General features: G+C 37.5%; 1 protein-coding gene across 2 annotated transcripts; it reads right to left on the bottom strand.

The window, feature by feature from the left end:
- Positions 1-15130: 15130 nt before the first annotated feature.
- Positions 15131-67899, bottom strand: SLC38A11 (solute carrier family 38 member 11). 2 transcript variants are annotated; one of them, XM_060015689.1, is made up of 12 exons: positions 67861-67899; positions 67261-67378; positions 65349-65423; positions 59041-59175; positions 58104-58169; positions 54559-54665; positions 52481-52560; positions 31547-31617; positions 30366-30527; positions 27226-27338; positions 23685-23816; positions 15131-15524 (listed from the first exon to the last, which is right to left on the bottom strand). In XM_060015689.1, exons 1-12 carry the CDS (start codon positions 67897-67899, stop codon positions 15231-15233), a joined length of 1392 nt encoding a protein of 463 aa, XP_059871672.1. In that variant the 3' UTR covers positions 15131-15230. The 2 variants fall into 2 exon arrangements, with proteins under 2 accessions (XP_059871672.1, XP_059871673.1); XM_060015690.1 differs by lacking the exons at positions 58104-58169; positions 67261-67378; positions 67861-67899 and having other exon boundaries at positions 65349-65419.
- Positions 67900-72089: the final 4190 nt, after the last annotated feature.

Here is a 72089-nt window from a genome sequence, read left to right as displayed (position 1 = left end):
AGAGGAAAAAAAAAGTAAAACAATTAAGAGGAAACTCAGAACATATTGATTATGGGAGGATGTTTAGCTCAGGGAAACTGTCATTGCCCAGACTCCAGAGGAAGGTTGGGCAGAAAATTCTCAGCTCACGTTTGGAGCTACCAGAACAGTTTTCATGTGAGTGCAGAAAGCTTGACTTGGGCCCCAGACTGGAAAGGAGCCTGGTTCTCTAAGGGTCTAGGAAATCAGTAGAAGTAAAACTCAGAGGAGGCCTGGGATGATGGTAAAGTCTAGCAAGAAAGGACAGTGACCCTGGGTCAAGGCCAAAGGAGGGGCCAGCTGCATCTAAGGGGAATAAAAGTGAAGCCATCCAAGAACAGATTGTTTAAAGCTTTAAACCAGTGCCAAGTTTATTGAGGAATGTGAGACTGTATACTTGCAAATTACCTCAACACTATATCATTTGTATTCTGAAATTTTCTCACACTGTAATAGAGACTCAGAGCCTTCTCAAATGTTTTCGTTTATGATTCTGTGATCCTAAATGAGTTGTGTAAGTTATGCATCCTGAGGGTGCTGTGTTCCTGTGGACATCACCAGGGTTGAGTATTACTGGGAAGAAAAGTGAAAAAAGAAAAAGACGGTGATCTTCCGTGTGTGGTCTTGGGGGGAGTATCCTGCCTTGTGATCACCCAGAAATTTGTCCAAAGCAAGTGTGTGAGGGCACCCATTGAGGAGAGACTTTTTATTTGTGCCTTAATTTGAGTGTCCCATCTGGAAACTGTATGTCTTTTAGTCACATTTGCATACTGGCAAACTATATTTATGAAAAAAAACCTCTCAGCAGATAATAATGATAAGTCTTCTACATGATTAGAGGATAAGCTGGCTTTGTCTGTATTCTAGCCAACTACATTTGTCACATTAAAAAGATAATAGAAAGCTAAGAAAAAAATACTTGATAATATTTTCACTTCCGTTTTATTTTTGCAAACAGGAAAATAAAGTATCACTAATAAATATTATTTGAGTTCCAGGAGCTAACTCTATCATCTTATACTAACTATTCTTTAAGTTGGGTACAGATAAAATTTCTTTCACAAAGACCAAAAGATTACAAGCTCATACATTTTTTTCTTAATACTCAAAAAAACTAGTTCCCAAAGAGGTACAAACTATTATGTATAAAGTAAGCTACAAGGGTATATTGTACAAAACAGGGAATATAGCCAATATTTTATAATAATAAAGGAGTTATTTTAAACCACTGCTATTATTATCCTGATTGATGCTCATATCATCCTGTCTTTGACCAGTGGAAGCAAAGCTCTGCAAGCTGACTTCCTTGTTTTTTTGATAGTTCTGCTTCTTTGTTTTTGGTCATCCATTTTTATTTTGCACATTTTCTGTTCCACTTCTGCATTGAGCCATTTCTTCAAAGAGCCTTGGTTCCTTTTATTGGGAAGGTACTTGGAGAACACAGTTTTGGTATTGCTGTGCTCAATATGTTATGCACTGGTCATTCTTTCTAGCCCTTTGCAGTGGTCAGAGCTAGAAAATAAGTTAATTCTTTTAAGATAAAATACTTTTTGAATTCACACAGATATTTTCAATTCAATTTTAGGACTGCAGGAATTTTACAGAATTTTATTGATGTTATATCTGCATCCTATGTCCAAAATCCTGATTTTTAAGGGCACCGCTATAATTTCTCATTTGCATCCAGCCACAATATCCATGTAATAGCCTTGGAATAACAATGCCTACACTACCACAAATACCAACAATAAAATATAAAGTAGTGTGGGGTTTTATTAATGTTCCTTTTGTTTTCAAAGCATATCACTGTGGGGATGTACAGTCAAATTATTGTGTTTTAAGAATGGTTGAGGGACTTCCCTGGTGGCGCAGTGGTTAAGAGTCCGCCTGCCAACGCAGGGCACACGGCCTCGAGCCCTGGTCAGGGAAGAACCGCACATGCCACGGAGCAACTAAGCACATGTGCCACAACTACTGAAGCCCGTGCGCCTAGAGCCCATGCTCCGCAGCAAGAGAAGCCACTGCAATGAGAAGCCCACGCACCGCAGCAAAGAGTAGCCCCCGCTCACCGCAACTAGAGAAAGCCGGTGTGCAGCAACAAAGACCCAACGCAGCCAAAAATTTTAAATAAATAAATATATTTAAAAAAAAAAAAGAATGGTTGATTAAATAGTTGACTGTTGGTGATTAACTCTACTACAGTCCCTCTCCCCTTCCCACAGGTTGAAGGTGGCAATAAAAGTTCAACCTTTTGTCTTTCTGGTGACCAACCCCCAACCTGAAGCTATCTAGGGGCCCCTGGCCACCAGTCCTTTCATTAGCATACAAAAAGACACTCATCTTTCTAAAGATTCCAAGGGTCTTAAAAACTCTGGTGTCAGGAATCTGAGTCAAAGACCAACTATTAGGACAAAAGATGCTTCTAGCACCCTATCACTTAGGAAATTACAGTTTTAGGAGCTCTGTGTCAGAAACTGGAGGCCGAGACCAAATATATATTTCTTATTATATCACAATAGCATTGTCCCAACTTTGGAGAAAATATAACATAGAAAAATGGCTGGATGGTAGTGAACCAAAATATTAACAGTGTGATGATTTTAATTTTCCCTTTGTGCTATGTCATTCCATTTTAATTTACAATGTGCACTTTATAATTTTATAATAAAAATAAAAGACGTGAGTGAACTGTAATTAATTCAAAACTAGAATACTGGTGTAAAGTATTATCTACAGATCTTCTTCAACTTATGATGGGGTTAAACCCTTCCTTAACTTATGATGGGGTTAAACCCATCTTCTGATAAACCCATCAGAAGTTGTAAATAGTATAATTTGAAATGCATTTAATACACCACTGAACATCATAGCTGAGTCTAGCCTACCTTCAACATGCTCAGAACATTAACATTAGCCTCCAGTTGGGCAAAATCATCTAATACAAAGCCTATTTTATAATAAAGTGTTGAATAGCTCATGTAATTTACGGAATACTGCACTGAAAGTGAAAAACAGAATGCTTGTATGGGTACAGAATGCTTTTAAGTGTATCATTGTTTACCCTCCTGGTCTCATGGCCGACTTGGAGCTGCTGCCACTCCCCGCATCACCAGAGAGGATCGTACCACGTATGTCTGGCCTGAGAAAAGATCACAGTTCACAATTCAAAGTAGTTTCTACTGAATCCGTATTGCTTTTGCATAATCATAAAATCAAGAAATTGTAAGTCAGAACCAGTGTAAGTCGGGGACCATCTATATCCTTAAGTGGAAAAACAACTTTTACAAAAACTATTGAAAAATCTTAAAATATATATATTTGCCTATATAAAATAAAAAAGTTTCATCAGGTAAAATGATCAATAACAAAATTTTTTAAGTTAGTACCTTATTCATAAAGGCATGATATCATTAATTCATCAAGAAGAAAAGCAAAAACTCCAATGGGAGAAAATAAGTATGTGTAATACAGTACACAGTAATTCAAATTGTCAATAAATACAGGAAAAGCTCTCATGGAAACCTAGGATATTATGATTTCTTCATTTTACAGGTGAGGAAAGTGAGGATCAGAAAGGTTAAATCACTTGTTTATGAGAATAAGGACAAAGTTGAGATTCATCCTTCTAACTTTGGACTAAGATCTCAAGCCCTGTCACACCTGTGGCTGAGGAAACCCAGTCTCCTATATACGACTTCTTGTGGCTCACCCTCATAGTCAAGACTTCTTTTTTAAGAAAATTTTTTATTTATTATTTATTTTATTTATTTATTTTTGGCTGCATTGTGTCCCCGTTGCTGCGCGCGGGCTTTCTCCAGCTGCGGCTTGTGGGCTGTAGGCACGCGGGCTTCAGTAGTTGTGGCGCACGGGCTTCGTTGCTCCGCGGCATGTGGGATCTTCCCAGACAGGACTTGAACCCATGTCCCCTGCATTGGCAGGTGGATTCCCAACCACTGCGCCACCAGGGAAGCCCAAGAGTTCCTGACGTTAGAATGAGGAATACTCTCCCTTCTCTGGATACCAGACCCTCGCTAAATTTAAATTAAATTGTATGACTCAGTTATTGCTTAGTTCCACATAGAGCATACTCCTTTCATTAAGTTTTTAATGTTAACAAAGTAATTACATGTTCATCTTCATTAAAGTAAAATGTATTTTAGGCTGCTCTTCAGTCTAATTAAAGAGCATGTCTATGACCGTGAATATTTTGTTTAATCAACTACTTAATCTAGAAGCAACAGAAAGAGTATTGTTGGTGACTTCCATCCATTAATCTATTAGGTTGTCCTCTTTATGCATTCAAATATAAATACTATGCTTAGTCTTTAAACATTTATTGCCAAGATATTCCTACTTATTTCTACTCTCCACCCCCGCTTTGTTTATGACAGATATAATCATAAACTGAAAGCACATTTCCATGCTAAAAACTTTCTGACATTCATTAGGGCTCTTCACATACAAAGCAGAAATCAACAGGATGTCTTAAGTTTTCCTAATTTGTAACATTGTTTCTACTACAGTTACCAAAAAATTGCTATTATGAGCTAACGAAAATATATGGCTAGTGTGTTCAATATTAGACAATGTTGGAAAAAATCATTTTTTAAATGTATGATTGTTCCCCAAAAAAAACACAATAAACAGAAGTGGATTTAATTGTTATTGCCATAAATGAGTGATTTACAGTTATTTTTCCTACCCCAATTCCCAGAAATATGTTATCGCACATTCTCATCAGTAACAGAAGCCCTAACATAGGCATAATAGACTCTCCAGGAGGTGGTTTCCTATTTAACTAAGATTCCTAGCTGATTTTGATAAGCCTCCTTCCCGACGGACACGGCCACTTGCACACTGGTGCTTTTCAAACTTGAACAGGAACAACTTGGGGCTCTTGTTATAACGCAGATTCTGGTTCATTAGGTTTGGGGTGGAGCCTGAGATTCTGCATTTTTAAAGAGCTCCCGGAGCGATACCAATGCTGAGGGTCCACAGACCCTACTTTCCAGGGTAAGGCAGTATAACCACCTCCCAGCTCTTAATCACCAATAGATGCTGCACATTTGTGAACCCAATCATGGGTTTGATGCATTTGTCTTTATCTTGTCTGTAATTGGGTTCTATTCTGCTTTTAGAGAATTTCCTCCAATCATAGAGGGAAATTAAAGAATTTATGGATCTATTTGACACAATTATTAAACAGTTCTTTTAGTGTCTCCTGCATATATCTTTCCCGTAAGTAGAAAATCAGGAATGATGACAAGAAGAGAATGAGAACTGGTCTCACATGCTGGTTAGCAGTGGCAGCAGTAACTCCTGTGCAGACCCGATGGTAGAACAAAGGAAGCTGTTGAAGGATCCCTCTAACTCCCTGTGAGCTCTTATTCTTCAGTGGGACCTAATCCCTAGACGTTTGGTGCTTGGTGATGCTGCTTCATGTCTGCTTTATTCTCTCAAGGTTGTTTTCCCTTCCCTTTCTTTTTTTTTTTTTTTTCCCTTCCCTTTCTTAACCTCCCTTCAAAACCAGCTTTCATGGTTCAATCCATAAATTTTTCTGATCACTAATTCTGTGCAAGGCAGTCTAAGCACTGAAAAAAATATGAAGGACCACTGGTTTTAAGCTGTTTAATATTTATTTAGAAAAAAAAAAGGTGTGCAAAAATAAGTGATGAAGGAATTCCATAAGAACTCTGTATTTTATTTTATTAGAGGACACAAAGCTGTACCTAGAAGCTGAGCATTTGGGGAGACCTTAAAGATCAAGTTCAGTTTTTATCCAGCACGTGAACTGCCCCTACCACGCTGTGGGCAATTGTCTGTCCAGCTTCTAAGTTGTTCCAGGCCCAGAAGGCTCACTAAGTTCCAGGGTAGCCCATGCTGACATCCGTTGCCTCTAATTGTTAGAAAGTTCTTATTTACACTAGGTTGTTCCTTCTATTAATTGTCAGACATATACCCGTTGTCTTGCAGAAGAAAAGTCATGGTCTGGCTGGTGGCTGGGCTTACCGCTGCCCTTGGTCGTGGGGTTGTTGTTGGCACCAAGGCCCCAGCGTTCATGATGAACTTACTTCAGACTGTACGTGACTACTGGGTACATATACTTGCCCCTTTGGGATTTGTCTTTGGATGTTGTCTAGACAGAAAACATGATGAAAAGCTAACTGGCTTCTGGAACAAGAGTCTGTTATTTAAAAGGAACTGAGGCCCAATGAAGAAGTCATCTGGAAATAAAGGCTGTGGCTGAATTACAGAATGTTTACATTTTTTAAATTGTGAGAGAAATAAAAACTCATTATTTTATTTTATTTATGTATTTAGTTTTTTGGCCGTGCCATGCAGCTTGTGGGATCTTAGTTCCCCGAAAAGGGATCGAACCCAGGCCCACAGCAGTGAAACTGCTGAGTCTTAACCACTGGACTGCCAGGGAATTCCCCACATTCATTATTTTAAAAAAAAGAAAAGAAAAGTTATGGTCTGCTGGAAATGGCTGGGGGGAACTTTCAGAGGAGGAGGCATTTGGGCAAAATCTTAAGTGCTACTAGAATTTAGGGAGACGGACAGAAGTGAGGAGGCAGCATTCTCATCCTCTTAGAGTTACACTTTCTAATTGTCAATCTGGATCCCCTAATTAATGCCCCCGTGTTAAGGGATGTCTCTATTTTAAATAATGCAGAGCAATCAACAATATGTCAGATACCATGGCATCATTTACACAAGATATTTGAGAAAATGAGTAGAGGGACTTTTCATATTCTCCTCACTTATAAAGCAGATGATTATCCACCTACTACAGCTGGGCCTGCAGTAATCTAATTCTGAAAGGCCAGTTTTATCTGGCATGCAAAGGAAGTAGGCAGACACACAGCGGTTGTTTGGAGAATAGTACAGATGTTGAGGTGAGAAACTACAATGGCTGGAGATACACAAGAGGGGCTTGTGGGAGCACAGCTTTAAGCCATGAGGATTCACTGTGTTGGGAAACCACAGCGGGAGCTGGTCAACCTTGTGTTACCCATTTGGATGGAACCGCTCCTATTTAACGCCATGAACTGAGTTTTAACTTTATGCAAGCAGAAGTCTTCTCGTTTCTCTTTTTTTTTAGCCACGCCATGCAGCATGCGGGATCTTAGTTCCCTGACCAGGGACAGAACCCGTGTCCCCTGCATTGGGAACCCTGAGTCTTAACTACTAGACTGTCAGGGAAGTCCCTTGTTTCTCTTTTTAAGGAGAGTGAAGTCCAGAAGTGCAATTCAGAATATAAATGACAGAGTACCTATATGTCAGGAAATGGAAAAATATGGATGTGCTGACAGCTTCCACCTGAATTCTTCTTAGGAAGAGAATGGCATTTGTGTCAAAAAAATACAATGACAAGGTATGGGGTAAAGTGGAATAGGGGTCTTCTAGAGGCCTGGAGGTTCTGGGACCTCGCTGAGAAAGTCACAGGGAAATATTTGCTTGTTAATCTGAAGGAGATGAAAAATGAAGAGTAGAGATGTTTAGGAGGTGAAGCCTAAAGACTGGTCGAAGGCCATGCCCCAGGGTGTGACCCTTCCTCCTAAGCACTCTAAATCTTCAAAAGGCACAACAACAACACAACAAATACACAATGCATGATGTGAATAGATTTTTATGGAAAATGATGCAGGGACTGTGTGTTTTGCATCTGGAGTATCGTGGAGTTTTTCAGGTACAGCGCAAAAGAACCCTGCTTTATGGTGGCATAGAGAAGCGTGAGAATGTAAACCAGGCTAATTTACCAGAATTATGGAGTAGGCTCCTGAGTGTGGAATGGGGTTTAAGATCAAGTTTAACCAATTCACTTGGGGGCGAGGAGTCCTCAGCTGGCATTTAGGTTACACATTTAAAATCATCTGTTTCCGAGACAAATTTCTACCTCAAGCTAATATTTTAAAATTTCTTAATCTCTTGTTTAAAATGTCTATTTTGAAGGGTCAGATTGTCTTCTAGAATAGGGAGCATCTCCCGCTGTGTTTGTGCAATCAACTAGCCACTTCTACAAAACCCAAAGTTTTTCTAAGCCCTATTTTTCTAAATATTTAATGTTGATTTCCTTCCCTGTCTATTCTTACAGCTTTTTAAACAAATCTAAATTCATTTTGAAATGCTTTGAAACATAAAGCACATTAAAACCCAAGGTCGCATCACTCAACTTCCAGTTTGTCTATGTCTTGCACGTGGAGAAGCAACAGTTAAAAGGTATAACTTAGTGGGATTGCTGGGTCGTATGTTAGTTCTATTTGTAGTTTTTTAAGGAAACTCCATACTGTTCTCCATAGTGGCTGTACCAATTCACATTCCCACCAGCAGTGCAAGAGTGTTCCCTTTTCTCCACACCCTCTCCAGCATTTATTGTTTCTAGATTTGTGACCGCCTGGAGGGGTGGGATAGGGAGGGTGGGAGGGAGGGAGACGCAAGAGGGAAGAAATATGGGAACATATGTATATGTATAACTGATTCACTTTGTTGTAAAGCAGAAACTAACACACCATTGTAAAGCAATTATACTCCAATAAAGATGTAAAAAACAAAAACAAAAAAAACCGGTATAACTTAGAAAATTCTTTTTAGGACTTTATAAGAATGCAAAGTGGTGTAGGAAAAGTCAGAAGTCACCTAAAGGCTGCCATTCTCGGGTACAATAATTTTTCCTCTGTCTTAGAAGACGCTTTACTACTTTTTTCTCCCAGAACCTAAAGATTTAAGGAACAATACTGTTCTGAGAGAGACGTGACTGTAAGAAGCCTGGACTGGATTTATTTTTCTGGAACTGGCCTTGTTGTCCTCTGGCAACACAAAATTAAAAGATAATACACTGTGCCTTGGAAATAAAAGTTTTCAGTCTTTCACATTTTAAACTGCAAACTCATTTGTTGTCTGGGGTGTTTTTCTTAAATTGTTGCCTGCATGTTCCTAAACCACCTCTTCTTTTTTGTGCTCTATCAAATTACTGAGCTGTCAGATGAGATTAAACAAGGTGGTAATTGTATCTGAACCATAAACACATTTTGCTTTAAGGTTTTGACTATTTCTTTAGGAATAATATTAAATGAAGGAATTAAGGTAAGTTTTCCTGGTAAATTATAAATTTTAGTTAAATACATCGGAATTAGGTAAATTCAAGCCATTAAATGTTTACCCAAGCAACTCAAATTACTAAGATATATGAGCATACACTGGCAAAAAATAGAACTAAATACGACATGGTCTTAGGTCTCAAAGAACTTGTAATTACAAAAGAGATGAGGGCTTCCCTGGTGGTGCAGTGGTTGAGAGTCCACCTGCCGATGCAGGGGACACGGGTTCGTACCCTGGTGCGGGAGGATCCCACAGGCTGCCGAGCGGCTGAGCCCGTCAGCTATGGCCGCTGAGCCTGCGCGTCCGGAGCCTGTGCTCCGCAACGCACGGGAGAGGCCACAGCGGTGAGAGGTCTGCGAACAGCATTAAAAAAAAAAAAAAAGAGACAAGTAAATTTTTATTTAGCAGTCAAAACAAGTGAAAAACTATGTGCTGATTGGTACGCACTTGAAGAGACCTTTTAAGAATATTCCAAATAGTCTAAACTTAAGAAAATAATTGAGAAAAATGTAAAAAATGCAGATTAAACTAAAAGTGTGGTGTGTCTGTGGCCATCACATTATGAATAGCACAGAACATTAAGGAAATATTCTTCCAGTATTTGAAAACTATTATGCAATTCAACACAATAGTCACTCACTTCACTGACAGGTGATGAGGTTCTGAAATAATGTAGTGCTAAAATTGAAAGAAATTTCAATTTAATGAGTATAGTTTATATGAGGATAAAAATAGATTAATAGTAGATCACATTTCAGATTTAGTGACAATAAATTTATTGGGAAATGAGTGAATTGGAATGGAACTCCATTTGTCAAATCATGGTTGAACTACAATCATAGGTTGCTTACAGATATGAGAGTTCAGCATCAATCAACCAAAGCACCCTGTAATATTCAATTGGCTATAAAGAACTTATGATACAGTACTGAATACTCTATTATTATTTGTAAATTATGTGTCTTTAATATTATTAAAATTAATAATAAACGTATGTGCTTATATGTAAAAAAAAAGAATATTCTAAATAAATTCTCTGAAGGGTCGATGCTTAATAAAGCAAAACGAGAAACTCAATTATCTAAACCACCTTGTTGGATGAATGACTGTATCACATTAACTTGCTACTTTACTGAATGACAATCATTATAGATAGAAAAATCCTATTAAAAGAATATGTATGGCTATATGTACAATCAGCCATTTTCCTTCTATACTACCAATCTCACTTCAAATACTTAAGTGTTTAGTACATTCAAGGTACCATGCCATGGACTATTAAGAGTAAAAAGAGGCTTTAAAACACACTGTCCTCAAGGAACTTTTAGTCCGGTTGGCAGGACATGGTTTCTTCATATAACATAAGAATTACAGAATTCCAAAGGAGGAAAATTAACCTGCAGCTAGAGTTGTCAGGGATGGCACAGGGAGAAGATTGGAGGACTGATAGAATTTGATGAGGGTGGGAAAGGAAGGTTTGGATACTTCAGATGAGAGGATGGCAAGAATTCAAGGGCAATGGCAAAAGGGGCAGAAAGCAATTTTAGTGTAAAACAGTGCTTTAGTTATGTCAGAAAAAAGGGTTCCTTCCTGCAGTCATGGGAGATGAGGCGAGATAGGTTGAGGCCATTCTATAAAAAGTTTGAATACAGGCCACGGAGTTTGTACTTTATCCTATAAGCACAAGAGATTCATGAAAAGCTTCTGAGCAAGTATTTGGTGTTATCAAAGCATCAGTTTAATAAGATGATTCTTGGAGTGATACACAAATCATCTTGAAGGGAGGAGAGCCTGAAGGCAGATTGCTCAGGTAAGAGGCTGTGGCATTAGTCTGGGTGTGAGTTGGTAAGGACCAGAATCAGGTAGGTGTTAGGAGTGAAGGACAGATTAAATCTGTATGTGCCTTTTTTTTTTTAAATGAGACATTTAGCATATTGCTATAAGTGAACAATATAATAAAAATTCCAAAGCTAAATTTATTCATAATCTTCATTTTCAATGAGCAAATATTAGAAAATGACTATTGAAATGTCCTATAAAGATAGCCACATGAATTCTTTATCAGCACGATGTTATTATGAGTATAACCCAATATTACTCACGTTCCAAATAAGATTTTTCTTCCAAGTAAGACATTTTATTGAGTTTAGTCCTAGGAAACCTTGCTGTACTTTTGAGGAACTGGTATATTTTCTTCCTTCTCATAAGAGCTATGAAGCTCATGCAATCTTCCCTGAATGCCTGTAGGTTCCAAACCAGGTTTGTAGCTTAACCACTGCAGCTGTGTTGACTTTAGACCATAATCTCTGTTTTCTTCTTTGTTAACTCTCCTCCCCTCCCTTGTCATTACTCTTCCCTAATCTGGCAGTCTTGGTCTCTCCTCTCCTCTCTGTAAGCTTCGCCAAAGGATTTTTCAAAGAGATGAAGGATAAGTACAGTTACTCTCTGACAAGAGCTCTCCCTTCTGTCTCCACTCTCAGTTTCTTCCTGACCTCCAACCTGGCATTCTACGCCCTGCCCAGCCTCTAAACACACGGCCCCATCTGGCATCTCTATTATGTCCAACCTCCATCCTTATTCAAATGTGACCTTTGAATCAACAGCAACCGCATCACCTGGGAATTTTGAACAAATGCAAATTCTCAGGCTTCATCCCAGAGCACCGAACCAGAAACTCCGCATGTGGGCCCCAGCAATCTGCATTTCGACAAGCCCACCAATGATTCTGACACGTGTTGAACTTTGTGAACCACTGCTCTAGAGAATGACTGTACTGTTTTCTTTGTCTTCCAGTCTATGTGTTCTCTAGGTCATGGTGCCTCTTGTCCACTCTGCGTGTCTACTCTGTAATCTGGGCAAGTCCTTTATACTCTTTTTAGAATAATTACAAATTCTTCAAGGAGGTTATCTGATTGGTGTAGCTAATTATTACCTCCATTAAAGTCAGTTAAGCATTTATGGGTACCTTACCTCATGGTCATTGGTTGGTCCATGCTTGAGAATACCTGACAACGCCTGGTCCTGTCAGCGGCCAGCTATACTAAAAAATGGACTAGTACCACTTCCCTGAGAAGACTGCCACAGATCAACCAGAAGGAGGCCTGCTGCTATCCAATACATTTATCTTTTTATCGCTCATCTAATTAAGTAGATGTGTGCAGTATGACTCCAGCAAAGGACTAGTTGGGATTTTCCTACTTCAATAACCTGGATTTCAGAGTTCTTTTAGGAAAGACAAGAGTCAACAATTATTGCTTGACACCATTGGGGCTGGTCAGAGGCAAAGCAGTCTACCTGTTCTGATATTTGGGTTGCGGTTAAAGAACCAATTATAAGTGACATGCATAACGACCCGATTTGTAAGTTATACAGATGCCATCCAATCTATATCCTTAAAGGAAATGTATTGCTAGATGTTTGCATTAGTATAATAATATAGTAGTATATTATTAGATATATATTATTATTATTATATAATATATATTAATATATATAATTATTATAATATAATAGTATAAATATACTATTCCCTCCCCTCCTCTTTAAAACTAAGAAGAACTTTATAAGGTCAAATGTAGTGACAACTTCAAAAACTGGATTAAATATTCAAGTTGTTTTGTTAAGGGCAAGAAGTAGCAGGGAAGGAATGAGTTTCAGTGGAAATCTCATTAAATTGATGGGGGTGGTTCTCAAAGTTATGCACACTGGCAAAATAAACGTAAGTATTCCTGTGAAACAGATGTGTTTGTAACATTTATTCTATCATAATTTGAAAGTGGTAATCCTTGCAGCTAATAACTGGGCCCAAGGTAGTCTTGTTCTGCAGTTGATTTGGAAAACACACACACAAAACCAGAACAAATATATATTAGGCATTAATGCAGCACTCAGTTCTTACCCGGAGCTTTTCACCTACTTGAATCAAGGTTAATGTATCTGAAGCAATAGCAAGAGTACAAGATAATAGAAGGTTAAGTACTAAATTACGTTATCCTTGACGTACTTTTCTTTGTACACCCTTGGAAATCTCTCTCATGACTTTATCTAACAACTATGTAGGTCAGTGTTTCTCAGTCCTGAGTAACGTAGAGAAGGACTGCTGCAAAAATTTCTTACATTCCCTCAGTACGGAATGAAAGTATTTTTATAAGCATTTTACCAAAACATGTATTGATCTAAAAATGGACACAAATCACCTTATGATTCTTAACCAACTGCAAAAAAAACAACTCTACAAATGAAATACAGAAAAGCTATACAGCCAATAGAATTTAAATTAATTTAGTGACCCGGATGATGTCTTGTTGAAGCGAATGCTACCACACAAAGCCCAAGCACGGCCCTGCCGGCTAAGGGGCAGCTTCCTTTGCTTTCAAGAGGCCTTTCTTACTATTAGTCACATGACAACTCAGCTTTCACCACGTCTGTATTCAAACTGCTGTGAAACTATCCCTTTACACTTCCTGTGGGAATATTTTTTTTTGGCCTGTGATTTTTACAGATATGTCAGGTGTGTATTCTCTGTTTGTGATATTTTCTCATTATTTGACAACAATTAAAACAGTACTATGGATTGTCAACTTGATTGAAATACAGATGAAAAGGTGAGAAATTAAATCTACTTGATTTAAGGTAGCCATCCAGATGGGCCCAAATTTTCTTGTTACTTTTAAAAGATTGTTATAGATATGAAAACATGAAATCCCCCTTAAGAGATATTTAAAAAATCTCATTAAAAACTGAGGTCAGCTGTGGCAAACACAGCTGTGCCTCCCAGACCCCGCACAGGAAGTATTAGTGTCCCAGCCACCAGCAGATCACCTCTAGCTCTCAGTCCCTTTGGGGTTTGCTCAGCTGCAAAGAGCTGCCCACATTCAAGGACTGATGGAAGTAGCGGTATTAAAACTTGGCTATTTCATTTGAACTGAGACAACTCTGACGGGTCACGTATGCTCCAGACTCCTTATGGACTTGGCTGGGGCTTTGCCAGCCTGCACTGCAGTTCCGTGTGCCCACCTGATCCTGCTTTCCCCCTCTGTCCCACTAGTTATAATCCCTAATAAATACCCCGAAGGCCAAACTCCATCTAACTGTCTGCTTCCGGAGAATCTAGTCAACGAGAGCGCCCAAGAATCTCTCTGAGGACCCCCCAGAGTAGTGAGACTGCCTCTTTTGTGCCCTGATTCTTCTCTCAAGGCTCTAGTCTGAAAGTTCAGCTTCCAGTTGTTTATTCCTGCCAGCACTTCACATTCAACGGGTCCAAAGCTGATGCAGAGCTGATCTCTTTAAGCTTGTGCCTCAGAACAACTTGTGGTTGCCTCCCATTTTATAATTCATTTAATGGTACCACCATCATATTCCCACAGGATCAAAACTGCGAGGTAATTTTGCTCCCTCACACACCTAGCTCTGTATACCTAGTCTATTAGTCACGCTTTGTAACATGTGAAGGACTTTACTCATTTCTCCAGGGATTCACTTTCCTCTAAACAAGGGATGCTGCTGAAATCATAACGGACAGCCTCACTTTGCTCTTGGGATATCTAGTCTCCTTAATAGTCTTGAGGTTTCCTTCCCTTTGATTCCTTCTTTTAAGACAAAAAATGTATTTTTCTCATAATGGACACATACACAACATTGCAACCCACAATCATCTACTCATTTTACAGCACAATATATTGGCTCACATACTCAATAAGAGAATACTGCTTTGGGAGGTTGGTAGCAGACGCCACAGGCTTCACTGCTCCTCCTGCATTTAAGATTAGCGCAGCCCCGTCATGAGAACAAAACATTATTTTGTCCCAGTTTAAGATAAAATACATTCAACTTTCTTTTCCTTTTTTTTTTTTTTCCCCCACACTGTGTGGCTTGCGGGATCTTAGTTCCCCAACTAGGGTCCTCGGCAGTGAAAGTGTGGAGTCCTAACCACTGGGCCTCTAGGGAATTCCCTCCTTTTTATCTTTTATACTGGACTAAAGAGTAAAGAAAAACCAAGTCTTGATAAATGCCAAAGTAATACTTTTATAATATAGAGACTAAAACATGTGTGAATGTTATTGTGCAGTTTAGAAGTCTATGAAAAATACCTATTTTTTAAAGCACGCAACTCACTGAAAGATGCTGACGTTTAAAATTGAAAGTTGTGTTGTCAGTTGAAAGTGAGAAATTGAGATGTTCGTGAGGGAGAAATTGTCGGGAAAGCAGTAGAACATTTCCTGCCCGTGGGTGCAGTCTTGAGGATTGGTGACGGCCATGACAAATCCAACAGCCATCACCACAGCACCAATGGGAAGCATGACACAGGACATAATCTTATCTGAGTGTGTCCTCGGTTCTTCAGACAGTTTCAGATAACATGCTGATGGGATGATAAAAATTAGGGGAGCTGCACAGAGCACACCCTGCGTATTCAAAACAAGAAATAAGATAATGTTACTGAATGGAGCGTTCCTTGGACAGTTTTTAAAAAACATTTACAAAATGTATTTGTCATCATGCATGTTAAAAGTTTGATAGGTTCAGTTAAATCAAACAGAGGAAAGAAAAATAATTCCAAGAAAGACTTAGGAATAGGTTTTTCCCTTACTGGTGGTATATTTACAAATGAGAAAAGCAAAATAATATAATAGTATATCAGGCTTAAATAATAATCAGAAAATAATATAAAATAAAGCAGATGGTAAGACTGACTCCTGGCAAACTCTTAAAAGTTCCCATATTTTCAGTCACATCATATTTCCTTATACTCTTCATTTCAAATTGCTGGTTATCTATTATGCCATTCAAAGCTGAGAGGTCTGTTTGTCAGCTGTGTACAAAAGGGGACTATTGGGAGGTGTATATAGGGCATAACGTCTTATCTCTCCTCTCCTCTTTCCTTGACTTTGTATGAAAGTAGGTGCCTGTCTGTATGAGAAAGGAAAACTGTACCCCTAAGAGTACTTAGCATGAAGTAGCATTTCTAAATCCTCTTTCAAGTAAAACTAAACACATTATTACCCTAGAAAATTGACAGCAGAACTAAATAACTATGACTCATTCACCCTTCCCCCACATTGGCTTATGGATATAAGTCCAACCTGAGGAGGAATGTTAGATTGAAAATTATGGGAAGTGGTGTTGTCTATTATAGAAAGATCAAGAGTTACTGACTTCAAAGGAAAGAGACTTTCCCCTTGAGGAGGCCAAATCTGCACTAGTAACTCTGTGAATGAAGTAATGTTAAAATTTAATGCACTTCAGGTAATATTTTTTCTAATTATGTTAAAAATTAATTATACATTAAACAAAACGTAACACATATTATTAACAAAATATATTTATATGATGTGACAAATGACGAATGATATTTTCTTAAACCATAATACAGAAAATTTTTAAAACACACAATAACCAATATGATATGGTTTAGAATACAAAAGAAGCTTTCCATAAAAAATATATTTTCCATACCTGAAAAAGTTATTATGGAAATTTGTAACTATACAGAAAAGTAGAAAGGATAGTATAATGAAACCCTATATGCCTATCACTATGGTCTGAAAGCTTTTGACACATTATTTTGGTAGATTGTCCCTAGGGAAAAATCATAGAAAACTGATTTTGAAATTGGATGATGTAAAAGAACAGATTAGACCTTAAAAATAGTTTTAAAAGAAAGTTTTTTTCAGTATCACCATTTACTAAGTTTACTGTATTTTACACTAATTACTACTCTCATACAAGAAATTTACGACTATGATTTCAAAAATGTAACTTTTTTATTTTTACAAAAACAGCAAAAGTCTGGAGAAATATCAATTGAGGGGGACAAATTATGAAGTCAGACTAGCCAGGCAGCATCTAAAAATCTGGGGAAGAATAGAAGGGACCACACTTCATGGAAAATATTTCTACAGTCAGAGATATAAGAATGAGAAAATTCTAAGAGGTACCATATTCTAATTTAAAATATATGGACAATATAATTTTGCTATTCATAGCACATGAATACAAATGATTACCTACAAAGGTACACAGCATATAAAGGATTAGTTTTCATATGGCCAGAGTTAAATGAATTATGGATTCCTTAGGCTCCATCATGTCACTTGAAACTGACAATGTTTCTCAAGTTATAAAAAATACTGTAGAACTCAATCTGTGCTTACAATAATTATCCTTTGATTTCTATGAAATAATTTTTGAAAACAATTATATATGTATGCGTGTGTGTGTGTGTGTGTGTGTGTGTGTGGAGAGAGAGAGAGAGAGTCTCTTCTCTTCATAGGAACAAACATGTGAAACTACTTTATCTGGAACTGTGGAGTGTGAAAGTGCTATCAGGATGAAAACTGCCACCAGCTGCTGCTAAGAAGCTGTCATCAGTCAGCATTTGGGACTCTTCCAAACCTAACTTGCTGGGCAGTGTTCTGGGTGGCAGTGTTCTGGGTGTTCTGTTTATGCCATAATTTTTAAGGGTTGAGAAAGTAGTGGGAATTAGTGGGAAAATTGTATAGCTGATGTTTGTACTGGAAGAAGTCCAGTTGAGTATCTTGTCTTGATCGCGGTTACTTTCCTAATATTTGAGAGCTCCGTCTTGCTAGAGATTGTTGTTAGGACCTAAGATCATCAGTAAAATGATAGAACAGTTCCATCTGCTCTATTCCCTACAAATGAGTCCAGCTAATTTGATCTATCTAATATAGCCTTGCCTGAGGTTACACCACTGGCTTTGGGATAATTTTTGAAATTTCTTGACAGGACATAAATACCATAACAATTTATCAAAGAGACAAGAAAATATAGCCTTAATTATAAAGGGTGGGGGGAAAGCACTATCCTTTGATAATAACACCACAGATGTCAGCGCATTTTGTAGTTTGCAAGGGGGAAATAACAGAAAGTGTTGAAGATCTTTACGGGCAATACAGATTGGAAAAGTATCTGAGTTCTCCTACCTGAATATAAACCTCTCATTTATGCAAGGAAGCTGAAAACTAAATAAAAGAATGCTTATACATATTGAAAATTTCTACTCAGTAATCAATTTGGACTCGTGAAATGTGTTCCTATACCTTAGAAAGAAACTCTAGCTCACAGGTCTTTGGCAGCTTGGACTATGGCTCCCTCACTCTGTATGTGGGCTCTTGCTGGGTAACTGGTTTGCTGTCCTCCTTCCACTGTAAGCTGCACACAGTGCTTGCTGGGCTGGTTACTCTGACCACAAGCACCAGCTGCTTCATCTCTTCTCTTTGCTCTGCTGCACGTAGAAACCCATAGGACCCAATTACTGCAGATGCCTCTTCTCTCTAAGAGCAACGTCAGTGCCAAGATGCTGGATTCTTATTACCAAGAATGGAACCTACATTTATTTTATTTGTTTCTAAAATGAATCCTTTAAAATTGAGAGTGCACTTGACTTGGAAAATATGTCGTTGTCTGCCGCCATGAAAACAATAAAATAAAAGGGAAGCTAAGTTCTAAATGGGGTTTTGCTTTTTATTAAATAACTAATATAACCCTGAATAATTTATTCTGTATTATTTTAGTTATACTAAGTAACAGCATTCCCTTAACTTTGCAAGTTGAAGGTCTGATTCTATTACACATCTCATTTGTAAAGGTCCATATTCTACTTATTCTTTTTTTTAAAAATAAATTTATTTATTTGTTTTTATTTTTGGCTGTATTAGGTCTTTGTTGCTGTGCGCGGGCTTTCTCTAGTTGTGGCGAGTGGGGGCTGCTCTTTGTTTTGGTGCGTGGGCTTCTCGTCGTGGCTTCTCTTGTTGCAGAGCACGGGCTCTAGGCCCGCGGGCTTCAGTAGTTGTGGCACATGGGCTCAGTAGTTGTGGCACATGGGCTCAGTAGTTGTGGCTCGCGGGCTCTAGAGCACAGGCTCAGTAGTTGTGGCGCACGGGCTTAGTTGCTCTGCAACATGTGGGATCTTACTGGGCCAGAGATCGAACCCGTGTCTCCTGCATTGGCAGGTGGATTCTTAACCACTGCGCCACCAGGGAAGCCCTCTACTTATTCTTGATTCTACCACTTAAAACTAGTGTGACCTATTTAAGTGTTTATTAACAGATGAATGGAAAAAGGTGTGGTATCCATACACATACACACACACACAGAGAAATATTACTCAGACATAAAAAAGAATGAAATTCTGCCATTTGCAATAACATGGATGGACCTAGAGCGTATTATGCTTAGTGAAATAAATCAGAGAAAGACAAATACTGTATGTTGTCACTTATATGTGCAATGTAAAAAATAAAACAAAGTAGTGACTATAACAAAAAAGAAACAGACTCACAGATATAGAGAACAAACTAGTGGTTACCAGTGGGGAGGGGTGAAGGTGGAAAGGGCAGGATAGGGGAAGGAGATGAAGAGATATAAACTATTATGTATAAGATAGATAAGCTACAAGGATATATTGTACAGCATAGGAAAATATAGCCATTATTTTATATTAACTTTAAATGGAATATAATCTATAAAAATATTGAATCACTATGTTGTATACCTGGAAGTAATCTATTATAAATCAACTATACTTTAATTAAAAAAAAAAAACTAGTGTGACCTATTTAATCACTCCAATCACTCTGTGCCTCAGTTTCTTCATCTATACAATTAATACAGATTAAGAGGATAATGCATGCAAAACACTTGGCACAGAGTAAATGCTCCCTACATGCTAGCTCACACTGTTGCTCAGAAGGGGAACACCACATGCTTTAGCTACTTCTAAAGTGTTGCGTGACCTGGCTTGCATTACTGACAGAAATGATGCTTGATCTGGCTTTATGAAACATGACAAATGCCCACACAAAACGGAGTTGAACAAAGACCTGACTATGATATTGTGCTAACCAAAAGACATTTGTTGACTGGAAAAATATGCACTCAAGTGGTCTGGAAGAGAATGCAGATCTTAGATTTTATGAATTCCTACAAAGTGCTTTAAAACTAGTGTAATTGAGTTATTAGAGCATGATAATTTAACACTCTGTTTTTTTATGAATGTTTACATAACCAGGTTTTTAAAAAATCTAAGGATCTAGAATCATGTATTAAATTTTTAAAAATAGTCCTCTAAGCCAGCTCAGATCTTGACTTTATAACAGATATTCACCAAATATTATTCTTTGACTACAACACCAGAATTCTGTCTTAACCACCAAAAATTTCAACATAAGCATAACAGGGAATATTTAATGTGATTATGTGCTTATAATTTTATTGTGTGAGTGTGATTCACAGTGAACAGAAAGTAATGGTCAAATTTACAAAAATATATCATTCCTGAAACATAAGCAATATGTGTATGCTCGCTTAACTTAAAGGGAACAAAACATTCTTAGGCTATCAAAATAGTGAGTGGCAAGGCACTTGATAAAGACATTTTCTCTCATATGACAATCCTACAATATTCTAACAAACAAACAAACATGCGAACTCAAATGAGACATTTCACAAAATAAGAAATAACAGAGCTGGGAGTCATGCCGATCATGTCCTCAGCATAATTAGAGGGTTACCATTACTGTCAACCCCAACAATTTTTTGTAACACTTAATTTCCTGGTGCTACACTAAGAATGTCTCTTATGTCCAGGGGCATTTGTAGAAATAGTTCCTCAACTGTGCTCCCAAGGGCAATCGCCCATGCAGTAATTTGGAGCACTGTGTTCTTGGCACTGTGCTATATACTGTGGAAGATGGAGGAGGCAGCTAAGTACCATTCTTGTCTCCAAAGAACTTGCACATAGGTAGGCAAGGCAAGCTTATGGACAGTCCAAACAGTACATAATACAAGATAATACATAAATCAAGTTAGCACATTTAGGTAGCAGTCATCCCTTTATGTAGACCAAGGTTGGAACATGAAATGATTTTGAGTGAACCTACTAGCCTTTGGCCTATGCAAAATTAGGATGTAGGTAAAAGTTACTTTTAATAATGATCCATCTCTCCTATGAGCCTTCTTTCCATTGCTAATGGAATAGATGTTTCCCTAGTCCCATGTGGTTTCAGGGGAGCTGCCTACTCCCTACTTTGCACATACTCTGATGCAGGAAAATTCCCAATAGTGTTCCTGACTGAATCTTCCACTACCTTTGCCTGGACCTTCAAATCCAAATGGCACTTGGAGGGAACAATGTCTCGGGCACTGACAATAATACCTTCCCCTTCCCCTTAACTCTCAGTGGAGTGAGTAAATGATAACTTGGGATTCCATCTGAAAAGCTTGCCCTCCCTGTGGGGGCATGATTGATGAATGCTAAGTGGTGTGATTCTGAGTAGAAATTTCATTAGGACTGTAGAAGGGGAAGACGAAAGACTCTAAAGTGGTAGATTCACTTCTATTCATGTTTCACCAAATGCCATCATTATCCTACTTCCACAAAGTAGAACCAAGGAGTCATTCTTTTTTTCTTTTGGTCACTTTTAAAAACTGACATATAGTTGACATACGATATTATGTTAGTTTTAGGTGTACTACATAGTGATTTGACATTTACATACATTATAAAATGATCACCACAATGAGTCTAGTAAATCATCTGTCCCCATACGAAGTTATTACAGTACTATAGACCATATTCCTTATGCTGTATATTACATACACATGGCTTATTTATTCTATAACTGGAAGTCTGTATCTCTTAATCTCCTTGACCTATTTCACCCCCCTCACCACTCCCTTCTGGCAACCACTCATTTGTTCTCCGTATCTATGAGCCTGTTTTCCTTTTTTTTTTAATCTTTCTTAGATTCCACATATAAGTAAAATAATACAGTATTTGTCTTTTTCTGTGTGACTTATTTCGCTTAGCATAATACACTCTGGATCCAACTATGATTTCATTTTGTTTTGCCCAAGTAGTATTCCATTGTATATACATACCACATCTTCTTTATTCATTCATCTATTGATGGACACTTAGGTTGTTTCCATATCTTGGCTACTGTAAATAATGCTGCCATGTACTTCAGGGTGCATATATATTTTCAAATTAGTGTTTTTGTTTTTCTTTGGATAAATACCCAGAAGAGGAATTGCTGGATCCCAAGAAGTCATTCTTGATGTGTCCCTCTATCCCCCTGTCCTCCCAGTTGAATTGGTTACCAAATTCTGTCAATCTTTTCTCAAAAATGTCTTTTCGGAGTCTACTTATACCTCTTTCTTTTCTTCATTGCCTATATAGCAGCTGAACTTTTATTTGTGAGATTGTAAGCTCCACGATAGCATGGATCCTTTCTGATTTCCTCCCATCCTTGTATCTCTGTTGTGTGGAATACAGTATACTTGACCCTTGAATAATGTAAGGGTTAAGGGGTTTCTGAGCAGTCGAAAATCTGTGTATAGCTTATAGTCAGCCCTCCACATACTTGGTTCCTCCATATCTGCAGATTCAACCAACTGAGGTTCATGTAGCACATATTTATTGAAAAAAATCTGTACACAAGTGGACCTGTGCAGTTCAAACCCATGTTGTTCAAGGCTCAACTGTAATTATGCAATATATATCTGATCAACAAATAAACAAGTTAGAAAATGTACTAAATTTTAAATATTTGTAATATTTGCATAGAAAGGAAAGGAAAATAATAATTACAGGAAAGAATAAACATAAGCCAAAGGATAAAAGAAAGAATTAATATGGCTTACTCGTAGGTCAAAAATAAGATCGACTAGAGCTGAGGGCAGATTATGGGAAGTTAATGGTAAAAAACTTTCCATAGAAGGTTTGGGGTCAGATCATAAAGGCAACAGATTTTATGCTTGTTGGTAGGAAAGTGGAGATTTTTAAGCAGGATGGTGATAAATTGGAAGCAGAGCTTAAATATATGCTAGTTGAAGCAAAACGCCAGTACTAATTCAGATGTGATATGATGAGGACCTAGATTTGGGAAGCAGCAGTAGAGACTACAAAGTAAAGTCTAGAGGGAGAAAAAAACACTTCAAAGAAAAAAAGAAGAACTTGCGCCAGGGTAAGTGAATGTGGGGTGTGGATAGAAGTCTCTTCATTACATATTTTAATTAATCTCTCTAGACCTATCTTCACTCTGCATAGGACTTTCCAGATCCGTTTAATTTATTGTTATTTTCAGTAATATGTATGTTCTACAGAAAACAGAATATGAAAAAAGTCCTTTAAACCAATATCGTAATTTCAGCACTATTGATATTTTGGATTGGATAATTCTTTGTAGTAGGGGTTACCCTGCACATTGTGGGATGGTTAGCCACATTCCTGTCCTCTACCCACTAGATACCACTAGCACCAGCCTACCCAGTTGTGGCAACTAAAAATGTCTCTAGACATTGCTAAATGTCCCCTGCAGGTGGAGAGGGAAGGGCAATGTTTCCCCCACTGGAGAACCACTGCTCTAAAAATATAGTCCTATAAAGTACACAATATCATCTTTATAAATATTTACTGTAATATAACAAACACATTTTCATTCCACTTTAGAAAGTGACACCTTTGTTAAGGGAAAATACATCTCATGTTAAATGTAAACATTATTTTAAAAGGGATTCTTAGAATCTTTAAATGTACTTACATTGAGCTCTAAAACTATTCCAAGGCAATCAATCAGCAATGACACAAGTGTGGCCACAGTAATGATAACCACTGTTATGATAATGTGGAGAACTGACGAAAGAGTCCCACCAAAAAACACATTGGCAATTACCTGCCAAATATAAACAGATTATTTAGAGAGGGAGTCTCAGAGTTGTGCAGGACTTATTAAGAGAGTATTTTATATTATAGTAGTTAGGACTGTATAAAACACTACCAATTAGGCAATCAATCAAATCTTAAGCCAAAGCCATATGAATGAATGTTCTATCGTTTCCAAAGTATTTACACATAGACACACACACATATCAATAACAAGTATTCTTTGTTGAACTATCAGACAGGCAGTGGATTACATTCCAGACTCAGAACACGGCATACTAATGTGTGTATAAATATATTTCTCAAGTGTAGGAGAGACCTTGGGAAGTTACCTTATCCTTCCTCCTTGAGTCCAACAAGGTTACCACTTACACAAACTACAGATGCTATTTAGATTATTTGAATGACCTCTAAGGAAGGGGTTAGCACAATATCCTTTAATAATAATGGGTGTGTAATATCCTTTACTAACAGGAAATTAATTTCATATAATCTAAATCCTATTTGATACAAGCCAAGTCTATTTTATCTCGCCTTTCCTCAACAAAAATGGAGAAGAGTTGATTACCATTTTCCATTGATACTCAGATCAGGAAATCGATCAACAGTTACTTATTTACTGACTTGCTAAGAGAAAATGTCTAGGAGATGATTCCTAGTCTCAGAAATTAACATCCTAATTGGAGAGATCCAACCAATCTAATGGAACAAATAGTGATCAATTTTTGACAGATTAAAAAGATCAAATACAATTCAGAACTAGACAGTGCTTTAGTTATCTAGATCTGATTCCCTGAGAGTAATTGGCTTTACAGTATTCCTGAAATGTGCTTGTCCTACCTTGGCTTGAGGTAGGACTTGAAACATGGATGGGATTTAGAACAGAATTATAGACCAAGGCAACAGTGTGAAAAAGAGCAAAGAGGTAAGAACAGTAAAGATACCTATGGGGGACAAGGAGGAGACAGCCTGAATAGGGTGGTAGCTTTATGCAAAAGAACCATGAGACAAGTATTGGAAATGGTGGGAGAGGGTCAGATGCTGGGGGACCTTAATAACTGTGATACGTAGCATTCCTAGTTGAGTAACAGTCCCCCATTGATGGGATACTGCCATAACTGTTAATAATTAAATGGGGATACTAATCACTCTTACTCATTTATGGTTTTACAATTGGTAATATCCTTCCAAATATTATCTAATTTGAAGTTCATTCTTTTTTTTTTTTTTTTTTTTTTTTTTTGCGGTACACAGGCCTCTCACTGTTGTGGTCTCTCCCATTGCAGAGCACAGGCTCCGACACAGTCTCCGGACGCGCAGGCTCAGCGGCCACGGCTCACGGGCCCAGCCACTCCGTGGCATGTGGGATCTTCCCAGACCGGGGCACGAACCTGCGTTCCCTGCATCAGCAGGCAGACTCTCAACCACTGCGCCACCAGGGAAGCCCCTGAAGTTCATTCTTATAGATGAAGATCACTGAGTGGGGCAGGCTAGTGAGAGTATTTATTAGGCACAGACTGGCTTTGTGGCACCCCTGTACTTGGCTGGCTACTTTACCTGTGAATAGAAACAGCTTTGATTATATTTAGGCCAACTGTATATTTGTGTGTGTGTGTGTGTGTGTGTGTGTGTGTGTGTGCAGAAAGGAGAGAAAGAAAAAGGAAGTGAACGGGTGACGTATATGCAAAGTTCCTCTGCCTAGTATTTGCTACCATGGCAGAGATCTTGGTTCAGTTCTGTCTTCCTGTCATGGCAGCTAGAAAGGAAACACAAGTTCCAAGTACTGAAGACATAAGCTATACAGGTGGAGTGACTCTGACAGACCACAAGCAGTTCACCAGAAACCACATGAGAATGCACCATTTATTATTGCTGATCTAGAGATCAGATTTGAACCTAAAGTACTGGGCAGAAACTAAAATAAAACCATTTCTGGCATCCAACAATAGTTGGCAAAAATTTTAAAGGCTCTTCAATTTAAAAGATATTCATCAAGTTCTGTCTACTGCTCCCTATATTTGAGGAGAGCTGGCCTATGAGTTATACATTTGTAAGTGAGGACAAGTGATTAACTGCAAAGGATATACATAGTGCTGAACATTTCCTCATTCCTTTTTCTTGTGCAGTTCCCTATCTGCAGAAGTGGCATAAGGTAAGCACTGGTGTGCCTCTAGAAGCCTGTCCATTAGTGTATCTGAAGCTCTGTAGGCATTTCGCTTCACACATTAGACCCATTGACATGGTGCACTGTGTAAACAGCCTCTAGGAATAGATCCTAAGACTAAGCCTTTTCAGTGTGATTCCTGAAAGAACCACTATGAAGCAGGATCATGTTTTTCTGCTAAATGGTACAGTGGATTTTTAGCATACTGTATAAAGGATTCCTGACAAGCCACATTATCCAATTTTACACAAAAAGAATTAGTTCTCTTTTACCTAATCTTCCTCTACAAATTCAGGTGGGCTATATAACATAACTTGGAGTTGACTTTATAAGTGAAATATCTGAATATACAGATATAAGTAAATAATATACTCTCTATTATTTTATATGGTATATAAGTATAAATAGATAAATATATTTATCATAATAAACATATTTATAAATTTATGAATGAATAAAGAAATGTTTATTTTATATTTACATAAACATTTATAAATTTATAAATATAGAATAAAATATATCTGTAAAACTAATGGTTTAAATTGAATTTTGGGTTTTCATGAAAAATAAAATATTTTAGTTTTTTAAAACTAATAAAACTCATCAAATCTGTCCTGTGGTGCCTTTAAAACATGTTGACTTATAAAATATTTTAGCCAAAAAACAATTTTGTAAAACATGTTTTAAACCTTAGTACTTAATTTCTTTGTAAGAATGAGTAAAATAGGGCTTCCCTGGTGGCGCAGTGGTTGAGAGTCCGCCTGTCGATGCAGAGGACACGGGTTCGTGTCCCGGTCCGGGAAGATCCCACATGCTGCGGGGCAGCTGGGCCCGTGAGCCATGGCCACTGAGCCCGCGCGTCCGGAGCCTGTGCTCCGCAACGGGAGAGGCTACAACAGTGACAGGCCCGCACACCGCAAAACAAAACAAAAAAAAAGAATGAGTAAAATAAAATCTTGGTCTGACGTTATTAAATGCTGGCATTCACTTTGGAATGCAGTTGTATTAATATTTATACTTACGTTAATATAAACTAAACTACCAAACATGATTTTCAAATCCAACTTTTGAAAAAATATCTTGTAAATATTTGAATATGAATTTATCTTTAAACTGGTTAAAAGAGAAAATTTTATACATTATATTACTTGTCATGCACTTGGGAATTTGCAAAATCAAATGATTTATAAATCGCCCCAAATTAATGCAGTAGAGAGATGACCTAGGTAAAGTGTTGGAAAGAAGTTGTGCTTACCTCTCTAGTCACAAAGCATTCAATCGGGTACGTCAAAATGACAGTGACTCCATAACAAAACCTTCCAAATGTTACCAAGTCATCATTTCTGCAATAATTTTCAAATAAGTCTCCTAGAGAATAATATAAAATAGATGTATTTAATAGATACTGGGTATTGAGATAAATATCTAATAAATGAGATATTGGATATTATATAAGTGAAGCTACATAAACGTCATTTAATTTAATAGAATAGACTGCCAAATCTAAACATAAATTTTGCATTCAAAAACTATATAATTACTGATGGGCATTAAAAGTAGCACATGTTCCACTTGAAAGCAAATTCATCACTAATAGTTTTTTTCTTACTCTCAGTGTTTGTTTTTAGAAGATTAGCCTTATATTTGTACCAAGTTCTGAAAAATACTTTTATCCATTGTCTTCTTACACCAGAATCAACTCCCTAAATTCTTGTGCACTGGTTTTATAAACTTGCTTCTGGTCTTTGTTTCTGGTAAGTAAGTGACTTCATTATTAAAAAAAAAAAAAAAGTCTGTTAAAATAAACAAATTTCCTTTTGAAATGTTATTCTTAGATCAAGGACAATCCTGAAAGGAACAGTAGACTAGTACATGTAGGGAGCTGAATTTCCTGTATATCACGCTATAGAGTTTAATCACAAACTCAGGGCCACAGCAAGGAATTCCAAACATACATTATCTTCCATGTTATCTGATGAGTCTGAGGTAAATGCACTGATTCAAAACTGTGAAAATATGGTTATTTCCCAGGCAGAGTATTATATTTAATTAGTTCCAAACTAAACGATGGACCATATATACATTGAACCAATTCTTATTTAGAGACTGTATTTTCTTAGACACCTGTGAGGAAATGCAGGGATCTAATGAGGGCACAGATCATGTCAGCAAAAAGTTTCCCAATATAGAAACAAAGAATATTTGAGACTGTTTATTTCCTAAATATAACATGCTTACATTTTAAAATGTTTGTCACATTTTTCGATGAGACTGACTAGAAAATTAGATAAAAGTCACACACTACCACACTGTTTACAAAGAAAACAAAATAATAATACTTCTGTACTTTTTTTTTTCATTAAAAGACTAAATGACCTGCCTCTTCCCAAGACTTACTTTAAGTGACTCTTTTCCCCTCCCCCTGTCAATTGGAGTAAATGTACATTACTTTTTAGTGTTCCTTTTGGGCAGAAGGAGATTAAATCACAAAGCAGTAGTGGCAGAGGTTCATCCAAGGTTGATTGAAAGGGTTCCAACACTCTGAGAAAAAAGGCCCAAAGCTCCCTGTTCACTAACCTCCACTAAAAAACAGGCCCTGTACCTTTTCAAAAGTCACTGGGAAATTCAAGAACAATGTAGAGTTCTCACTGCCTCACAAGCTGGAGTTTATGTAATGAAAGGGAAAAGAAGCATGCAGTGTGCGCAAACAAGACTAGATTTGCCTAAGGCAAAATGGCCTGAAGAAACAACCTCAGCTTATTCTAGGTTGAGTCTAAGTGTATTTTAGGGAATTATAGCTAGAAAAGAAAGAAAGAAAAAAAAACAAAAACAGACAACCAAAACCAAAACCAACCTGTCAGCTTTGTTATATAAAGACTTAATTATATCTGCACAATTACTAATGATAAAAACACCAGGAAGGTGTGACTAAGAAAAAGGGTTTATGTCTTATAGAAAAGGCATTTAAAACCAAGGTCCTGTGCAGACTGAAGCCTACAGGCTATTTGTCTTTGCAAACTATGTAGCAATAGTGATACATGGCAATGTTTTGAAACAATTTTAATCAAGATTTTCAAGGTCACTTCATTACTGCACTCTAATGGCACACACCGGTATTATAGTTTCGATGGCACTGGGATTTTGTTATTCAGCACTCTTTTATGAAGCCATCTTCTTTATTTCTTGAGAAATCTCTCCCTATAATCATAGTCACCTGTAACCTGCATTTGGAACAATGTACCACCCACCCAAGAGTACTTCAGTGTCATCTGAAAAGTAAGCTAAGCAGAACTAGAGGCTAAGAGACAGTTTTTAATGGGCCATATGTATCCAAAATGGGGTAGATGACAAGATGGAATGGAAAGAAAATGGGACTGAAAGTTAGGAGATGTGTTTTCTACTTTGTCAGCAGCCAGCTTGGGCAAGTTACTCCGCCTCTTTGTGTTCTAGGCAGGGGGTAAAACTAGTTATTCCACTTACCTTCTTAGGGTTGTCTGAAGGTCAAATGAGATAACAAACCTGCAAAAGCTGTGAAATGCATGAATCATAGTATTTAGCAGGCTGTCAGAATACCCTAACTCTCACACTACAGAGATGAGTGAATGTAAGGGTCAAGGATGTAGAAGAGATGACCATTCCGTTGTTGGGCCTGGATGAACAGAAGAAAAGAGAAGTGAATTCAGTGTGGGGTCCTGGGATGAGAGTTGGGGTGAGGAGGGAAAGGCCTGGTTTTGTGGGAAAGATGTATTTTGTGTTTACGGCAAGAGTGAAACAACTAAGTAGAAATGTCCTGCAGGCAAGAGGCTGGAGATGAAAAGAAAGTTCTGGACTAGAGTTAAAACAATGAAAATCTCCAAGAATTTGTTGAGAGAAAAAAAGCCAACTTGCTTGAGCCAGTTAATGGGGTTTTGTGGGGAGAGAGGGAGAGGAGGTAGGAGAAAGTAAAGATGAATCACTCAGAAAGAAAAAAATATTAAGGGAGTGAATGATGGTATGGTAGTGCTCTTTTCTCTGCAGGAGGAAAGAAAGAATGTACAGAACTGTTAAGTGACTCAGAGAGGTCCATGAAAATCAGAACCAAGAAGACTGTTAGCTTTGAAGAGTGGGAGGATATTGGTGTCCTCGAAAGTGAAACTGCAGTGGACTAGTAGAGAGGGAAGCTGGAATTCATGTGCTTTGAAGTGATACCGTGGAAGGAGGGAGAATGGACTACAGAAGAAGCTTAGCAGTTTAAAAAGGAGAAAATCAGGAAAATTAGGAGAGGCAGGAAGGTAGGGGAGAGAATGGGTTCTACTCTGAAGTAGAACATTGGGTATAATTGTACTTAAAATGAGAAGTGATAGCACCACTCCATATGAACACCAAAATATGCTAATACTGAATTTTTCATTTTACCTTGGGTGTAGCCAGTAAATGTCAAGTATCCGCATGTAGCAAAGAGAATACTGATAAATACAGAAATCAAGGTGGACACATGGATGATGTGAGACCACTTAGCTACTGTGGGTTCTTCCAAAGAACCATAAACTAAGAAGCAGTTATGGTGGCAAATAAATGCTGCAATACAAGGGAAAAAAAAGCATTATTAAAGCAAGCACCATAGTTCTCCCTTTCCTTCAGAAAATTCAGAGATGTACGCTACTTTGAAATACTAATGAACTGAAGTTCAGATATACTAATTTACTAAATATGTCAGAAATAATCTTTCTAACAGCTGTAGGAATGAGAAATTTCATTCACATTAGGCTTATATTCTCCTCATGTCACTCTTGATATATACCAGGCCTAGCCAACTTTCTCTCCCATTTCCCAGTGGCCTTTCCAATCTTAAAGGAAATCTAAACAACACCATATTTTCAGTCCAGGGCTTCCTTTCCCATCTGGGATATAACAGAGTAACTTTAGATGGCCAATTCACAATACTTTGTGTGCAAGGTTTTGAAGAAGTCCATAACACTTGCTAGATTTTCAAGTTAAGAAATAAGAAGACTTAAATGAGTTTTCTGCATGAGGAAGAGACTTGTCCAAATTGAAGCACATTCTGGTGATGAGTGAGAAAAGTTTCAGCCTAATTTTATGTTGGCACAAACTGGATCATACGCTGCTAATGGGAAGTCTAAAACTTAGGACGTCTGCTCTCCAGACACACAGCACCTTTTTTTAAAAAAAATAAATTTACTTATTTATTCTTGGCTGTGTTGGGTCTTTGTTGCTGTGCACAAGCTTTCTTTACTTGTGGTGAGTGGGGGCTACTCTTCGTTGCGGTGTGCGGGCTTCTCATTGTCGTGGCTTCTCATTGTGGAGCATGGGCTCTAGGCACGCAGGCTTCAGTAGTTGTGGCACGTGGGCTCAGTAGTTGTGGCTTGTGGGCTCTAGAGCTCAGGCTCAGTAGTTGTAGCACGCGGGCTTAGTTGCTCCGCAGCATGTGGGATCTTCCCAGGCCAGGGCTCGAACCCGTGTCCCTTGCATTGGCAGGCGGATTCTTAACCACTGTGCCACCAGGGAAGCCCCACAGCACTTTTTCCTAGTACAGAAGACTCCATATTCAGAAAGGGCCTTGGAAACCATCTACTCACCAAACGACATTACACCAACAGCCTGAATAGCATTGGGCTTTGCAAATATCCAGGCATCTTCTGTTTTTGGTCTAGAAGAGAAATCAGTTAATTTGATGAATGATTAAATAAATGCAAGCATAAGCATAAAAGAAAACAAGAAATGATGTCACACTATAAATTGAACATCTTTAAGTCAGAAATTAATAAGGGGCTCCCATTCATCTTTTTTTTTTTTTTTTTTTTTTTTTTTTTTTTTGCAGTACGCGGGCCTCTCACTGTTGTGGCCTCTCCCGTTGTGGAGCACAGGCTCCGGACGCGCAGGCTCAGCGGCCATGGCTCAGGAGCCCAGTCGCTCCGCGGCATGTGGGATCTTCCCGGACAAGGGCATGAACCCGCGTCCCCTGCATCGGCAGGCGGACTCTCAACCACTGCGCCACCAGGGAAGCCCTAATTTTTTTTTTTTTTTTTTTTGGCTGTGCTGCCCGGCATGTGGGATCTTAATTCCCCGACCAGGGATTGAACCCGTGCCCCCTGCATTGGAAGCGCAGAGTCTAAACCCCTGGACAGCCGGGGAAATCCCCATCTTTTTAAATTGTAAATAAATTTCCTGGGAATACCAATGTTACTGTTAACCTCAGTCCTTGAAAATGCATGCCCATGACTTGGAGAGACTCTAGTTTTGCATATTTAGAATTGACCACTTAACTCTGTGACTTTATCTACTTATCAATTTAACAACAAACATTTGTTATGCACTCATCATTTGAGATACTTCTTGAGGGAGATTCAAACATTAATAATGCAAAGTTCTTCCTCAGTTAATCAATGCTGCCTTTTTTTTTTTTTTTTTTTTTGCGGCATGCGGACTCTCACTGTTGTGGCCTCTCCCATTGCGGAGCACAGGCTCTGGACGCGCAGGCTCAGCGGCCATTGCTCACGGGCCTAGCCGCTCCGCGGCACATGGGGTCTTCACAGACCGGGGCAAGAACCCGTGTCCCCTGCATCGGCAGGCGGACTCTCAACCACTGCGCCACCAGGGAAGCCCTCAATGCTGCCCTCTATTTCCCTTTAACTCTTCCAGGTTCATCCTACCCAAGGGAAATTCACAGTTGGCGCTACAGTTTATTGAGAAAGGTAGACTTGAACTAATATTAATTGAAAAGGTACTTAACTATGTTCTAGGAACTATCCTATGCTATCTCAATCTTCACAATAACACCTAAGTATTATTATCACCATTTAATGTACTAGGAAAGTCAAGCTCTGGGTGGTGACATATCTGGTCAAGCTTCCACAAACAGTAAGTAAAGAAGTTGAGATCTGTCTCTTTGGTCTGTCTCTTCCTTACTGAACTGCCAGTCGCCTCAAATTCCCACCTGTATATACACTTCTCAAAGAGGTTTTAGAAATATATGTACTTTAAATAGCTTGAATAAGTCTCTTTCTTAGTGGAATTAAAATATTTGCCAACCTGTCTATAGGCAGGGATTGGTCTCCCTGTTTAACAAATCCCTGAGTAGCAGTGAAGAGCACAGGCTCCAAGATCAGACAGCCTGTGTGATCTGGCCCCATCCACTTATTAGCTATGTATCTTAGGCAAAGTACTTAACCTTTCTGTGCTTCAGTTTTGATATCTATAAAATGAGGATAATAATAATAGTACCAAATTCACTGAGTTATTGTGTAAATTAAATAAGAAAAATATGTAAAACTTTGGAAGAGGGCTTCCCTGGTGGCGCAGTGGTTGAGAGTCCGCCTGCCGATGCAGGGAACACGGGTTCGTGCTCCGGTCCGGGAAGAACCCACATGCCGCGGAGCGGCTGGGCCCGTGAGCCATGGCCGCTGAGCCTGCGCGTCCAGAGCCTGTGCTCCGCAATGGGAGAGGCCACAGCAGTGAGAGGCCCGCGTACCGCAAAACAAAAAAAAAAAAATTTGGAGGAGAGCCTAGCATACAGTAAGTATTCAATAAATGGTCACTAGTATTATCAGCTTATGTATTAACATTGTTATTATTATACAGTTTCATTTAATAGGAGGTAGCAAATGTCCAAAAGTATGGCCAGCTTCCCTGAAAAGGAAAGGCTTCAGTGAGATCCAAAAAAGGCATAAGATAGAAGAGGGGGACAGGGAAGAAGGGTCCTAGAAAACATAAAGGTACTAGGTATAAATCCATCTATTTCCTAAGTTTGTTATTCATTCTCAATGTAGACACAAAAATGTCTCATCTGTTTTGTCAAAGTTAGTGGGATTTATGCATTATATTACTTCTTTCCATATTTGAAATGAGCATTACAGACACAAAAGAACTAAGGAGCAAGCAAGGGAGGCCTCCTGCTGTTACAGTGCTTGCTCAGAAACCCATAGTTTGTTGAGTGGGAGCTGCTGCCACCTGCTGCTTCCACTACTCATTGCAGTGACCATTACCGACAGCAGCATACTTGTCAAATTCCAATGTTAATGTGGAAAAATACAAATTTTGTCCACAGTCCTTAAACATTTTTTTGAGAAAAGGCAGCACTAACAATTGTAGAAGCTTGAAGATTTTTAACTTTCTAATATGTTTTAAATGATCTACTTTCCCTGGTAGGGTATTCCCAGGTGAATAATATTCATTTTTCCTTTCAGTACAGATTGTGGTGGTGCCCTACTTTTTAACTCTTATATTAGTAATGAAAAGGTAGGAGTTTTATTTTTATTTTTCTTGTTTCATTTAAGTTTAAAAGGTTTTTCCTGGTCCATATGGTTCCTTGATATTCCTAGATAAGATGGAGTGTGAAATAGTACCTATGATGATTTTGGATTTTCTGTGTTCAGCTTAATGATGCTGATTTTATAAGATGGAAAATACCAAAAACATGTTACAGATAGGAAAAAAATGTGTGTCCAAATCTAGATAAAGGAAAGAGACACTGAATATGGTTTTCCAACCTTTTATAAATTAGCCTGGGATTGAGTTCCAGAAAAATGGTTCCACAGAAAAAAGAAAAGAGAAAGTTTCTTGGTATACTTTATGAAACATTGATACTCAGTGTGGATGAGAAAATGAAGTTACAGACCGCTCTGACTTTAGAATATAGATGCTGAAATAGAAAATGAAATATTATCAAATGCAAGCAAGCAATGTTTAAGAAAAAAATCATGTCTAAGAAGAGTTTTTTCCAATAAGTGCAAGAGTAGTTCAGTAATAGAAAAATCTTTTAGTATAAGTCATCACATTAACAGATTAATGGAGAAAAAAGCTTATGACTGACCATTTCAAAATAGGTAGGAAAGCATACAATCCAGTATTTATTTTGACAAGCATGCTAAGCACGCTATTATTAAAATAGAACTTCCTTAACCTAATAAGGAATATATACCAAAACCTATAGCAAGTGACATACTTAAAAGTGAAAAATTAGAAATATTACAATTAAAGGCAGAAACTAGATGAGGATGTTCACTATCACAGCTTTCAGAATATACTATTGGAACTCTTAGCTAATGCAATAAAATAAGATAGTGATAAGATATGTAATCATTGGAAAGTGATAAATTATTTGGACACAATATAATTATGTACACAGAAAATTCAGGGGAATCTACTGACAAGCTATTGGGATTAATAAGAGCATTCAGCAACTTCACTGGATACAAGCTTAATACACAAAAATTAATAGGGTTGATGTATACAAAAAAGAACCAGTTAAAATGTTTTTTAAGTGGCAGCGACAACAAAAACACTATTTTTAAAGATATGCATAATATTAATGTCATGACATAATTTTATTGAAAGACAAACAAATGGAGAGATACAGCATATCCATATTTATGAATGGGAAGACTCAATATCATGTAGATGTCAATTCTCTCCAAATTAATATTAAATTTCAAAGAATAAAACATAATATCGATGGAGGAGAGATTGTTTTAAACCTATAAAGGCAGGCTTCCCTGGTGGCTCAGTGGTTGAGAGTCCGCCTGCCGATGCAGGGGACACGGGTTCGTGCCCCGGTCCGGGAAGATCCCACATGCCATGGAGCGGCTGGGCCTGTGAGCCATGGCCGCTGAGCCTGCACGTCCAGAGCCTGTGCTCCGCAACGGGAGAGGCCACAACCGTGAGAGGCCCACGAACCGCAAAAACAAAACAAAACAAAACCTATAAAGGCAAAACCCATAAAGGTAAAAATTGATAAACCTGATAAAATCAATGGAAGGTAAATATTAATATAAAATGTATAATAAATTAATCCATATTCAAAGTTAAAAAATAAAGAAAAGCTAAAAATTGGGAGATGAAATGTGTCTTGTATATAACCAAGAAAGGGTTATTATCCAGTGTATATTAAATGCTACTGCATATCATAATAAAAAGATATTCCAATGAACAATAGACAACAGGTAATTGACAGAAAAGGAAATGAGAATGGCCAACAAATATGCTGTATGTTGCTCACCCTCCTTCATAATTAGAAAAACTCAAATGAAATACATTAAAAAAAAATTTTAAACCTAATTCAATAATAGCAATGTTGAGAAGTTGCTAGGACAAGATACAATTATTATGGAGGGAACTGTAAACTATAAAACAGTTTGGAGAAGATCTTGGCAATATCTAGTAAAGTTTAAGGTACTCAAAGCTTATAAGCAAACAATTACATTTCTAAATTTCTAAACCATCAGATTGTATGCTGTACAGCAATTAAAAAGAGTCACCCAGTGCTAATTTTATCAAAATGGAAATATACTGAATACAATATTGAGGGAAACATAGTGAGTTATATTAGAGAATGTACATTTTTTTTACCATAGTGATTATTTATGAATATTTTACAAACATACTAATCAATACTAATACGTAAATGCATAGTATAAGTATAGAAGCATGAACAGGAATGATTCAAACCAACTTAGGAATAATAGTTATGTCTGGGAAAAGAAAAATGAATCCAACTTAAGAATTATAGTTATTGCTATGGAAAGAGAAGTACATTGACTTTTAAATATGATAGTCTATTGTTGATAAAGACTGGAACCAAATATAGAAAATTATTTCAAAAAGATTTAGCCCAATTTAAAACTTTCTGAACTTTATATAATTATACAATATTTTCTACATGAAACCTTTTTGGATTTGAACTTAATTTTTAAGCTTAAATTTCCATAAATAGTCTATAACTGAAATTACATTCTTCCTACTGGAAAGTCATTCAAATCATTCAATTTTCAACAAATATTTGCTGAACACTACCAATGTGGCAATCAGTGTTATGGCCACTGGAAATGCTGCAGAGAAAAAGACAAAACAAAGAGGTCAAATATTTTTTATTCTGTATGATAATATAGAATAGCAGCATACAATAGTGTGTTGGGGAGGAAGACATTTTCCGCTATTCTAGGTTCTTCTAGCTGCTCTAAGAGTTAAATTGACATGAGACAGGTTAACAGGAGAAAATCAAACAGAAGTTTAATGACAGGTATACATGGGAGAGACTCAAGGGAACTGAGTAACTCGCCAAAATGGCCAAAGCCCTCACATTAAATACCATCTTTAGCTAAAGGCAAACAAGGATGTTGGGGGTAGTGGTTTGGGACTTCGAAGGGGAGGAAGGCAATTCACATGAAGGTGGAAAAGTAAATGTTTGGTAAAGAAATGTCTGCTGGGCCATGTGGAGACATGGGACATTTAGCAGACCCTGATCTCTAGCCCTTGCCAAGTTTCTCCACCACACTTAGCACATATTCTTTGCAGGTATCTCTGGTGATTGCTCTATTCCAGGAACGTCCCTCTATCTGAATTCTTTTAGGTAGTGAGGAAGAAGGTCAAAGGTACTTCCTGAGTCTTTTGGGTCTTGTTTTCAGCTCGAAATAATCCACCTGCCAAAGAGACACCTTTTGGCATGGCGAATTTTGCTCCTCTACAATTGCTTTCTGTGCTGATGGAAATGTTCTACATCTGTGCTGTGCAATATGGTGACCACTATGCACATGTGGCTACTGAGCATTTAATACTATGGCTAGAGTTAATTAATTTTTAATTCCATTTAATTTTATCTAATTTAAATAGTCACATGTAGGGGGAGATAAATTAGGAGTTTGGGATTAACATATATACACACTACTATATATACAATAGGCAAACAACAACGACCTACTGTATAGCACAGGGAAATATACTCAATATCTTATAATAACCTATAATGGAAAAGAATCCGAAAGAGCCTACATATATATTTATATATATACATTTACATGTATAACTGAATCACTTTGCTGTAAACAACACTGTAAATTAACATTTGCAACTAACACAACATTGTCAATTAACTATACTTCAATAAAAAATCATAAAATAAAAAAAATAGTCACATGTGGCTGGTTGCTACTGTGTTGGACAACATAGATCTAAAAGGAGTGGTATAGGTAACTTTTGTTGCAGAAAACCTAATTAGCTTCTAATGGTCTAGAAGAGTTAAAGAAATTACTTAAAGAGGATTTATTTTTCCTGCAGTGTAGCTTATGCGGTAAGTTTCAGCTACTATTTACCAACTGAACTTCCTGAGAGGCAAGAAGAAGAATGGAGGAGATGAGTGTAACAGTAGACAAGAAGAATACTTTGTTAACTTATAAAGAACCATGGCTACTAGAGAATTTGAGAAAGAAAAAAACAAGAAGAAGAAAAGAAAAAGAAGATGAAGAAAGCAAAAAAAATAACAAACTGGGAGAAACAAATCAAAATTGTCATTATGAATACAGACATGGGGGAAAACAGAGTACATAGTAGTCATATTGAAATATTATTAAATATGAACCAAGTAAAGACTAATCTGTTATTACAAAGTGATTAAATTATAGGATGAGCACTTTCCTTTTTTTTTAATTTTAAAGAATAATTCACAATAAGTAACCTGTAACAGGAAATGGTTTTCAAATGATTTTTCAAAATCAAACATATTAACATACAACTCTTCAGGAGTATTTCTTTTGTAAAAAGAGAGGCTAATTTTCTTCTGAAGAAACCCCAAAATAAGAACTACTCTCTGGTTTCTTTTTGTTTTAGATTCTTCTGTTGGCACCGTCAAAGTTCATTTCCCTGAGAACTGAAACCAACCACATTTACTGGTGTGTGTCTAGAGTTTGCAATGGAAGCCAACAGTTTTGAAGTTAGTCCACTGCGGTCGATAGCATCTCTTCAGCAACTGTTAATGTTACCTAGTAATGCATAAACCAGCTCTTTATCCCCATCTGGCTCCTACCTGCTTCTTTCATTTAATGTGATTATTTGCTGGCTATAGATAAAACTGTGATTAATATTATCAATAAGGGACAACTAGAACAATAATGAACTTAATTTCCACTGTGAAGGAACTTTCTCTCGACTAAGGAAAAACATATGGAATACAGAGAGCTGAAATGGAAAAAGTTAATGAGCTTTGGGGTCAGGCGGATTTGGATTAAAAATTTTTTTTTTAAGAACATAAATTACCATTTTTCTTTTCCAATGGTACAAAACAATTTGTCAAAAACAATTTCCAACTTAAAATGAAGAGTAGAATAAAGTTTTCAAGTATAATTTCCAAGATTAACCCTGTACAAATGATATACGTATTTTAGAAGTTCCAATACTTGCTGGGGAATTTTTTTAAACACTAAACATCTTTGTGATTAAGCCTACTTTAATCTTATCAATTAACCTTCTAACAGCATACTGTGAGGGAACACAAGCAGATTAAAAACACTGTGCTGTTTTCTGCACAAGAGAGACCCAGGTGATGCGGTGACACGAGCGTGTCTGGCCTGATCAGTAACACGGCAGACTTCATCTTCAGACCAGCCGACCTGCACAGGGGGCCGCACAGACCCGTTCTCTCTCTCTCTCTTCTCTAACTTGGAACAGTAAACATTATTTTAGATCATCTTAGCAAACTAGGGGCAAGTTTACAAACCTCGAGTCTCACAGTCACTCTAGGTGGGACCTCACACACCTGGGGTGTCTGATTTCAAATAAGCCTCGGAAGACCCTCTCATGCTGACCTGCCCCTTTCGCTGCTCTCCAGATGAGAGGGTCAAGGGCCTTCTCACCCTTCTTTAGGCTGTCACCACCCGGAGGCCAGCATATCTCTTGATGTCCACACAGGCGCTGGTGGACATTGCCACACAAGGGCAAAGAAGCGTGAGGCCTCAGGGAGCCCTGCTCCCTGGTTTGGAGCCTGCGGGAGCCCTGGCCCTGCCCCTCCTCCTCGCTTCTCCTCCCCTCCTCTCTTCTGGCCTCGCCCCACGCCTCCCGCATCAGGTCAGCATGTGCTGACCGTGGTGTCTGTGTGGGCGTCCTGGTGGCCATCAGGCCTGCCCGGGGGCTGGCTAAGGTGAGTGAGGCCATGCAGGGCCACGGGTCAAACAGGTGGGCGTTGTGCACTCATGACAAGGAAAGACCCTCAAAAGAAAGTGAAACTAAAATAACGAAGAACTTCTGCCTAAGAATATTTGGCTTTAGAAGGCAAATAAAATAATTACATTTCTCAAAACATAATTTTCTGACTGACATTCCTAAATCCTACATGTACATTACTTCCTAACTGCAGATTTTCAAAAGGCAATTAATAAAAAAATTCGGGTCATTCTTAAATAATATGAGATAAACTTTAAAGATCAGATTATGATTTCCGATATTTATATACACATTCTACGGAGAGATGGCTATTGAAAACAAAATAAAATAAAATAAAAACCAAAGGTGCAAATGAAGTCTCACTCCTGCAGGGAAGTAAAGCTCTTTCTGAATCAGACAGGAAAGTGAGAAACCAGACCTAGCTGTGCAATGTCTCCACCAGCGACTGTCCGAGAGCAGCATCTATGGTCATGCCTAAGATACCTCCTTCTGCAAATAACCCTTCAGACACATTCAAAAATGTCTCACTGAGACCTAAATTAGGCTTTTAAGATTTGGTCCCTTCGTGGGAAAAGCTGGTTGTGATCTGCAAATGACTATTATCAATTCTCGACTCTCGTTTTGTTATTTTACTCCTTGTAACGGTAAACGCAAAACTTAACTTTCATCTCTGAGACAAATATAGAGCACACAGTCAAAATAAATAACATGGAGAAGAGAACATTCCTCTGGGCAGTTACAAACCCTTGGGGAGGGGATGCTTGGCGGTCACCATGCCAAAGCCCTCTCTCATGGCCCTGCTCTGACTGTGTCGCTCCGTGTCTCCTCTGGGGTTGGCGTGATCTGCCGGGAGGGAGGGGTTGGCAGGGTCCCCCTGCGTCCAGGGGGACAGCCACTCGCGCACAGTGACCGCGTGTACCTCCATCTGGCGCTGCAGGATTTAAATTTTAACTTTATGATATACTAGCAGGGTGACTTTGGGCAGACTACTTAATGACACTGGTCTTAGTGTTTTCTGCTGTAGAACAGAGACGATATTAATTGTATTTTGTATATCTGACACAAAGGTTATGAGAAAATGAATGAGACAGTGTGGTATATAGTGGACAATCAGTGTTAGATGGGCCTTCTTCTGCTCCTTTTCCCTTTCCTCATGTTATCACTAAAGTAACAATACATGTCTCAGTCTGGGTGTAAGGACCTGCAAGTTCGTGAAATGCAATCTTCATCATGGTATTCATATTCTTTTAGAGAATGAAGGGACCTTGAGAAAGGCAAGCTATCTTTTTTTTTTTTTAATTTATTTTTTATTTTTTGCGGTACGCGGGCCTCTCACTGTTGTGGCCTCTCCCGTTGCAGACCACAGGCTCTGGACGCGCAGGCTCAGCGGCCATGGGTCACTGGCCTAGCTGCTCCGCGGCATGTGAGAAGAGCATGTGGGATCTTCCCAGGCCGGGGCACGAACCCGTGTCCCCTGCATCGGCAGGCGGACTCTCAACCACTGCGCCACCAGGGAAGCCCTAGCTATCTTATTTTAAATAAGCAAACGTTTAATCTTTATAACAGATGGTACAAATGCAACCAAACGGGCAGCCATTTGGTTTTGATTATGGTGAAAAAGATGAAAAAATTCATTTATGCTTTAGATATTGACAGATAAATGTTCGGTATTCCATCCCACCCACCATACCCCATACAGTTTTCTGCACAACTGGGTCTGCCAAATTAGTGCAGCTTCCAGCTGCAGAAAACCCCTTGGGTAATCTCAGGGCACGTGGAGCTGCTCAACCCCCCTCCAGGGTACAGCTTAGCCCAGCTATCAGTTCCCCAGCTAAGCTGTAGCTTCTCTGTGCTGATATAAATTTTGCTACAGTGGTGTGGAGACTACCACCAATGGAATCTTTGTTTGAATAAATTCAAAATGAATAAATTCAATGTTTGAATAAAAGAGGGCACTCATTAAACCTTAAGATACTGGACATCTAAAATGGACAGAGAGGCAAATTGCCTGATTATTTAATCACCACTTGGATTACATCTTAGACTTGAAAGGAAAAAAAGTATAAAATTATCCTTTTACATTTTTAAGATTCTATCTATACACACATGCACATAGATTAAGGGTTATTCTTGGTGTTAAGTTACAATGACATAGAGGGAGCTAAAGATGTGAAAGAGCTAACTCACTTTGCTAAACCCCCGTGTATAAAGGACTCAGACACACCAGAAAGCTACTCAGGATGCTCCAGCAAAAGGAGAAAACAAAGAAAAAAAGAAAGATGTGAGAAACTGGAAGTAGGGTGTCTAACACAAAAAAAGAGGTGAAAGGAAGTCCTAGAAAGACAATGGGGCAGCAAACTGAGAAATCACTCTATCTAGAAAGGAGCAAGAGGACGAAGGCTCTGAGACTCCTCTCTAGGAAAAATAACAAGATTGGTAGATTATCTTATATGTTCGAGCATTTGGAAAAGGAGTAACAAAAATAATCAAAGTCAAAAGCTAAACTAGGAGAAAATATTTTTAAAAGACACATTTCACAAAGGACTCATTATCTCCAAAATATACAAAGAACACTTCAGACTCAACAATAAGAACACACACAACTCAATTTAAAAATGGCCAAAGATCCACTGACCCCCTAATAGACCCCTCACCAAAGAACAGATCCTGAGAGCAAACAGGCATATGAAAAGATGCTCCCAACCATATGTCACCAGGGAAGTTCAAATTAAAACAACACTGAGATACCACTATACATCTTGAAAGAAAGAAAAAAAAAAGTACAGCCATTAGACTGGCCAAAATCTAGAACACTGACAACTCCAAATGTTGGTGAGGATGTAGAGCAATACGAACCCTCATTCTTTGCTAGTGGAAATGCAAATTGGTACAGCTACTTTGGAAGACAGTTTGATGGTTTCTTATAAAACTAAACATACTCTTATCATAGGATCCAGCAATCACATTGCTTGGTGTTTACCCAAAGAATCTGAAAACATATGATCCACACAAAAACCTGCCACACCGATGTTTATAGCAGCTTTCTTCATAACTACCAAAACTCGGAGGCCACCAACATGGCCTTCAGAAGGTGAATGGGTAAACTCTGGTACATCCAGATGATAGAATATTACTCAGTACTAAAAAGAGATGAGCTATCAAGCCACGAAAAGACAGGAACCTTAAATGCATATTACTAAGTGCAAGAAGCCATTCTGAAAAGGCTACATACTATATGATTTCAACTGTATTTCATTCTGGAAAAGGCAAAACTGGGGAGACAGTAAAAAGATCAGTAGTTGCCAGTGGTTAGGGGTGGGGGAGAAGGGATGAATAGAGGAAACACATAGGATGTTTAGGGCAGTGAAAATGCACTGTATGATAATATAGTTATGGATACATGTCATTACACATTTGTCCAAACCCACAGAATGTACAATACCAAGAGTGAACTCTAATGTAAACTATGGACTTTGGGTGATTATGATGGACTAACCTAGATTCATCAACTGTCACCAATGTACCACTCTAGTAGGGGATGTTGATAATGGCAGGGCATTTGTGGGAAAACTCTGTACCACTCTCTCAACTTTGCTGTGAACCTAAAACGGCTTTGAAAAAATCAAATTTTTTATTTTTTTTAAAGCTAAACTGAACATCCAACTAAACATGATTAAAACAAAACCAAAAGCAAGTCTCGATTCTAGAAAAAACGTAACAGAAGGGAAATATAACTAACTTTGAAACTTGTGTTACGTCTTCACATATTATGATATAGAAGAAGAAGAAAAATAATTTGAAAGAGCTAAATCCTCATCTACTATATGACAACAGTAAGAATCCAGAAATAGCAGTTACAAGCACATTACCTAGAAGTAAAAATGTAAACGCCAAAAGATACAGCTGAAATAGGAAAGGATTTGGTAGGAGGCAGCTCTATTTCATTAAAAGCAATTTGTAATATTTGATGTTGTAAAAATATGTGAATATTCTTTTGAGAAAAATAAATCCAAATGAAAGCAATACTGGGAAGAGGCAGGATCTTTTAAAATGTCTTACAAAACTTCAAATAAATCATGGCAACATAATGAAGGTTTATCATAAGGTTCAGATCATTTAAAAAGCAATGCTTCCAGTGTTTTAACATATTTTAATACTGACAGGAATACAGCTTGGCTTGTAGCAGTTTGCAAATACTTTTACAAGAATGATTGCTTCTCTTACTCTGAAAAATCCAGACATGCTTAATTATAAAATTTTTAGAAGCCTTTTCCTTATGTGTGCGAGGTGGGGAGGTTTTCGGGGCTTAAATTCATTTTGCAAAATTATCTCAGTTTGGGTTCTTGGATTCAGGTTTTGCATCCTATTTTGAAAGACATACTTTTCCTTATCTTTATAACAGTAGATTTGTAGTAATAAGCAAGTAGGAAGCAAGTCCCACCAAATACATCTCCAGTCTTCACAGACTGGAGAAAACAAGCTGCATAGGGATTGCTTCTGATCACCAGAACATCTGACCTCCGATCAGGAGGTCAGACACCACATGTGTCTGTTGTACCTGACCAAACTCTTTTCAGCTAAACACAGGCACCTTCCAAATCAGACAATCTCGGCAGAGCCTGCGTTTTTCTTAAGAGAGCCTTACATATTAACCTCTTCAACCAGATACATCTGGGAGTTTAGTGCTCTGGTTGGCACACAAAGGCTCCACGTTTCCTGTCACACCACAAGCTATGAGTGACATAAGCAGATCTGCCCACTTCCCTAGCTCCACATCAGCTGACAGCTCTCTGCCATTTCCTCGCTCCCACCTCACTTTTCTTCTGAGTCTGTTCTATAGACAGCTGTGGTCCACATGAACACATACAGCTGTTCAGGAACATTCTTCCTGGTATCACCCTAAACATCAAAACGGATCCTTTTTTTTTTTTTTTTTTTTTTGCGGTACGTGGGCCTCTTACTGTTGTGGCCTCTCCCGTTGCGGAGCACAGGCTCCGGACGCGCAGGCTCAGCGTTCATGGCTCACGGGCCCAGCCGCTCCGCGGCATGTGGGATCTTCCCGGACCGGGGCACGAGCCGTGTCTCCTGCAGCGGCAGGCGGACTCTCAACCACTGCGCCACCAGGGAGGCCCGGATCCTTTTGTTTTTAAACGGAAGTGCTCAAGGTTTATATTAAAATAAATGTAATTTCAGATGTGAACTCCAGATGATAGAAGTTGACCCTTGAACAATGCAGGGCTTAGGGGCACTGACCGTCAGAGCAGTCGAAAATCCAAGTATAACCTATAGTTGACCCTCCCTATCTGAGTTTCGCATTTGTGGATTCAACCAATTGTGATTGTGTAGTACTGCAGTATTTACTATTGAAAAAAAAATTCCCGAATAAATGGACCCGAGCAGTTCAAACGCATGCTGTTCAAGGGTCAATTGTATTTACCATTGGGGTTCTACTAATAATAATCTCTTCACATTATTATTATTATTGGCTGTGCCATGCAGCTTGTGGGATCCCAGTTCCCCGACCAGGGATCGAACCCGTGCCCCCCTCCCTCCCCACCAACAGTGGAAGCGAGGAGTCCCAACCAAGGGGCCGGCAGGGAATTCCCCACCCCACCTTATTATTATATGCTGTCCCTGTACAATCCTGTTCATATCAGACTCTCCCTAAACTCTAAACTTGCATTTCCAAAACTTCCTTTTCCTCTCTCTCCACCCCAAGGGTTACTCAAAATTGATATTAAAATTAAAAATTTATGTTTTTTCCAGACCTGCTTCCTTTTTTATCCTGGTTAACAACTTAAAATAAGCTGGGGTTTTTCATCGATGTTCCCAAGCATTTAGTAAATGCTTTACTGGATGGACAGACTTTTTCATTTTCTCCTTTTGGTGGTGAGTTCTGGACCATCTACAATTCTGGATGTCCAAGCTGGAAACCTTGGCAACACCCTCCTCTGTTTCCTTTTCTTTCCTGCCAATCTTGCCTTTATACTGTTCCAGTTGTCTTTTGCCTGGATGCTTGCCTCCAGAGAGCCTCCTCCCAGGCCTTTAACCCCTATCTATCCTCACCTCTGCGGTGCGAGAAGTCCAAAATGAAGATTCGCTGTGGTTACTGTCCTGCTGAAGAACTTTCAATGTCCCATCAACTAAAGAACAAATCCAACTTTCTTGGCACTACATGTAAAGCTTTCCTTCCATGTTGGTCTCTACCAACCTCTCTACGATCATTTCTTCGTTCTCTCTAGCTGAACTTTCAACTCAGGATCACCAACATTCTAGTTACTTCCCTAACACAGACGCTGTACAGGTGGTGGCGATGAGAGAGCAGAGGTCAGTAGATTAGGAAAGCACCAATATTCGGCAGTTTTTCAAAAGAGATAATATGGAGACATGACCATTGTTAAAACTATGATAAAATATATATTCGAGGAGAAACATAAAAGCAAGATAGAGTTTTTGAGAAAATTCTCAAGGGATGCACTTTTATTTTCTTTGATAGTTCCCCCAACCAGTGGCAGTGTCCTTCTTCTCCAGGTACCTCCTGTTAACGTTAAATCTTTAGGTCCTTATACACCTCACACCTCTGGGCCTCACTCATTTCTGCCAACAGTAGCTTCCCACTCCTCCCTTCTCTCCTTTTTTGACCCAGCTAATCCCAGTACATTGTTTTAAAAACAGCAGATCACATACTGTCTTATCTTGAAATATTACTTGCCTGCCCAGGTTGGGCTAAGGGCCCTTCCTGTTTCCATTGCGTTTTGCCATAATTCTATTAAATATTATATTGAGATTAACTGTCTATTCTCCCCATTCACAAACTATAAATATCTGAGGTCATGGACTGTGCTTTCCTCATCTTGGCAGCCTCAATACCTAGAAGAGTGACTGGCATAAGCCAGACATTTAATAAATGCTTATTAGCTGAAAGAACAGGTGACTCGATTTTTGCTCTTTGGTTGTTAATCTGTACCACAGACCAGTCTGGCTTCTTATCGGAAATAACACACAGGTGGCACATTTCACTAAGGCAGCCATTTATAAAAAAATAATTGATGGGCTTCCCTGGTGGCGCAGTGGTTGAGAGTCCACCTGCCGATGCAGGAGACACAGGTTCGTGCCCCGGTCCGGGAGGATCCCACATGCCGTGGAGCGGCTGGGTCCGTGAGCCATGGCCGCTGAGCCTGCGCATCCGGAGCCTGTACTCCGAAACGGGAGAGGCCACAACAGTGAGAGGCCCGCGTACCGCAAAAAAAAAAAAAAATTGATGATGAGTGGGATGAATCCTTAACACTGAGCAACCCAGGCTGCTCCTTCAGCTCCACTAACACAGGGACTGGACTGATCTTCTCAGAGAACATATTGTCTTACAGCTGTTTTTTTCTATTTTCATGCAGACTCAAGTCACATGATGGTTCTATTTGTTGCTTCATGTCAGCAGTTGGTCTGGGAAAACTTAACACTAGCTCTAGCAGTGCTACAGAACAGAGTCAAATGGTATTTTAGCAAATGAGCGAGCAAATTTTGTTAGCATGGAAGCAGCCTTAGGAACATATTCTTTGCCAGAGAATGTTTTTGTATGAAATTTTTAATGTCCTAAGATCATTTTCATTATCTCATGACTTCAATCCTCTCCAAGGAGCACTCTATATCATGAATTCCAACTTTTCAAGATCTCCTGGGGGACTTTCACTCCATCTTCTGCCTTGGTCTATAACATGTTCCATATCTCCCATGGTAAAAACGGTAGTTTTTAGTCTTACTGCCTTAAGCCACTGTTTTGTCCTGAGATTTTCATTCATTGAGGCTCTTAAAAAACAAAAGGGTTTTTTTTTTTTTTTGGCCAAATTCACTTAGATCTTAATTCTCTCTAAGCTACTTTCCAACTTTATCATTTGATTGAAACGCCTGAAGGTCACCAGTAACCTCCTGTCACCTCAAGTGGATATCTGTAGTTTACACCATGCAGTCTACTCCCGCTTCCTGTGGCATCATCATTGCCTTGATTTCCTTTGGGATACCTTTTCCTCTGCTCAGAGTCTGTGTGCTTTAGCTGAGCTGATCCCATCCTTAGCCTCAAAGGTAGTCATGTAACATAAACATAAGCAACTCAGTACAAGGCATGATCGTCATGGGTCCTCACTAGAGCCAATCAGAACTAATACTGGAATTGAGGTTTGAGGTAAAATAAAAGAGAAAGCTCTTTCTATTTTTATGGACTTGGACTTGAATAGATGTAGGCTAAGATTGCCATTGCCGTCTTGTCACAATAAGGGGAAAGTCTTTCAGACACTAGAGCCAAAATAGGATATGAAGCCAAAGGATAAAAAAAGAAAAACTATGATTTTGTTGACTGAGCTCCTAAATCCAACCAAACCTAATAACAGAAATAGCCTTGAACTTTATAGCTGTGTGTGTCAATAAATTCTCTCTTGCCTCAACCAGTTATGGTTCTACGGTTGTTGTCGTCTGCAACAAAAACGGCAATAATTTATGCACCATCAAAACAAATCAGTGGCTGGTATCTGCCAGAACTAATCATTCCCTTTTCAAATATGCACTATTCCTTTGTCTTTAACCATTTTTTTCTGATCCTTCTTTAATCCCCTCTAGTTCCTCTTTATATAGAGCTATAATTGTGGAATTTCAGGATTAGAATGAATAAGGGGTAACAAAACTAGTATGTATTGAGATCCTTGCAAAAGGCACATTTTATATGCATAAATACCTGTTAAAAGTGTAGACACATTTTTTGAAATTATGTTTGGAACACAGTACACTATTGATTAAAATGCTGTAAAAGAGATGTTATATGAAGGGAGACTAGTTATAAATTTGGACTGCATGCTATCATTTCCATCCTGAATGTAAAGAACTGAATATTAATGAGGCACAGAATGAAGGTTTTCACAGTGATAATGCCTCTGATTGTAGTTTGAAAAAAAATGGGAGAAATGTGTTATTGCATTTTGATCTAGCACACTTTCTGGAAAGCAATTAGATTGCGTTGTCACCTCAGGTTTTAGAAAGCGAAAGGTTAGAAAACACAATAAAACTGCACATTATTTCCAAAAAGAAATGAAAGTCATTGGACTGTGAGATATTTGAAATCATATCAAAAAGCAGAGTTGATGGCCCTATGAGTTATGGAAAAGGAAATTGAATTGTATGTTTTATTTTTAAAACACAACCACTACCAAGGTGTTTCCATAGTAACAAGGTCAATACCAGTCGCCATTGCAGACCTTCCTCTTTTCTGATACTGGGTTTAAAGATCTTTTTCAAATATCACTTTAAAAGTCCTATGAAAAAGTACAGGGTTTCTGATCATTCATCTGAACAAAAAAATGAGGAAAAACACACATGGGGTATTGAATTTCTCATGTTTGATGGATTATAAGCATTCGTGGCTGTCATATTTTCAGAGAAAAGCCTGCCTGACTAGCTACTATGCCAGCCCCTAAACATGGGATTTGATTAGCCTGATTGTAAATCTGGACAAACAGAAGTTGTTTGCAGTAGTATTCAAACAGAAATAAAAGGCAGCACAGTATTAAAAAACACACTTCCTTAACATGTAAATATTGAAAGAGTTAACTAAATAATCCCTGTTATTAGAAAAATTTCAAAGACGCAGATAAAATATGATTATCAGCACTAGAGGAAGGTTAAAAAGATACAGGTCACATTTTGTTTATAACAGAAATAAATAGCTCTTGGCCATAAAAATCAATTCATTTAGCACCACCAGGAAGTGGCTTCTCCTTCCTCTTTCCTTTGTATCAAGATACACTGCCTATATGACAGTCATTTGTATCATCTTATCTTCCCCACTAAACTGTGCACCCCTCAGAGCAGAGATACTTTCTCTTTGTGTTCACAATAGTATTTCACACACATTTTGTATATAGAAGACACTGAAAAAAATAACTGAAGGATGAATCATGAAAAATAACGACACAACAGTAACTAAAATAACAAAATCTCTGGCCTATTTTTAGAAATGTGTCAGTTAAAATGTGTACTCATGATTTTAATCTCTTCAAACCAAGAGGCTCGAGATCTTTGTTCACAAACTCAAAACCATTAAGTAATAAATCCAGTTGCCTGACCCCTACATCAATTCCTTCAGAATCTCTGCAAGTAGGGCCCTGGCATCAGCATTTTTTAAAGCTACTCAGGTAATTCTAATGTGAAGCCAGAGTTGAAAATCATTGCTTTAAACTGTTCTGCTTGGGCTCAACTAATGGCTTATTTATTTACTTCCAACTTTTAGCTGCTTGCTTTTTTTCCCCTCAATATTCCCTCATAGTACTCTATTTCCCAAATCTATTAACACCTTTTATTATAACTTTATTCTCTACATGATAAAGGCTTCAATTAAAATAGTTCTGGCTTATAAAAGTAAAAATTTTAAGCAAAAATTATTAGTGTATTTTGTTCAATACACTTATTAGCCTTTCGTTGCTGTGAATTCAGCTTCTGAAAACCAGAGCAGAATACAGTACCAATATTATAGATGTTAAATACATCCAGTAGAATTTAATATGTGTTTTTGTGCTTTTAAGCTTACCTTTCCCAGGCCTGTAATGCCTTTCACACCCTTATCTATCTGGAAAAATTCAGATTCCTCTTTCAAAACGTCCAGATCATATTTCTCTTCCTCTAGGAAGCCTTCCTTAATTCAGACTATCAAGAACTCTCTTCTTCGGTGCTGACACTGCCCCTCATTTATGCTTCTATTTTGCACTCCTAATACTGTATTGTCATTTCTTTTTCTTTTTTGTTTTTAAAATAAATCCCTCATCCATAGTTGATCGTGAACAATGTGCAGTAAGTGCTGCACAGCAAAATAGTTAGAAGCCACAGGTACTCAATAAGTGTTTACTAGATGAAGGAATAAATGGCCATATTGAAGTGAACCAGGTACATTTCAAAAACACTATCGCTATGGACTGAATTGTGCTCCCCACAAAATTCATGTTGAAGCCCTAACCCAAATTCGTGATGGTATGTAAGGATGAGGACTTTGGGAGATAATTAGGTTTAGAAGAGGTCATGAGGGTAGGACACTCTTACTGGGATTAGTGCCTTTATAAGAGGAGACACCAGAGAGCTTGCTGTCTCTCCCTCTGTCTGCCACATGAGGACACAGCAGGAAAGGCAGGCATCTGCAAGTCAGGAAGAAATCCCTCACCAGAACCCAACCAAGCTGCCAGCCTGCAGAACTATGAGAAAATAAATATCTGTTGTTCATGTCACCCCGTCTGTAGTACTTTGTTCCAGCAGGCCAAACTGACTAATACAACTATGAACTGGGACTAAGTTATTTGAAGATAACATTAATATAAACATTACAGATATTTATGCTATCTCCTTTTATTGAAAACCTTAAAAAAAGTTTTTTTTTTTAAAGAAAAGACCATATGAAATGTAGTTAGTCTAGATATTTCATACTTCCTTTCAAATAAATTTAAGGCATAATTTTTGGTATTTTCCTGGTAAATTAAGAAGCCTGACATAAGTCATATATAGTGGAAGATGAAGTGGTTTTGCAGAACAATGTTCAGTAGGAAAAAAATAAGTTAACCTGGGGGATGGCATTATCAATTATAGCTATTCACCAAGTTTCTTTTTTTCCTCACAGATAACAACTGAAGACCCAGCATGTTCCTTGCACTATGTTAGAGATTGTCTTAAATTAATTTTATTTGTCTTATGTAAGATAAAGAAAATATTTAAGGTGTCATGGAAACTCCATAATGTATTATTTATTAATTTATTCAACAAATAGTTATTGTGCATTGTGGGAACCCAATTTTGTGTTTAAAGCTATTTTAAGCTAGTTTCATTACTGCATTCTCTTGGGACTGTGGATACAAACTACCCAGTCCTTATCTGATAAATCTATTCTATAATCAAAGCATAAGAACTGTGTGGTTTAGATCAGTAGAATCTCTACTTTGAATTTCACGGCTAAGTAACATTTTTAAAATTTGTGGAACCAATGCCAAGTTCCCAACATTTTATTTGGCCAAATAATAATGTAAAAAACAAACAAATATCATTACCAACTATCACTATTAGTTCACAAATGACAAAGCATTTTAACACAATTAAAGAATATAATCTTAGTAGAGAATAAAGGGTGGTTTTCAAGGTGACCACATTTCATTAAATAGAGAAAAACATCCACTATATTCTTTACTCTTCTCATTTCAACCTAGACTGGTGAAAACTTTGTTAAGAACAAATCCATCTGTGAGATAGATACAGAAATTTCTACCATCTACCATTTCTCCTCTTTCTGCCATCTACCACTTCTCTACCTTGTTCCTATTTCTCACTATTCAAAATCCCTTCCTTATTTTAATTCTTTAGGCAGGCCATTAAAATAATAAGCAAACTCAGTTTAATCCCATCAGCTACTACTTAAACGTAATCATTTTCTCTCATTTTGTCAAATACTGAAGATAAATGATGCTTCTGGTACCATTATAACTTTATGTTTCTGCATTTATAATATATCATATGAACATCTGAATGATGGGTATAAATCAAATATCAACCAATGAAGCAACAAAACTTACATGTGTGGACCCAATGAAACTACCCTTGCCATTACAATTCCAAGAATCAGAGTTGTTAAAACTGTAGAAATAAGAGAGATCTGAAAAAGAAAATGTAAAGATATATGGTCAGTTTAGAATAGAGACAATTTTATTGAAAATATTAGGTGATTCACTTTTTACTTGAGTAAACTTATGTACAGTTTTTAAAATACAATTCTTTAGTAGTTTATTCTTACAGATTGGTATTGATAATCTAAGGCAGGTAAATTTTTTATTAGATCTTAGTCTTAGTTCTTTTCCCCCCAAATAGAACAAGTACCAAATATGACTATTTCATAAAGGGAAATTATGTTTCCATTTTTCTTCAGGTTTTATTTTAGTGTTGACTTGTGCTTTTTTCTATCTATAATTGCTTCTTGCTTCTGTCGTTATCCTACCCTGCCCCTTCCTATACAACGTCCCCCCACCCACTCACACACATTTTGGGATGCCTCTGCTTTTTCCTTGCTGCTTTCTAGCTCTATTAAGTCTAATTTTCCTCTGTGGTTTTGTCCTTTGGTCTGTGTTTCTAGAGTCTTCTCTGCTACTTCCTCTCTCTTCTGTCACTATTTTAACTGGTTACAATATAAACTGGTCTGTGTGTATATGTGTTCTTTGCACTCTTAACATTAAATCTGTGTTCTACTCTTAATTTTTTAAATGGATAAGCACAATTTAGAAATTTTTGTCTGATAAGAAAAATATAAAATTGCTTTTATTTCATTTGTCATTAATCTTGTTTCCTGGGTTGTTAGTTTTTAACTAGAGAGAAGGTTCTATTATAAGTCCTCTGATCCACTCAGATATTGGGAAAGAATCCGGTCACATAGCTAGAAAGTGGCCCGTGGGGAACTCAGAGGCTCAGCCTGACTCCAGATCAGTGTTTTCTAACTACTCTGCTTTGCTCATGGGAGATTTATTTAAATACATCAATATGACATTTTTAAGGGACACTTAGGGTCAAAATGTTCAAGTATTAGTAATATGATGGAACATTAGCTTTCTTTTCATAAATGCCTTGCCTTTTGCTCTCAGAAGGAAGCATTTATGTCTACATTGAGCATGTGGAATGGAAAACAGTTCAGACATTTCAGAAAATTCACCAAAAAAGTTCCTTTTAATACACTTCAGTTTATTTCTAGATGCCTCTTATGGAAGGAAGGAGCATGGTCAGAAAACTCTGGAATATCATCCCCATTCTCAGCTCTACCTGGAAGAGGGGGCTTCATCACTGTGGATACACACGAAACATCACAGTGAAAAGTGAAACTAATTACCTATTGGATTTTTCAAAATAGAATGTAAAAACACATGAATAACTTAAAAAAAATTTTTTTTATCAGAATGTTTGGCATAATGAGGATGCAACACCAATAATATTCTGAGTAAAATACAAACACTTCATGAGAGTAAGGAAATAAAATACAGCCAGATAAAGGCTAATGCATGCAGATAAGCATATGTGGTGAGTTGAATACGTACTTGGTTGGTTTCATTAGAAATAAATAACCATTTCTCTTTAGCAATAAGAATCATAAATATTGGCCAAATTCTCAACAATTAATCAATCAAATATTGACATTTAAATTCACTGGATAAAAAATGGGCACAATAGACATTGTAATTTACAAAAAAATTTTAAGCCAATGAAGTGATTCATTCTTACTTCATTAAAGTTAATGTAATTTTAAATTGTTTAAATGACTATCTACAAAGAATGATAGAAAATAGACTAGATTTTTCAGTAAATAGACTTGGTTTAAATAGAGTTCTTTATATTTTCTAAAATTAAAGTATGCTGTCTGTGTCAGAGTATCTACCTTAAAAAAAGAAAAGAGAGGACCTATTTATTTCATAGTCATCAAGTATTTAACCATCAGTTCCCCCAAATAAGATAAAATATCAAACATAGTTTACTCCAATACAATTATAAGTAAACTAAAAGAAACTAAAGATGAATACTGTAATTAAGAACTTGGCCATAGAGATAGCAGTTTGACAAAATTAATGCAGGTAACAAAGTGCATTTCTTTGCCTATTTAAAATGTAAAAATTACCTTTCCAAGTTTCGCTATATCTCGATACAAGGACAAAGGCAGAGTAAAGGCAACAGTGGAAAGCACAATAATGAAATGGTGACCAATAAGCAAGTTTTCAGGATCAACTAAAACACAATAAATATTATAAAGTGTTTATGAGTAACACCAGTGACACAAGTAGTCAAATATTTAATTAAAAAAATGACTTAATTAATACAAAGCGCTACATAAATGACAATTTTGAATAAATTCCATACAACCATGTAAAAACAGAAATAATTCACGAAAAATGTAAATACAAAGTAACTTAAGGATGAACCTATAATTCAAATAATGTTATAATATTTTGCATTCAAATTATTTTAGTAGCCTCTGCATCAGTTGTCCTGCTTCTTCCTTCCTTTGTCCTCTTAGTGTATGTGTGTGTATATATATATATATATATATATATATATATATTTTTTTTTTTTTTTGCGTTACGCGGGCCTCTCACTGTTGTGGCCTCTCCCGTTGCAGAGCACAGGCTCCGGACGTGAGGCTCCGCGGCACGTGGGATCTTCCCGGACCGGGGCACGAACTCGTGTCCCCTGCACTGGCAGGCAGACTCTCAACCACTGCACCACCAAGGAAGCCCCCTTAGTGTATACTTTTAACCTAGAAACTACAGAGATCCTTTCCAAAGGCTAAAGACATTATGTCACTCCTTGTCCTAAACCCTCTAATGGCAAAACCCTTCATTCATAAAGTAAGCAACATGGGGAAATGGTAGGTTCTGTGGCTTTTTTTTTTTCTAACTTCTGTATTCCAGAGAGACTTGATCAGTACAACTTAAAATTTCAAACCTCAAGGTTTTGATAAAAATATTCACTATATTTCTACCCTTCTATTGAGAAAGAAGTGATTTCCCTGAAGGAAAGCAGACAAAGCAACTTTTTGGATAGGGAAGATGTCATAGGGAAGCTGCTGAAACCTGGTATTTATTCACTGCAGACTCTTGGCTATCAAAACAAGGAAATAATATATATATATATATATATATATATATATATATATATAGTGTGTGTGTGTGTGTGTGTGTGTGTGCGCGCGCGCGAGAGAGAGAGAGAGAGAGAGAGAGAGAGAGATCAAATACAAACAAAATTTGTAAACATAAAATAAAACATACTTACAAGGATTTATATATATATATATATATTTAAAGCTGTGCTAATCACAGTATTCACTTTAGGAGCTATGTATCTATTCCAATGAAGACACTATTGTTTAAATTTTTAGCTCATATTGAATTCCTTCAGAGATCATGTGATTATACTTTCGAAATGTCCTCAGTGGTACCAAGTCTTTGTGCATTAATTTCTGCAAAATCTAAAATCTGTAGAAGCCAAGTCTGTCAAATAAGTAAGTGAATGTGGTAAAAAACAAAAACAAAAAAAGAGAGCTATTACTCTGAAGAGTAAGACTAGTTTTCTTATATGGCTAATAAACTAACGTATAAGGAAGTTCCAAGGTGGGAATTTCAAAATGGCATAAGTTATACACACACACACAAACACACACACGTATATACCAGAATGGAAATATTAATCGTGGGTTTTTGTTTAACTCAGTCATAACTAAACAATCGTCATAACGTTGTGAGTCAAAACAATAAAACAGGAAAGTCAAGTTCCAAAACCCTTGAACTCAACTACTTACATATTTCTGGTAAACATAATATGAATTAAATTATTTGTGTATCTGGTCTGTTTACCCTTTCAAACTGTTTGCTCTACTAATATAGTGTTATCTTATTTATACGGATGTCTCAAGTTACATGTATCCTTAAAATTCTGAAAGTATAGATTAAAAAGGAAGGAGAAAAGGAAAGAAGGAAGGAAGTGTTGGTAGGATTACGCCTACTTGGTTGTCCCAAGAGAAAGAGACTATGCTATGTTTTCTAACATTTTCCTCATACATATGTATTACTTCTTAAATAAGAAAAAAGAAAGAATTTTTTCTAAATTAATAATGCTCCTTTGAAAAACTGAAAAAAGCAAAGGAAACAAAAAATTCCCATGAATCGCACAATTAAAAGATAACCACAGTTTATATGTGGATATGTTTTTTATTTTTTCCTTATTTATGGAAATAGAAAATTTACATAATTTAGATCATATTGTATATATGGTATTATATTCTTCTCATTTTCCTTAACATTCTATCCACTCACCTAATCTCAGTTTATGAAAACAGGATTTGGAGGCTGGGGGCTATGACAGCACCTACAGATAACAGCTAACAGTGCTGGGTACACCTCCTATATGCTAGGCACTGTCTGCGTTGTCTCTCGTTTCACACCATAATTCTATGAAGCAGGTGATACTCTAATTCATAATTTAGAGATGAGGGGCTAGAACTCAGCGAGGGCATTAACCTTCTCAAGGTCACACAGCTAGCAAGTAGTGGGTCAGTGATTTGACGCTCAAATCTCCTTGGTTTCAGTTTCCACTAAACCCTGTGAGAGGAATAGGCACAATTTCCAGTTTTACGTTTTGTTTCATTTTGTTGGCATGTTTCTAGGATGGGTGATTCACACACTAAGAGAAAAGGTGTTTTTGTATCAATTTGAAGGATAATAACAACTATAAAGTTAGGCGACTATGAAATGGGGATTATGTGGCTTGGACGAGGAACTCTTCAAAGCAAAAAGACTCACAATCTCTGAATTATTCAAATAGCCATGATATGGTGAAAGGATGAACAGGGAGTGGCGTTGTGGCACATGCTGAAAAGGTTTACTTAAAATGTTCACAGTGGCTTTTTCAGAATCAAGCCAAACAGGAAACAACCCAAATGTCCCTCAACTGGATGATAGATAAAATGTTTATATCCATATAATGAAATAATCCTCAGCAATTGAAAAAAAGAACACGTTACTAATAAACTCCAAAACATGGAGAATCTCAAATGTACTATACTAAGTGAAAGAGGACAGACCCAAAAGGCTAGCTCCTATAAGATGCCATTTATTTGACATTCTGGGAAAAGCAAAAGTAGGAAGAGAAATCAGATCAGTGGTTCCCTAAGGCTGGAGATGAGAGAAAGTTTGACTACAAAGGGGAATGAGGAAAATCTGGGGGGATAACGGAATGGTTCTGTATTTTGATTGTGGCTGTGGTTATATGACTATATGCATGTGTCAAAACTCATAGGACTATACATTAAAAAGGGTTAATTTTACTATATTAAATTGTAGCTTAATACAAATAATGGGGACAAAGATTAGCTTGCTTATTTAAGAAATGATGTAGTATAAACACTACATGAAAAAATGATACTACAGATAGTGATACATAAGATATTTAAAATATAAAGTATTTTAATTATATAAATAATAATTTTTAAACAGCTAAATTAGAAATAAACTATATATAAGAGATTAATACTTTAGGATCAGATTGGATCATGGATATTACTGGATATTTGAAGTCATCCAATTCCTCCACTTGCAAATATTTTATTTTTAAATTATTATGAATCACATTAACTATGGAAAACTATATAAAATAAATATACTGACTTACCTCCAGGGATTCTTTGGAAAACTTTGCTCAAAGTATCTCCAGTTATTATGTTGTAACTTATCATAGCTAAACACATAATTAAAACAATACAGTCACCAACAAGCCATCACATATTTCATCTTGAATATTTTGAAAGCAATCAGTTATCACTTCCCAAATAGTCTACTTTCAAATATATATTGTGATTACAAATATGTACAACTTTAAAAATAACTAGACAGCAGATTTGTGGGAGAATATCAGTTTGTATTACAAAAGATTTTCCCTTCACAAATTGATTCTTTCCAGAACATCTTTAAATAATAGTGAGTTTTGGTAGTCATTTAAAATGCAATTTGTTTTGTTATTAAAGTTCAGTTTCCAAATACTCTTTAGGAACACATATTTTGCTCAAAGTGAGGAACAATAATAGAAAACTGTCAAGGCTCCAAAATATCACCTCATTTGAAAAAGTAAAATTTTGGAGAAATATATTCTTAGCTTTCTGAAGAGACATAAGAAACTAGTTTGAACAATAGCTTCTGTATTACTTATTTTGAAAATGAAGTCAATTTGGCCACTGATGAACGTTAACATTTTGCTTATTTAAGAAGTGCTGGGTGCAAACTTTAAACAGCACGTTGGCCTTGGACATGACTTCCACAAATCCTTAGGTTTTCAAAAAAATTTTAGCCTTAGAAGAAATCTATCATTCTATTTTTCATCAAGCTAGGGAATCACAAGCATTAACTCAGAATCACGCTCACTTTATTTCAATGAAATACTCAGAAAACTGACCAAAAGGAACAGAAAACAAGGGAAAAATGGCTAAAGATAAACACTTAATGTGGAAAATATTTCAACTACTAGTATTCTTTAATGACTATTAAAACTATTTTATTCAGAAATGGCCGTTTATGAAAATACTTACAATATTCAATTTCATATTCATCCTTACCTATGAAAGGATACAAAAATTGTAGAACAGACAGTAGGAGATATCCTGGAAAGCCAAAAGTTTTATTGACCAAAGACTGGTAAGTGTCTGTCCCAGAGAGGGCCCCTCCTTTTATCAATAAAACAAGGGAAAAGTCTGTGGCAAAAATAATCATTAAACAAATGTCAGATTACATTTAGCACAATTTTTTTTTTTTAGTGTTTTGACTTAAAGAAAAAAAGAACTTTAAAGAAGAGTTTAATGCTACAGTAAATTAGCATGGCAAGTCTTACTTTCTTTTCATAAAACTTTATCTTTCATAAAACTGTACTGTTTCCAGTTATCTATTTTTCAATCGAGATGCAAATAGACTTCATATATCCATCAATGAACTGGACAGATGAGGGTATGCAGACTAGAGTTAAAGCTTCAATTTTCCATTTTACTTTCTTAACCTAACCAGTGCGATGACTATTAACAGGATGTGGCTCAATTGTCCAAGCAACAGAATGTAGGTAATCCAATATCTCATAGGCGTTCAACATGTGAAGACCGAGAATAAAACGTGCTGGAAGCATTCAGAAGAAAAAATAGATTTAGGAGAATCAGATCATTTGTTTTATAACAAAGTACAACTAGTAACTTTATAGTTATTATGGTTTACTTTACTATATTATTATTATAGTTAAGAGAGCACTCTAAGAATTTTTTTTTTGAAATTTACATTTTAGAGATTTAAGTTCCACTTTTTTTTTTAAAAAACAGAGATGGCCAATTTTCTTTTTGTTTATTTATTTATTTGGCCGCATCGTGTGGCTTGTGGGATCTTAGTACCCTGACCAGGGATTGAACCGTGCCCTTGGCAGTAAGAGCTCGGAGTCCTAACCACTGGAACGCCAGAGAATTCCCAAGTTCCACTTTTAGTGTTGAAATTGAAGACACAAATATACAGAAAATATATAACTAAAAGTCTCTTTCATTTAACCTAATGTTTTTTGAACACCTAGTGAATGACACTGCAGTTGTATTGGGTACACAGCTACACAGAGGGTGTGATTCCTGCTTTTTCTTTTTTCTTGCTCATGCTTCCATCACAGGTGAATTTTTAATCAAGTTATTTGGAAATGTACTAGAATACAAAGAAGAAAATACAAATCATTGCAATGTTGTTTCCACCTTGATTCCCCACCCCCAGTTCACTGAAACTTCTTTTAACAAGTTCATCAATGAGCTCCAAGTTGATAAATCCAATTGATACCTCCTAAATATTAATCATATTTGCTTTTTCAGTAGCATTTTCTCCCTGTTTACCATTCCCTTGTTTCTCAACCATCCTCCCTTGGCCTTTCTGACATCACTTTCTCTTGGATTTCCTCCTATCTTTTGGGCCATTTAGTTTTTCACGTTTCTTTAACTCTCTTCAAACCCTGGATTCTTGGACTTTTTCCTCACTCTTCAAGATGTCCTAATGTGATCCTATTCATGGTCATGCTTTCAATTTTCATAAAGATGTTAGTAACTCCCAAATTTGTACCTCCAGCCCAGATTTCTCCCAAAACTCCAGATTTCTACATCTAGCTGCCTAATAAACATTTTACCTTGAAGACCTCATAGGCATCTTGATTTCAGATATCCAAATTAAAATTTATATATTTGTTTTGGAACCTGCTTCTGCATTCATATTTCTCCAAACTGTGAATAATATCAAGATAAACTTGAGAATCACACTAGACTTCTCATTATCCATCACCTTCTATTTTCCTTTGGTCACTAAGTCCATTAACTACTGCATCATAAATTATTCAACTATATCTCCTCACTTCTAGTCTCTAACCTGTTTTACTTTAGGGCTTAGGCCTTTATCACGTCTTGCTTGGATTACTGCAAAAACTCCTATTAGTTCTCTCATCCACTATCCCCTCCCTACTAAGACTTTCTTGACCTCCCCCCTGTACCAGATGAATCTGACCACAGAATAAATCTGACCATGTTTTCTGCTTAAAATCCTCCAGGGGAATACTTTGATGCCTTTGGATAAAAACCAACACTTTTTCATAATTTTTTTCCAGAAAAAAACTGTTTATTAGCTGTGGGATCTTGGATGAAGGACTCTGAGTTTCATCTGTAAAGTACGGCAATACCCCAACCTTGAAGAGTCTATGAGGATGATGATGTTTAAATGCCTACCACAATGCTTGGCACACTATGGAGGCTAAATGAATGAGAACTCATGCTATTTTTAGTTATCTTCTATAGGCTGTGTGTTGAGGTGGAAAAACATTGTATTTGGAGTCTGATGATAATGACGGTAACGATGATAAAAACCACAAAAACACTAGCAAATACTTCACAACACTTTCTGTCTGCCAGACCTTTTTCTAAATGCTTTATGTATATTAACGTGTTTCATCAACACAACAGCCCTAAGTAGGTGCCATTATGATCCCCCATTTGATAGATGAGAAAAGTGAGGCACAGAAGCTTAAGTAAATTGCTAAATTTCACAGAATAAAGGAGAGACAGGACTCAGACCCTGGTAGTCTAGCTCCAGAATCCATGCATTTAACCAAAATCTCAACTCTGTTGCCAGTAACTGCAGACCTTGGGCAAATCATGTTAACCTACTGGTCTCAATTTCCTCCTCCATAAAAAGTAGAACATGAATACCTACTTTATGGAGTCAGAAGGATTAAGTATAGTGGCTGCATTATGCTTGGCATCTAGCCAGTCTTCAGGAAATGGTAATGATTATCATTACATGGGAGCCTTCAAAAATGCCTCTGCAAACCTCTCTAACTTCATCTCTTTCCACTTACCAACATCAACCCTATACTTTAGCCAGGCTGAATCACTTACATAGTTCTCTCTTGCATTTCCACATTACCGTCTGCTTGGAGTACCCTTCCATTTTCTTTGCTCTCTCACATTTTTTCATAAACAGTCAGTGAAGCTGTCTTTTCCTCCCCAAAACATGTCTGCTCCTTTAAGGCTGGATTAAATGCCAGTATCCCTATTGTCATGCACATATTTGTATTATGGTATTTTTCATGAAGTATTATAATTATGTGTGTTTTTTTCTGCCGAATGTACTACATTGTGAGCTTCATGTGGGCAGGAATAATGCTATCATTGCTATAGCTATCATTGCTATCATTGTTATAATGGCAGCAGTGTCAGTAAATATCTGTTGAATGAATCAGTGATCAATAAAGCAGGATTGCTAGGTGTCTATATATCTGATTCAAATGTAATATGATAAATGACTTAATAAATATATTTTAAAATATTCTGCAAGCACAAATGACATAGTAATTCATCCTATATCCTTTGTTTAAAACTAGGAAAAGCTTCACAGAAGAGCTGAGTAGTGCCTTGAAGGATAAACAGGATTTCACCAGGTAGAGAAGAAAAAAAAAATGTCAAGCAGGGGGACTATCTATGGGAAGTCAGTGTGAAGGTATATTCTACATGTGGGTAATGGAATAGTCCAGAATGGCTAAAACATAAGTCCCACACAGGGCAGTGTCGGTGACAGGGTGAAAGAGAGGTCATATTAGTGGGAGATAAGACCAGAAATGCAGACTGTGGCCGAACCATGAAAGAATTTAAATGCAATAAATTTTTTTCTGTTGTCATTATAGAGTCTTGGAACGTTTTGACTGGGGGAATATCAGATCAGGCTGAGGTTTCGTAAAAATAACTTTTGCAGTAATATGGAGGACGGATCAGAAAGCAAAAGACAGATGCTAAAGGCAGGAAAACTGAAAAGCAACTTATTGGCCAAGGAAGAGAATCAGTGAGGACTGGAGTAACAGGAGGTAACCAGTTTCACAGATGTTGTAAAGTTTTGGTGAAGAACTGTATGCTTGGGATGAGACTGCTGAATTGTACAACAGTTCAAAATGTACTGCTTAAAAGTAACAATTTTCTAAGAATTTAGTCAATAACAAATGCTATACGGGCTATAGATAAAGCTCTTAAAAGTTTTAGGAATCTCAAATATCACTATAACATTTTGATCTCCCTTTAAATGTACTGTATGCAAATTTTAGATAATCCATGAATGAGTGTACGTTATTTAACAGGAAAATTTTCTTTTACATCATTATGTATACTTGGACAATAAAAATTATTTTACTCTAATCAACAAATATGAGAACCTTAAAGTAAATTAAAATAAAATCATTTGTTGTAAATATTTACAATTCTTTCTTGTTCTCCAACATTTCACAAACATGAAAACAGAACTTAGAAACACTACTTGTTGAACTGGACATAACTCATTGAAAAGACAAAGGCCTTAAAAAGACAAAAGAATAATTGTAGAGACAAACAACTGTATAATTAGTGTCAATTTAAAGAACAATTCAATATTATAACCCTACTTGTAGATTTTGCTCTTAAAATCCTAATTAAGGAACAAAATGAATCACAGTCTATAATTATTTTTTGTGTCTGTGTGGTCATCCTTAATTTATCAAAATTATTTAAGGATTTTCATCATGCAGCCAAATTACTGAGTAACTAATTTCTGCTGATTAGTTGCAACATATAACTTTGCAAAGGACTGCTCACAGACATTGCTGTAGGTTTACGTATAGCATCAGTTGAGAGAGTTATTCACATTATGATCTATGTATGTATAACGTGACTTGGCTTTAAGAAACTATTCATTCTCCTTAATTATTGATTGAATCCTTAGGTGATATATATTTTTAAATGCTTTCTGTCTACTGGTTTACAATGTGTGTACATGTTCATAATGCACTTAAACAAGCCTTGGTTATTATGCCTGGGAGGAAATTAATTATTTGTCAGTACTGATTGACTGGAAAACAGGAAATTAAAAACGACAAGGGTAAATCCTTGAATAGGGTTTTTGAGTGTGATAAATGTGCTCATAAATAAAATACACTTGTTAAACATCAGCAACTCTGAATAAGCACAAAGTCACAGATTCCACATTACTAAATTATGGATCTTAAGCTACAAATTAAGAGCTGTAGAAGCTAAAAGCATCTTAGGTTTAGGGAGTGGTGGGTGGTGAGAAGCAGGGAGGAAGGGAGTTGAGGGCCTCTGCCGCTCTGACTTTGGTACCTGCTGCATGCTTTACTTTCTTCCTCAGCCTGAGGAAAAACAGCTGAGTTACAGGCTGGTTTTGGAAGCCTGAGATTTTATGAGGGATGGCATCTTAGTCAGAGTCTCTAGAAGTAGAGCTGAGACAGAGATTCTTGGGCAAGAGATTTGAGGGAGTGCTCTTAGGAGAAGGGGAGTGAAAAGATAGGGCAGGGGAACAGCTCACCAGGACTCGATCTCGGGGGAGAGCAGCTGCAGCCCAAGCCCTGCAGTGGTGGCGCTCTGGAGCTCCAACGGCCCCACACATTGGTCCCTCCCAGAGGCAAGGAGGACAGCTTTGGGGTTTCTGTTACTCAGTCATCGGGGAAATGGTGGCTGGGGTTCATAACCTCACAGGAAGGTGATACTGTTAAGGCCCAGGTCGCCACTCTGGAGCAGGGGACAGCTGAGGTGTTTTGTATTACCTGGTAAAGGGCATCTAGGTGATCACACATAGCAGCCCCCTAGCAGCAACCACTGCAGTGGGTGTCTGTTTGTGATTGCTGCCTCTTTCGCAGTGATACTAAGGTAGAGGAAAGACCTTGTGTTTGCCTTGAGGTGAACTGGGGGGACGACAGGGCAGGGGTGAGAACAACAGGAAGAGAAGATGATTAGGAGTTGTAAAGCCTGCACTCAGACAGGGGAATGGGTGTGAATGAACATGTTACACGGAAAGCGGGAAGCAGAACAGAAGAAGCGATACAGAAGCACCTTATTGCTGCCCTTGCAGACAGTGGCAGGCAGGAGGCTGGGCAGGCGGGGTAAGGTGGGGAGGGAGTGGGGATCCCTGCTGGTTGAGCACCGGGGCTCTTGGTGCCACCTGCACAAACAGAGCTCAAAAAGGTTGTTCATCTGTGTGCACCTGCCCGAGGTTTTTGTGGGAAAGGAATCCCTGATGTCTGCATTTTCAGAGTACGGTCTTGGCCTTAATCAGTCTTTAAAGTGACTCCTCTATCTACCACGTTTGGCATAAAGTGAAAAGGCACATGAAAAGGATTTAGGCTTGGTAATATATAATGCTTTTCTAATCTGTTCAGAGGATTAGCAAGGAAAGTAAATCTCCTCAGATACAAATGTTTAAATTCTTTAGGATTCTTTGATGCACTTTTTAATTAGGAAATTCAATTACAGGGCGTGTGTGTGTGTGTGTGTTTGTGTAAAACAGTCATTGCACAATTTAAATTGCAGGAATAATCAATTACATAGCATTTTACCTGTAACATATGAAACCCAGAATAAAAGCAATATTCCCAGAGGAAAGCCAGCTTGCTTCATTGAATAAGGCAATCCTGGAAAAAACATAAAATGTCCCACTCATCACATTAATAAAACATATGGAAACACGGAAGTTTTCCCCCAATTTCTGTATATAATAGGCTAAGTAAATTGACATATTTATATGACATAGTTTTAAACAGTGTATATGAATATTAAAATTAAATGTTAGCATATTAACGCCTATTTCAGAATAAAATGTTGTAAGTTAAGGGCATGTCAAGTGAGCAAGTTTATGAGGTGGAAAAATAAGAGTAAGAAAGCATCAAATGAAAAACAGATGACAGTTCACACAAATAATGTTCCCTTCAGGGTGAGGGGGACATATGACCTAGAATATGTGGAGAGTAATGACCCAGAGCTCTCCTTTATGTGCTGGCCGGGAAAACAGAGATGATAACAAGAGTATAGAAGGGTTATGAGATTTGAGGAAAGACCAACCCTGGGGTCAAAATGGGCAACTCTGTAGGAAAAGGAGAGGAAAATGAGAAGGCAAAAGTATTTTTTATAAAGCTGAAAGGAGTATGTAATGTTATTTCTTATGAATCTTTTTTGGAAATGGGCAATTTTAGATTATGGACAATGAAACATTTAAAATAAAATGTACTTAAAATAATTCCACCCAGAATATTTATTCTCTGAAAACTTTCCCCTTTCAAAAATCTGCTGAGCCTAATTAAGAAGTACTTTTTAAGTTGACATGAATCAGCTTAAAGTGTTCATATCAGGAATTAACTCTGGAATTCGGCCTACACCTCTATGGTACATGGAGGCTGAATTTCAAAAAAGTCTTTACGCCTACTTGCTACTACTTTGCCTCAGTTTCCTACAGTTTATTTACCATTTGAAAAAAAAAATTGTCTGTATATGGAAAGTAAAATCAAGAAATACATCAACTTGTGAAAGTTAAGAAAAGTAACTCAATCCAGATGACTGAGACTAAAATGTCATAACTTTACAGGAAAAAGTAATATTCTCAATGAGTATTTGCAGGATTTTGTTTTGTCCTTGCTTTTCCTTACATTGGATGTTTCAAATAACAAAAGCGCTGAAAAAATAACTGCCTTTATTATTATAACGCAACGCACTTAATTTTTTCTGAACTTTTCCTTTGCTTCAAATTGGGAAAATATGAGAGGCTCATTTCTTTCAATTCTGATTATTTGGCTCCTTTGTTTTAAAAAATCATTTAAAAAACCATTTCTATTTATTGATTAAATTATATTTACAACTGATATATCATAATAAGTTTGTACTTTAAAATTTAATACTCTATAAATGGGTAAGGAAATATTACGTGGATTTGATTCTTCACGATTGTTATGTTTTCACATTAAACTTTTGTATCTCCAATATTTGCAAGTATCTGGAGGTTCTACACCTCTAGAAGGTTATGGAAAGGTGATTCAAGTAACGGTTGGCCACTCCAGGAACAGGGAAAAAAGTAAATTAGGTAACATTATCACTTGACGATGCAGCCTATGAAAAAAAAATTCAGCAATCTCCCATCTGCAGCTCCACCTTAATCTATCACACACGGAGGATGCTCTCAAATGTGGAAAGAGTGTGAATCACCACCCCATTTTTAGTATCAGTTATGTTATGTTTTTCATAAACATTTATTTAAAATTATGAAGCATTTAAAAAACATAGAAAAACCTAAGAGAGACTGATAAGAGAGACTGATGTGTGCACATTGTTACATTGGAAAAAAGGGAAGGCTTTTATGAAAAAACAATTACCAATTTTATCATTTAAGATTTTTTCCTTTAAAATTAACCTATGAATACTAGCAACATAATAAGTGTCTTAAATTTGGCCTTTTCACTGAAAATTAAAAAAAAAACTTACCTATTATACCAGATCCTATAATCGAGTTGACAACATTAAAAACAGCAGCAGACTGACGACAAGTTTTCCCTTTGTCCTTATGTTCAGAAACGAGGGTTTCTCTGTCATCTAGATGGCTCTATTTTAGTATATAAAAGTGCAATTAAAAAATATTTAACTAGCTCAAAAATTCAGAAAACTGTAAGACAAATATGCAATTTAGGAGACTAACATGATATTAGTAATAAGTAATGCCAATAACGATAAGAAAATGAGGATAATAATAGAGTAACAACAATATCAAGTAATTCAAACAGAGCCTGTGAACAAACTCCATCCTAAAATGTCCTGATTACAGCTGCACCAAGTTCGTGGACTACTGCATGAAATCCTAGTACTTTAGAATCTCTTAGGGAGCAAAGGATGTGATTTTTGTGAAATTAAAGGGGTTATATTGAAAAGTGCCCGCTATGAAAAAAAAAAGATCAAGGCAAAATTTCTTTTTTCTCCTGGAGAACCTTCTGTGGTGCTACATCAAGACGCTGGGTGAAGGTAGCTAAACGCTGTTGCAGGGTGAACGAACGAATGACCTGCCTTCAGAACCAGCCCCAGTCTCGTTACCTGTGGCGGGACGACGGGCCGCTGACCCTGGTAGCCCATGGCTGCACCCGGGTCCTCTGCAGGTGGAAGGTTCGCGGGCGCGGGTACTCGACTCGCCAGAACAGCCTCCTCCGCGACCTCCAAGCCCGGGGTCAGCGCGCGGCAGGCGAGTTGGGGGCGGGCTGCGCGGGCTGCGCGGGCTGCGCGGGCTGCGCGGGCTGCGCGGGCTGCGCGGGCTGCGCGGGCTGCGCGGGCTGCGCGGGCTGCGCGGGCTGCGCGGGCTGCGGCCGCAGCTCACTTGGACGCCGCGGCCGAGGCGATTTCCCTCGGAGGTTGCGAAATACGCCTTCCTCCTGAGGCGGAGACGCTACAGGGTGTTTCTGATTCGGGCAGCCCTCTCTCCCAGCACCTCGCCTTTTTTTCCTTGTCTTTTTTTTTTTTTAAACCTCCAGCTGCGGCCTCTCTCCCCTCGCCTCCCACCCAACCAACTGCTGCAAAGTACAATATGTTGCGTCCACGCTGACTTGCTCGGATTGTACAGAGTTAAGCTGGCCTTATAGTCCATTCCCAAATTATCTGCTCCTTGACTGGAGTCTGACGTCCAGGTAAGAACGCACTAGCACACCTGTTCCCAGGGAGCGTCTTTTCTATTGCTTCCTCCTGCTGCTCCCTACACCGATTTCCGTCAGAGCTGACAGATGAAAATGTGGAACTGTTAAAAAGCTTTTCTCGAGTTTTAGCAAATTTGATTACTGAGCATGCTTTGGTCAAGTGTTTCCGGGTGACTTTTCAGAAAAGGAGACTTGGAGAATGGAAAGAAAGATGGAGTCAGGTAACGAACCTTAAAAAGGTGGCGGGGGCTTCCCTGGTGGCGCAGTGGTTGGGAGTCCGCCTGCCGATGCAGGGGACACGGGTTCGTGACCCGGTCCGGGAGGATCCCACATGCCGCGGAGCGGCTGGGCCCGTGAGCCATGGCTGCTGGGCCTGCGCGTCCGGAGCCTGTGCTCCGCGGCGGGAGGGGCCACAACAGTGAGAGGCCCGCGTACAGCAAAAAAAAAAAAAAAAAAAAAAAAAATGGTGGCGGGACAGGGTGTCAGCGGATGGGGAAGGAAAGGCACTTAGAGTATCTGAGCTACAAAGAATCTGAAATGACCATCTGTTCACCCCTCTTACATTACAGGTGAGGAAGCAGGCCCAGAGAATATTCAATCACAAAGAGACAGAATACGTAGAGAACAATTTCAAGGATAGTTAGAGCGGTAATATAACGCAACATCTACTTCTCCAATAATTCAAGTGGTTCTTTTTTCATAAACATTTATTTAAAATTATGAAGCATTTAAAAAACATAGAAAAACCTAAAGAGAACTATAAACTTCATATACTCTCCACTATCAAAGAAACAAATACTAGTATTTTGTCATATTTTCTTCAAATTGCGAAAATAAACATTTAATGTCACAACAGAAACCCCTTTACCCTTCCGAATTCCTTTCCCTACGTCGCTAGACTCATCCAATTCATGAAGTTTGTGTATATCTTTTGTATTCATGCTTTATATTTTAATTCATTCATTTGTAGCCATAAATGATATATAACAATGATTTGAGTATTTTCAAGATTTACAAAGATGGTCCCATACTGCACTATTTTCCTCCTAGCATTATTGTTTACCCAGTGTACTGCTTTCAAGATGTATTATATAGATTCATGCAGATACATAGTATATTCATTTTATCTGTGTCACTGTTCAGTTAGCCATCCTCCTACAGAAAGACATTAAGATTTTTTCTAATTTTGTACTCTTCTGGAGCATATTAAATGACAGTTTCTCTAGAAGTAGAATTATGAGGAAGTAGTTCATGCATATTTTCAACTTCACTAAATATTTCCAAACTGGTCTACAAATTGATAGCCCCAATTATTTTTCCACCAGCAGGGATGGAATTCCTGCTCTGCACTGTTAACATCAGGAGTTAGTTTCTTTTTAAGTTTTGACGTTGTGATGAGTTTTAAAATGGTATATAAATATTGTATAGATTTGTATTTTCTTAATCTATAGTGATGTTGAGGATCTTTTTATAATGTTTAATGAATATAATTAAATATTTTGGTTATCCTCTTTGTTAATTTCATTTTTTTTTTATCCTTTGCCCATTTGATTTGATTGTTAGTCTTTTTCTTATTGATCTGTAAGAGTTATTTATATATGTGGGGGGCCAACTGTATGTCAGTTACATATTTTGTACATATCTTCTTCTAGCTTCTTTCTTCTAAAATTGTGCTATTTTTTTCATGCAAAGTTTACAGTTTTGAAATATTTAAAATTAGTAATCTTAATCCTGATACAAGTACATTAAAAGAAAGAAAATCATAGCCCTTTCACTAAAAAATATAGATTCAAAATCCTGAATAAAATGTTAGTAGATTGAAGCTAACAGTGTATGAAAAAGCTAACAATATCATGACCAAGTTGAGTATACCCCAAGTATGAAAGGATGGGTTAACCCCCCAAAAACTATAATTTCCCACATTAACAGATTACAAGAGAAAACGATGTAATTGTTTTACTAGATATAGAATAAAGCATTTGATAATGTTGAATTCATGATTGGAGAAAACCTCTTTGTAAATTAGAAACAGAAGACAACTTCCTTAAACTGATAAACTATAGCAGATATCTTCATTAATGGGGAAATTTTGGAAGCATTTCCATTTAACTAAGAAATGAAACAAAAATGCACATGATAATGACCCTTATTTTACATGATGTTGGAGTCCGTAGCCTAAAGCAATAAGAAGAGGAAAAGAATTTATAGGTATGAGGATTGGAAACGTAGAAATAAAGCTGTCATTTTGGGATGATGAAATTGTTTAAAAAGAAAAATTCAACAGACTTTAAAGGAAAATATTAGAAACAATAAGAGAATTTAGGGAGCTTAATAGATATAAGATTTGCCTGAAAATATATTAATTTTTACAGCAGCAACAAACAACTAGATATAATAATGAAAAAAGAAGCTAATTTATAATAGTGTCAAAGAATACCAAATACTTAGGAATAAATTCAACTAAAGACACGCAAACTCTTCAGAGAAAACTGTAACAATCAAAAGACATTAAATAAGGCTTGAATAAATGGAGAGAAATACCAAATTAATGGATAAGTAGACTAAATATTCCAAAGATATCAATTCTGTCCAAGTTGATTTATTGATTAAAAACTATTAGTTTCACCATATTGACCACAAACACCTACGGTGTAAATTTATAGAGCTTGTAAAAGTTTCCTTTTTTTAATCTACCAAAGAACTATATTTGATTTTTAAAAGTAGAAAGTAAAGTAAAACGGAGAATTTTTAATAAATTTTGTATTTCTACTTTCAGTGATAACTTTATAAATTTTTTCAATATATTAAATATTTGTCTGTGTATGTGACAGTGGTGACTTCCTTTTTGTGAATAGGGCTCTCTGGGTGGTTTAAAACATGTTTACAAATTCTTGATACTCCTCCCATCAAGAAGTGGAGTTTCATTTCCCTTCCCTGGGTGTGGGCTGGACTCAGTGACTTGTTTCTAATAAACTGCATATGATGGAAGTGACATGTGTCATCTCTGATACTAAGTCATAAAAGTCATTGTGGTTTCTGCTTTGTTCTCCTTCAGATCACTCCCTCCGGGAAAAGCCAGCTGCAATGTCATGAGGACATTCAAGGGTCTCATAGAAGAAACTGAACCCTCTGCCAATGCTATGTGAGTAAGTCATGTTGAAAAATGATCCCTTAGCCCCACTCAACCCTTCAGATGACTGCAGCCCCAGCCAACATCCCAGATGCAACCTGAGCCAGGGCCACTCAACCAACCTGCTTGCTCCTTCCTCATCCACAAAAATGTTTACTGTTGTTTTAGACCACCAGTTGGGGTCTATTTGTTGCATGATGATAGAAAACTAAGATAGGATTTCTATACTATTTTTTTTTTTGGTGGTTAGTTTTTATTAATTAATTTGCATTTTTGAATTTATTTTATTTTGAACAGTTTTAGGTTCACTGCAACACTGAGCAGAAGGTACAGAGATTTACCATATATGCTTTGTCTCCAAACATCCATAGCCTCCCCTATGAAGAACATTCCCCACCAGAGTTGTATATTTGTTACAACTGATGAACCTACATTGACATATCATCACCCACAGTTCGTAGTTTACATTAAAGTTTACTCTTGGTGTTGTACATTCTATGGGTTTGGAC

This window comes from Delphinus delphis, chromosome 7 (genome assembly GCF_949987515.2).
Source record: "Delphinus delphis chromosome 7, mDelDel1.2, whole genome shotgun sequence".
NCBI lineage: Eukaryota > Metazoa > Chordata > Mammalia > Artiodactyla > Delphinidae > Delphinus > Delphinus delphis.
This window is presented reverse-complemented; position numbering and strand designations above follow the sequence as displayed.

Bases quoted from the DNA above. Each gene is read 5' to 3' on its own strand.
- SLC38A11 (XM_060015689.1), bottom strand. From the start codon at position 67,899: ATGGGCTACCAGGGTCAGCGGCCCGTCGTCCCGCCACAG. The intron at 58,170-59,040 runs GTAAGGATGAAT...TTATGTGTTTAG, and splicing joins ATTTTTGTATCCTTTCATAG to CTATGATAAGTTACAACATA. The intron at 15,525-23,684 runs GTAAGTACATTT...TTGAATACGCAG, and splicing joins GAATAGTTTTAGAGCTCAAT to GGTGTGCTCTGTGCAGCTCC.